The sequence below is a fragment of the Nelusetta ayraudi genome, unplaced genomic scaffold (genome assembly GCF_046127955.1).
Source record: "Nelusetta ayraudi isolate G7.1 ecotype Tasmania unplaced genomic scaffold, CSIRO-AGI_Nayr_v1 ptg000083l, whole genome shotgun sequence".
Classification (NCBI taxonomy): Eukaryota; Metazoa; Chordata; class Actinopteri; order Tetraodontiformes; family Monacanthidae; genus Nelusetta; species Nelusetta ayraudi.
In genome coordinates this window covers 498,542-570,411 of record NW_027466133.1, presented here as the reverse complement: position 1 = coordinate 570,411, position 71,870 = coordinate 498,542, and the positions used below count along the sequence as shown (strand labels likewise).

General features: G+C 46.9%; 2 protein-coding genes across 4 annotated transcripts; one reads left to right on the top strand and one right to left on the bottom strand.

Moving 5' to 3' along the window:
- Positions 1-12,792: 12,792 nt before the first annotated feature.
- sppl3 (signal peptide peptidase 3) lies at positions 12,793-32,932 on the bottom strand. The gene is made up of 11 exons (XM_076044949.1): positions 32,470-32,932; positions 19,602-19,679; positions 19,206-19,297; positions 18,976-19,095; positions 18,758-18,836; positions 18,147-18,259; positions 16,653-16,759; positions 15,282-15,445; positions 14,956-15,146; positions 14,754-14,863; positions 12,793-14,514 (listed from the first exon to the last, which is right to left on the bottom strand). The coding sequence occupies exons 1-11, from the start codon at positions 32,493-32,495 to the stop codon at positions 14,443-14,445; spliced, it is 1,152 nt and encodes a 383-aa protein (XP_075901064.1). The 5' UTR covers positions 32,496-32,932; the 3' UTR covers positions 12,793-14,442.
- Positions 32,933-40,623: 7,691 nt separating this feature from the next.
- On the top strand, positions 40,624-71,039 carry gnaz (guanine nucleotide binding protein (G protein), alpha z polypeptide). Of its 3 annotated transcripts, XM_076044829.1 has the most exons (4): positions 49,911-50,061; positions 50,227-52,098; positions 58,723-60,035; positions 70,224-71,039. In XM_076044829.1, the coding sequence occupies exons 3-4, from the start codon at positions 59,313-59,315 to the stop codon at positions 70,566-70,568; spliced, it is 1,068 nt and encodes a 355-aa protein (XP_075900944.1). In that variant the 5' UTR covers positions 49,911-50,061; positions 50,227-52,098; positions 58,723-59,312; the 3' UTR covers positions 70,569-71,039. The 3 variants fall into 3 exon arrangements, with proteins under 3 accessions (XP_075900942.1, XP_075900943.1, XP_075900944.1); XM_076044827.1 differs by lacking the exons at positions 49,911-50,061; positions 50,227-52,098 and adding an exon at positions 40,624-41,002; XM_076044828.1 differs by having other exon boundaries at positions 49,906-52,098.
- Positions 71,040-71,870: the final 831 nt, after the last annotated feature.

Below are 71,870 nucleotides of genomic sequence, written 5' to 3'. Positions count from 1 at the left end.
AAGAGGACGCACTGCACAGCGACACTGCTTCCTGTTTGAGCTGCTTTCAACACTAGCTGAGGCGTCGACACGGCTTCCTCACAAAACGATTGTGATTCTGCACACAAGTTGTTTATTTAAGACGACGAAAACGCAAAAAAAAAGTATATTTATTCTAGAGAATTGATTTGGACTAAAACATGCTATTTTCTACACCTTTTCATCCCAACAGACCCCTTTAAAGAAACTACAGGCTGGGCTTTTTTAAAAAGGAGGCTAATGGGGTGGGAAAAAAATGATTCACATAAGTATCGCAATTTTTTGTTGAACGATTTTTAAATCGATTTTTTTTTGGTTCAAAACTTTTTTTTTTTGGTTCAAATTCAAATGCTTCATTTTTAGTCTATTAAAGTCGAGTTGGAAAAAGTTACCACTTTTCTCCAGCTGAGGGCAAAGTATTTTTCTTCAACTTTGCTTCGCTAACGTTTCGTTTGCGAAAAAACAAACAAACCCAGCAGTATCTATACTGAAACCTTTGCTAGAAAGGGGGGAGGGGTGATACGGTTCCAGGAGTAGTCTGTAGACAATCATAATCATTCAACTGTTTCACTGGTGTTAAAAACACAGACTAAAAATCGCGAAAATCAGTAACATCGTAGAATCGCAATTTAAGTCGAATTGGCATGCAAAAAAAAAAAAAATAAAAAAAAATCAGAGAAGAATCGAATCGGGAGACAAGCATGTCTTTTCCAGCCCGAGAGAAACACAGAGTTAAACTTGTATCCTACAGATGCATGTGTACTCTCTCATCTGTAAATATACAGAAATGGTTTCCTGTGTGTGTGTGTGTGTGTGTGTGTGTGTGTGTGTGTGTGTGTGTGTGTGTGTGTGCGTGCAGACCACCTGCTATCAGTCATCAGCCCCTCCTCCTCCCCCTCCTACACAAAAACGAGCCCCTCAGCGTCAGTTTAGCCTGAGCTGGGGCCAAATGCTATGACAATACTATTGCACTGCTAGAATGGATGGTACAGTAGTGCAACATTGTCAAAGCAGCTGACCTCAGCATGTGTCAGCACGTGGACGAGGGCGGGTGAGGGGAAGGACGGGGGGGAGAGGGGCGAGGTGGGGGCGATGGCGGGGAGGCCGCAATCCTCGCTGCCTCAACGGCCAATCACGTTCCAATCAGCGCCGCTGGGCCGGTAAAAATCGGAATTCGGAAAAAAAAAAAAAAAAACAGCGTTTGGAGATTCTTTTGGTCCTGCTGACAGGTGAAGACCTTCGCTGAAATCCACAGGGTCTTCACCTCCTCCACCCTCAACGCAAAGTCACGCACAAACACACACCTGTGAGCAGGTTGGCAGGGAGCGGAGGCTCTGTGTTTCATCAGCCAATGCCCTTTTAATATTGCACTGCTCGTCCCAGTGTCCAGTAGTGCAACAGAAAAAGGGCAGCGGACAACAACATGGACGCCACCGCGCTCCACCGCGCGCACACACACACACACACACACACACACACACACACACACACACACACACACACACACACACACACGTCAACTCTCAATCCGACTGATTTCAAGTTTGCAGAGATGAGAAGAAAACGTGGTGACGTGGTTCTGTTTAAAGCTCCACCTAATTACACCCTCTGCTGGGGATGGGGGGTGCAGAAGAACTTTGGATATTCCAGCCAGTGGGAACAATGCGGCCGACGACGGCGAAGGACGGAGCTGCAGCCAAAAGAACTTCCGAAATCAAACAGCACTGGTCACCCTGGGAGCACTGGGAATTTCCCAGTGTGAGGGCCCATACTGTTCTCTAGCCTTCCGTGAATGACATGCATTCTAATTCTGGGGGAGGGGGGGGTCGGGGGAGCGTTGGACGAACACACACGCACAGACACACACGGCAGCAGCAGCCTTCAAAAGCAAAGAAGTGCAGCCTCTCCAACACCTCAGCTCGCAACTCGTGCAGGATTGAAAAACACGGATATAATTTTTCTGGCAAACTTTGCATTAAATTAAAAGGGGGTGGGAGGGGGGGAAACAACGTTGCACCGCTTCACTCTCAGCTCTCAGTTTAATGTCCCGTAAAACACGGCCACACACGGCCACACACACACAGAAAAAAAAAAAAACAAAAAAAAACGCAGCTTCGGGCAGAAAAGCAGCAAGTTTTTCCGCACAAACAACGCGCTGTTACACAACACCTACACATTCTATACCTTCAGAGAAAACAGAGGGGGGAGGGGGAGTGGTGGGGCGGACGGACGGACGGACGGTGGGAACAACACGCACTCTCCCCTCCCCCCACCCCCTCCTCCTCCTTATCAGGCCTGCAGGAACAACATCAAGGTGTTTAGTTTTACCTGGAGAGGCTCGACGTTCCCTCCGCCGCGCGTGCGTGCGTGTGCGTGAACGGCCTGCGCGCACCCACCCCCTCAAGCCCACCCCTGACGTGACGGATCAGCTCCGCAAAAGCGACCCCCCCCCCCCCCCCTCTACAAACACACACACATCCACCGCTACGATACTTGTTAGATTGCAATGAAATAAAGTCTGAGTCGCAGCGACGCGCGAGAGCGCCCCCCCCCCCCTCCTCTCTGCTTTGCGGAGCTTCCAGATGCGCAGCGCAAACACCAGCGGCTCAACTCTCTTCCTGTTGCCCCCCCTTCCCTTCCCTTCCCCTTCCCCCTGCACACACACACACACACACACACACACACACACACACACACACACACAGTTCCCGCACAAACTGAACGCTCGGCGGTCCTCGCGTCTCGACCTTTGCAACTTCCAAGTTTGCACATTTACGCAAAGAAGGAAGGAAGGGGAGAGAGAGTGAGAGAGAGAGAGAGAGAGAGAGAGAGAGAGAGAGAGAGAGAGAGAGAAGATCGGCTCCAACTCACAGCGGACTATCTACTCCTCCTATCACCTCCTCCTCCAGAAAAAAAAAAAAAGACATGTCTAGATTCTCGGCAGCCTGTTTCGCGCAGGGAAAAGTTGTCGCTCGCACAAAGAGCAGCGAGTCTCTCCACCAACCAACCAACCCACCAACCAACCACACCTCGCCGTCAGTCCGTCCGTCCGCGGCTCCCGGTGGATCCACGCCGTCCAGTCCCGCAAAAACGCCGGAGACGAATCGAGCCCGAACGCGCCGCGCCTGATAGAGTGACGAAGAGGAGGAGGAGGAGGAGGATGGGGGAGGGAGGGAGGAAGGATAGGGGGAGGGAAGAGGCGGAGGTGGAGGAGGAGGGAGGGAGGGAGAGACGGATCGCCGAGTCCTTCCCCGCACGAGAACGCGGCCTCGCGGATCCCCGGACTCCATCTTTGACTACTTGACATTCACAGGCTGCCGGAGCGAAATTCCTCGCTTTGCATGCCTGCCGCTGATTGGCCGCCTCCTGCGCTAGTCTTTGCTGCCGGCCGCGCCATTGGCTCGGCCGCGGCGCTGGTCGACAGGCGGCGCTGGCGGCCGATTGGCTGCACGCGGCGACGCGTCACGGCGCGCGGCGAATGCCCGACGAAATGCGTCCCATTCACAAAAATGTTCTCGCCGTGGACCCTCCCCCTCCCCCACCCCCTTCCTCCGCCCCCACCCGCTGTATCTGGATCCATGATCACTAATTGTTTGATTTTCGTCGCGGTGCCAAAATTAACTTTTGCAGCGGCGCCACAAGGAAGACACAAATTCCGGCGCGAGAAGCTGTAGTTGTTATGTAGTTTCGTGTTCGTCGCGCAGCTGCCGCGCCTCTCTGACGCGGATCGAATCCAAATGATCCGCTGTTTGTTTGTTTGTTTGTTAGTTTTAACACTGACACTGTCGCTCGGTTGGAGGAATCGATCAGCGCGCGATCAAGTTGCGCGAACTCCCCCCCCCTGCGAGACGCCGGCGAGGCGGGAGGAGGGTGGGGGGGGGGGGGGTTCGAGCCCGGAATGAGCTTGTAGGATCTGGTTTGAGGGGGATCGCTGCTGCGGGTGGGATCGCGCGGACGGGGCTGGTTTGGGGGGTGGGGGGTGGAACCCAGCGGGTCCCTGGCGAAGCTTTGATTGACGCACAGAGAGGAGTAGCGGCCTGTGAAATCTGGCATTCCTGGCCAGAGGAGCTGAAATAATGGCATTATCCGCGGGGGAGAGGGCCCACTTTTTACTGCCCCATGCAGCTCGCGGCCGCCCGACCCCAGCCCACTCACGAGGGATCCGATTGTGCAGCCAGTCGGCAAAAAAAAAAAAAAAAAAAAAAAAAAGTTCTGATGCGAGGCGAGGCGAGGCGGGGCCTGATGGTGGATCCCGGCGGCGAGCAGCCGAGGAAGTGTCCTGTCACTCCCTCCCTACACTCAACTCGCACGGGTTCACATCATCATTTGATCCATTTCTGGTTTTAGATCCGTTTCGATAATAGATTCGTGAGTGGGTGAAGTGACGGTGAAGGAAGGGAAGAAATTAACAAGCTTAAATAGCCAAATTGAGTGTTCAGCGAGCCCTGAAAGCAGCATTTTAGAGGAACATTTGGAAACACATTTTGCTCGTTGCTTGTTTTTATTTTATTTTTTATTTTTTTCTATCTTGTTTCTGTTGTTATATTTCGTGTTTTTGTGGTGGATATATATTATGTAAGAACCCAGGAAGAATAGTTGTGAGAACGCTACAGCTAATGGGGATCTGAATCAAGTAAAGAATAAATAATTTGGCACTTTGTGCCCTCAACAAAACAGGAAAAATTATTTTGGAGGAGGAGTCGTTCATCAAACCATCATGAAATGATACAATTTCAGCTCGTTGGATTTCTAGTTTTGCTATAATAATGGGCACAAATGCTGATAATCACTCAGCTTTAGAAGTTCAAAAGATTTATGGGATTTTTAAAGTCTGAAAAACAGTTTCCTGAAGTGTTGCTGCTTCTTGTTTGTGTTGGACAAAATTATTCAAGCTGAAAGAAACAACTGAACCAGCAGAGACACTTGTTCATGAATAAATAAAAGTAAAGTTTTTAGGATAAAATGAAGCTACTTTAGCTAATCTGTGTCTTTAGACCATTATTAATTCTGCTTATGAATATGCACATTTTAAAAAAACACAACATAACATTTCTAATGAATCTCCGACACAGCACTGTCCCAGTAATTGATATCTTTAAATTAATTCCATTTTCTGTACTTATCTGATGGTCCCTTTAAGTTATTTTAGCCTGAGTTCAACCTTGTTCTGAACATACAAACTACTGTTTTTCACCTGGTGTTGAGGAGAATCTCAGCAAAATTGAAGAGAAGAGAAAATCTCTAAAACTGTAGCCAGTAATCATTTGAAGACGCTGAACCTATTTTTTTAAAAGTAATTTTAAACGAGTAAAATTTGTCTTTTGTTTTTAAGGCCATGTTTCAAATAATTAGTGTTGAGAAAAAAAAGCAATAAATAAAAACATGAAGATAAAAGACGAGGAGGAATGTTTTGAAATTCTAAAATGCTGTTACAGAGATGAAAACAAGCCTAAAATCGGAATATTTAATGTTGGAAAAATTATATTTAGGCTGAAAGTTGGGTTTGTAATAATTTCCAGCAAATGAAAGATTTAAAATGGTTGATCGAAACTTTTTAAAGCTGATTTTCTTTTCACTGCTGTCATCACACGCTTCTCCCAGTGGGTTCATTTTTTCTTTTCTGACATTTAAAAAAAATATGTTTTTGTTTATTAGGAGTTTCATTTCTGTACAAAGACACTCGCTTGAAGCTGTTTGATACTGTGTACTAAAATGTACCAAACTAACAGAAATAAAACAAGAAAAATAAACTGTTTAACAAACACTGCAGTTCAAAAAAAGAAATTTAAACTGCAGTCGATAAAAAAGGTTTGTCGTATTTTAAGGCCTCTTCATTGGAAGCAGATGGGGGGTTTTTTTGAGGAGGGGGGAGGTTGCAGGGGTTGTTGAGAGGAAAAAAAAGACAAAATTTATTTCGGTAGAAAAATGTTTGCGAAAACGAGCCTGAGGGGGAAAAAAGTGGCCGAGTTAAAAGCTGCTGGTGTGGAGAGGGTAAGGAGAGGGGGGAGGGGGTGAGAAAAAGCCTTTTAAACATGCGAGTTATTGCCCCCCCAACGCGCACACACACACACACACACACACACACACACACACACACACACACTTCTTTCCCAACCTCCCATCCTTTCTTCCTCTGCCCTTTACCCTCTCCCCTCCCCCACCCCTCCATCTCCTCAACACCAGCCCCACCCCCACCTCCAGCATTTTTTTTTTAGCTCCTCTCATCAGCCAAACAGCAGCAGCAGCAGCAGCAGCAGCAGCAGCGATGGACATTCATTGATAATTTCCCACCAAACTCAAGGAAGAGAAAAAAAAAGAGAAGCCTTGATGGAGGAGGGGAGGAGGAAGTGAGTCCCGCGCCTCATCTTTTTCATCAAGCCGTGGTGGAGCCCACCTCCAGCCACCCGGCCCCTCCACCCTCCCCCACCCTCCCCTCCTCCCACTTGAAACAGACTCTATGGACTGCATGCATGACATTCCAGCTGTGTGGGTGGCACAACCTTCTTCTTCTTCTTCTTCTTCTTCTTCTTCTTCTTCTTTCCTTTCTTTCTTGCTTTCTTTTTTTTTAAAACGGCGTCTCCAACAGCTTGTGGGGCTCTTGAAGCTCTGCAGCGGTAGAAGAAGAAGAGGAGAAGGAGGACCCCTCCCGCCCCCAACTCCACAAAAAAACAACACCCCTCCAGCAGCCCAGCCCTGACCCCACACCCGGCTCTGATCCATCCCCACATCAGGAGCGGAAAGACGCTGCCGCTGCCGCCGACGCCACCGCAAAGGGCTCAAAAACACTTTTGCGGGAGCTTTTCATCGACCCGAAGCCTCAACACCTTCAGCTGGAGGCTGACAGACAGATCAGTCTGCAGACACACAGCGTTCCGTTTCCCGGCTGGTGGAAGAAAAGCTGAGATTCACCTCCAGCAAATACAGAAAATCTGGATTTTGGACTTCACATCATGAGACTAGCATTTTGAATTCATGTCAGCCCCCCCGCCCCCCAAAAAAAGAATAAAAAATAAATCTGTAAAACAAGTGTTTTCTAATTTCGTATAGAAACTTATTGATTACTAGAGTTATTTTGTATTGTGTCCAGTTACAGGTGGAAACAAATGTTTCTCATGAGAAAATGCCAATTTAGTGATGAAATTTAGAAAAAACATCCATTTATTTTACTATTCATTGTGATTATTTGTGTGTTTTTGTAACTCTCGTACAATATTGAACATATTTCAACAACTCATGAAGAAATAATTGTCTATCGCTCAGTCGAGATGGATGCACTTTCATCAGGCTGAAAACTTTCAAAAGCTGCATTCAAAGGTTTACGATTTGTGTGGGATTCATCAGCAATCCATCAGGAGACTGACTCAGTACTAAAAGCTTGTTTCAAAAGCTGCTGGGAGAAACGGAGGCGCCCAACAATCAGCCACTTCCTCACTTCCTCCCATCAGTGACGCACGTCCAATCAATTAGCCATAATCCCGCCGGATTATGTCGTCGCAGTTGGTGGGAATTGGAGAAAAAAAACAAAAATCCACCGGCGAACAAATAGACAAACTCATCAGCGACCGCGACGAGTGCGACTTTGTTTTTCCACTCGCTGCGGACCGATGGCGACTCCAGAGGATGAGAGGGGGAAAGAAAGAAAGACAGAAAAAGAAAAAAAAGAAGTGGCCCCCATTAACCGAACTTCAGAGGAATTCCTCACTTTACATACGGAATGCACTTTAGGTCAAAGGGCAAAGGGCCAGAGGGGAATCAACCCGCGCCCAGGCAGGCAGGCAGGCAGGCAGGCAGGCCTTATTTAAACAAGCCTGGAATGCCTGATCGGAAAGAGGGAAGGGGAGGAAGAATGGAAAGAGGGAAAGAAGAGGAAGAAGAAGGAGCAGAGGGGGAAGGAACCTCTTGTGCCATTAACATGAGCAGGGGGGCCTCCGCCAATAAATACCAGCACTTTTTAAATGACCTGCGCCGGGTCTGACTTCATGTGCTGCACCGGGTCTGACTTTCATTAGCTGCCCGGTGCAGCTTCCAGTGAGAGTGCGGACGCAGTTAAACGACTGGTGCAGGTAAAAGGGTCAACAACACCAATACTCCCCCACCCAAAAAAAAAAATCACTTTACAAATGTTTTCTAGGAAACAAAAAGTCCATTCTTTACTTCTCTCGCTCGTGCTTGTTCCACTTCGTGTCAAGATCAGCCCTGCGTGATGTGAGCAAGGCTGTAAACACAGGGCTAAATACGGTGTTTTGCGGAGATCTTGAGAGTTTCGAAGGATGACAAGTCTGGGATACAAAATAGCGACCTGACATATGTGGGACCTTTAAAACACAGTGACGTCGTTACGATTATTTAAAGAAAAGTTTTCTTGTGTATGACACCGATTCATATCTTAAATTTCAAATGTGACTTTTGGTTAAAACCTTTGTAGCAAGAAAAAAAACAAACCTTTACATTGTCCATCCTGTCACTGCAAAGCCAAAGACGAGCTAAACTTTACATCCATGTGCAAAATAATTCATAAAATACACAGGAAGACAATAAATCCAGCCACAAAATCAAATGAGAGTTTTGAAAGCTTACCTGCAGTCAGAGTTTCCCTTAAAGGCCCAGCGTGTTAGATTCAAGCAGCACCTAATGGTAAGAAAGCAGAATGCACGCGAGGTTAACGTTGATCAATGTTATCTGATATTACACTTCTTAAAAAAAAGAGAAAAGAATAAATCACCAAAATTCCAGCAGACACAACAAACATCTCAGTTTTGCCGCATTCGTACAAGTAAATTTTGTGATGTAAATTCAGTACATAAACACTAACTCGGATACAATGAAAACAGTTAGTTACCTAAAAACAAGCTATTATTATTAAATTCCACTTCATGCCAATTGTCGTTTCTGAATTTTACTCACTGGACCTTTAAAAGAAAGAAAAAAACAGGATAAATACAAATGCAACCAACTAGAATATCTGGCAGTGCCCATTATTTTTCTTTTTTTTTTTTTTAACTTTTCAATTATTTTCTTTTAACTTGCATAATTCCAACCCGAAATTAGTGAATAATCAGAATTATTAGGCAAAACGTGAATGAGTTTCTCAGTCAGTTTTGTCTAAATGAATTCCAGCTATATCCTCACACGACTCGCATTTCATCTTTTGTGTTTGTATGTCTAAATGTTTTGCTGGTCTTTTTGTGAAAACATTTGTCACCTGAAGTGAAATTTTGACCCTGGCTCGTTTCACGTGCAGCTGCAATGACACCCGAAAGAGTCACTCTGCCAACAAAACCATCAATGAATCCGCCGCTTGAGCAGTCGGCCAACAAATAGATCAAAGTTTGGCACCACAACACCGTTTCTAAATGGCTAAACTTTCAGCGACGTGTTGAGGCGGCGGGATCGTTTCACGTGTGCTCAAATATGATTCAACTTTGCAACAAGCGTGCTCCTAACATTCATTTTTTGCAAACGGAAGGTTTTAGGTTGAAACTGGTCTCCTCAGGCTAACTGAAGCCACCCTTCCAACCTTGGGGTTGAGTCGAGAGGAGGACAGAGAGAAGCCCTACCTTTTAAAAAACACAAAACCCTGAACTATGCACCGGCTGCCCTCTCTCCAATTTTAGGATCATCTCGCCAAAATATCTCACAATTGACGTGTGACAATCCCCATGGCCGCGCTGGAATTCTCTTCAAAGCCCCGCCGTCCCCGTCGGGCCGTCTGGCCAATAGGTGGCGAAGGGTGGACCCTGCCTGCCTTGACCCTGCCGACCCAACCCAATCCCACCCCTTACCCCTCCCGCCCTGTCGTCCATGTCATCAGCGAGGCGGCCGGGTCGTCCGTCTTTCACTCATTACATTGGGCTGCGTTAAAATGACAGGTTCAAAAAGCAGTGACAGAAAATTAAATATCATGCACGGAAAGAAAATTCCAAATCATAACATACAATCGCGTTCCATTTTCCCCCGTATGATATTCCTATGTATGTACTTTTAAAATGTTTTTGTTTTAAAACAAACCAAACTGCAGCGAAATTATCTTTGCAGAAACTTCTTCAGATCAGCAGATTTTAACCCTGTGTTTACAGCCTCCTGCTAAAACAGTAGGCGCTGTCAGACGGCGAAGTCAGCCAAACACCTGGCAGGAACCTACAGCAATTGAATGGGGAGTCGCAAGTATTCTTATACACTACACTTCATACTGGACCTTTGACAAACTAACTTCAATTTAACTCGCCTTATTTAAATACATGTTCAACATACCTTCAATTTGACTCACCTGTTGTCACTGCCAATGGTCCAGCAGGTAGAATTTGATCCTTGACTTGAGAGAGCACTTCTTGTCCGTAGCAACATCATTGGAGATGCTTGCCCGCTTTCCCATCATGCCTCGGAAGGTCCGTACTTGCTGCAGGTGCTAGAAGTTGGTGGCTTTAACGAGAGCAGCACGTCAGTCACTTCAATTCATCGTCATCCACGACAACAATGACATTTTTTTTTTCTCCCACGTTTTCCGTTAAAAGTTTTTTTTCTTTCCAATAGTTGGTTTGGATGCTGCTCGGAAAGACCTGCGGTGGCAGCAAAACGGGCCTAAAAAAAACACAGGAAGTGGCGCCGACAGCAGCGTCTCAGACTAGCGGCTTGAAAAATGAAACATGGCAGCTCAGATCTTTGTTCTCTGCCACCATCTACTGGCCACATTTAGAACTGCATCGAGAGTACAAAATTCAATGTTTTTTCCACCTTAACTTTTTTTTGCTAATATACAATAAACAGACGAACCCCAAGACCGGAAAACACCAAAAACTTACCAATGCATTCAGAAGCATCAGAACCACTTAATACTTCAGAAAATCAGACCAAACGCCGCAGGCTTGGAGTTAGTGTTTTTTTTTTTTTTTTTTTTATGAGCATATTGAATTTATGAAAAGTTAATAAAAAGAAAGTGTGAACAACCAACCTTTTAGCACATTAGCTTCTACAGGCGGAGTATTTCGTAGCTTCACATTAATCAAACCAAGAACATCTCTCCCATTTTTTCCACTCTTTGGCTCCGAAGAGAAAATGAAGAAACTTTCACAGGAGCAACAAGTCTGGACCCAAAAAGACTGTTCAGTCACTTGTGTCCGAACCTTCTCATGTTGTCAAGTCTGTCACACGGGGCCTTTAATATTATTACTGTTCCCATCCATCTATCCATTTTCATTCATTCATTTAGCTTCTTCCTGAATTGAGGGTCACCGGGGGTCTGCTGGAGCCTCTCCCAGCTGTCGTAGGATGAAGGCAGGGTCACAGCCTGGACAAGTGGCCAGTTCATTGCAGGGCCGAGACAAACTAAGACAAACAATCATTTGCTCTCTCACACACACACACCTACACACAAGTTAAGAGTTTCCAATTCACTTCACGTGCATGTTTCTGGAGTGTGGGAGGAAGCCGGAAAACCCACAGGGAGAACAAGCAAACTGCACACAGGCCCAAGCTGGGAATCAAACCCACAACCTTTTTGCTGTGAGGCAGCAAAAAGGTTCCTGCACTTGTCTGCTCGCACCAAAGTAGTGAAACTGGATGGGATCAGAAAGAAAAGAGCGACAGGATACAGTTAGAGTCATGTTTATTTACAGCAGAATCCTGGACGAGGAGGGGGGTGGGGGGTGGGGGTGGAGAGGAGTTTTTTTTCAGATGGAGAACCTCGGGGATTCATGTTTTCACTACACAGTTCTTAATTTATTTATTCACCATTTTTCTGTACAGAATCCATTGGGCTGTAATATGGATGCACCGACAGAGCTGAACTCCTTCCGCAGGAGGTGGGGGGAAATTAGAAAAAAAAAAAAAAAAAAAAAGGTCCATCTCTATATAGTTATAAAAAAAAAGATTCTGTCATCACCATGATCGTCATCAAATATTTATGCATGTATATACACACACACACATACATGTATAGAAATCTATATATTTTCTTGTCATGTCCATGTGGAGGTGAAATGGGATTTTTTTTTTCTCCATACCACTTGTGCCCAGTTGACGAGCGCGCCCAGTGGCAGGTGGCGGCATCGCTACCAGACTGCGTCACAAAAAATAAAAGATAGTAATAATAATAATAATAATAATAATAACTTGAATAATCCGTTCAGGAGGCAGAGCTGACCGGTGCCAGTCTTTTTCCAGGTACGGCGCCTCCACCGACAAATGATACAAGTGCACACTCGACATGCACGGTCAGAGAGCGTGAATTTTTTTTTTCTTCTTCTTCTTCTTCTTTACAAAAAAAATAAAAAATAAAATAAAACAAAGGCGAGCGAAATGTCTGCAAAAGTTTTCTCACACAGCGTTTCCAGAACACGTTGGATAGTAACTGACAAGTGGCACAACAGAGACCAAAGACAAACCATTGAAAAAAGAAAGACTGTCAGGGAAGCAAAACATCAGGTGGGTTCATTTCCTTCCCTCCGATAGGTCGGTTGGTCCACACATACACACGCACACGCACACCTCCCACCACCATCTCCACAACAGTCGGGTCTTCATCGGCTGAAGCTCTGGTATCCAGGGGCGGGTTCACACCAGATGCTCCACCCACTGACATAACACCAACATCACTAAATAATAATAATAATAATAATAATAATAATAATAATGATGATAATGACATCAACAGCTGTGATATCGTGCTCGGACTGCTGAGAGAAACTGTCTGCAAGGTGTGTCATTGAGGATGTGCTTGAGAGAAGTTCAGTAGAAAACGCAGCGTGACGAGCGCCGCAGGGAGAGCATCACTTCAAATTAATTTAACATTCATTTATTTGAAGGAGAAAAAAAAAACGACAACGACAACAACAACAAAAAAAAAAAACACTGTTTACATTTCTGCCTGTCCAGTCCGTTAAAAGGAAATGGGGTGCCCCCTGGTGATGGTGGCTGTGGTGGTTTTTTTCCCATGTTCATTTTATACAGGTATGATGCATTTGTGGGGCCGACGACCCCCACCCCCTCCCCTCCCCCATCCACCCAACCAGCCCACTGCAAAGCCAACTATTGTCACCATGTAGCCAGTTCATGATTCCAAATTAAAACCAAGTAAACACACACACACACACACACACACACACACACACACACACACACACACACACACACACACACACACACACACACACACACACACACACACACACACACACACACACACACACACACACGCGACTTGTTTTTTTTTTTCTTTTAAACCAACCAACAAGCCACAAAATGGAGTTGTGTTGTTGAACCCCCCCCATCACCCCACCCCCCCCCGAAGACAAGCAATGGCTGCGCTTCTACAAAACCAGCCGGTTGAGTCTTTAGAAAAAGGTTTTTGCAAAGACGGACGCTCTGCAGTCGGCCAGTCGGCTGCTGGCTGGCATCACTTCCTGTCTTCTACTTATTCTTCTGTTAAACCCGACATGCTTCCCCCAAAACACAAATACAAACTCAAGATACCGCAAATACACATATATACAAATAGAGTGACCCCTGACCCTGAAACACGGGAGGGCAGGGGAAGGGGGGGCGGGGCGGTGTCGGGTGAGAGAGGGGCGGGGGGACTCGACGTTTCATAATGCATTGTTTCTGTATATGCCAAGAATAAAACTTTTCTAAATAAAATACATAGTTATCTGTGGGGGGGGGGTGGATGGGGGGGCTACGAGGACAGCAGATGAACGGGGAGGGAGGGGTCTCGCAGTGACGGCAGGGGGGACAAAGTCTCTGGGTTGAGAAGGGGGCGGGACTTATGAAGAGAGAACGGCGAGGACGAGGGAGGGGCTCGACTGCCTCGCCGCTCCTGGGCCCCGCCCCCCCAGCCAGCAGCGGAGCTCCGCCTCCTTAGATCATTTCATAGCAATAATATTAATAATAGTAATGACCACGACAATGGTAAAAAAAAAAAATATATATAGATATATATATTTATATATAGATGCAAGCCCCTCCCCCGCATCCACGTCTCAGAGAGTCCAGAGCGACGGACGAGGAGGCGACTCGTCCTCCTCTGGAACGGCCAGCAGGGGGGGAGGGTGAGATCTGAGGGAGGAGGAAGGTGGGAGCAGAGAAGAGAAGAAGAGTGGCGGCGGGGGAGGGGAGAGAGGGAGGGAGGTGTGGAACAAAATGGCGTGGGCAGGATGCGCTGACAGGAAGTGGAGGGGAAGCAGAAAGTGAGACGCGGCCGAGCAACAAGAGGAGTCGAGTCCGAGGTGTTTTGCCATCCGCACGCTCGCACGCACGCCGCTGTCCGTCAGTAGGGGGCGTGGTCCGCTTGTGTCAACCAGCCACGGCCTCGCTTGGCCCCGCTTCGCCCCCTCCTTCCCCATCCCCTCTCTCTCTGTGTGCTTCCCTCCAAGTTCAAGGTCGAGGGAGGTCAGTCCTCCCTGCTGCACAGGTCGTCCGTCCCAGGGTGCATCATACCTCCAGGAAGCGAGAGCTGTTGGTCTTGGTGTGGAAAGGCTCGGACCACATGCGCCGCAGGTCGCCCTGCGGAGCGCAGCAGACGGGTGAGGTGAGAGGAGGAGAGAGGATACGCGGCAGCAGAAGACGAGCACAACAAAGTGATGAGGCGACAAAATAAAGGAAGCCTCGACTATCAATAAGCTCACAGCACAATTCACACCGAAAGCATCTGCAGCCATTCGAGTCAGTGAATAAAGACGATGCAACTTCAAGAGGCTGCAGCAGCAGCAGCAGCAGCAGCAGGAAGTGAGCGTCTGTCGTACCTTCAGGTAGGCCATAGTGAGCAGAGGCAGCAGGGTGAAGGGCACCAGGTAGAGCAGAGCCGGCTGAGCAGCGCGATGGATCCTGGAGGCCACGGTGGCAGTCAGCAGACCTGCACACAGCAACACTCCCGTTGATTAGCATTGGCAACAACAAAAAACCCACAGCAAACAGCAAAAGCAGCCTCAGACCCTCCAATCTTACCCACGAAGTATCCGATGAGAGTGCAGTGGAAGTAGGAGACGCGCTGCATGCGTCCCGACACGTTCCCGGGCCCCGGCACCTCGCCGCTGGCCTGCTTCTTGTAGTTGTCGTAGCGCAGGACGAAGCACAGCAGCAGCCCCGGCATCACGATGTCTCCGATTCCCAGCATGGAGAAGTGACTTCCTGTCGAGCTGTGGCGGCGGGAAGGAAAACCAAGACGACGCGCAGCGGTCAAACTTTTTAAATATTTTTCAGCAGTGCAACAGAGAGAGGAATAGGAGGGGGAGAAGGACGAGGAGGAATGGGCGGGGTCACGGCGGTCCTACCTGGGGAAGACCAGCTTGCCGGGCAGCGAGAGGCGGGGAACGTCGCGGCCCATCCCGGGACCCAGGTGCAACTTCCTGGACAGAACGTCGATGGGGTTCTCAGCAGGCTGAGTGGCCACTTTGACCATCACATTGCTGTTGAAGATGTAGGCTGAGAAGAAGACCTGAAGTGGAGGAGAGGAGAGGACTCACTGACTTTTCACAGGAGGGCTTACAAGGGTCTACATTTCACCCAGGAGTCGTTTCACATCATCATCAGAGTGTCCGTGTTTGGATGCGAGTCATCAGACTTTGCGAAACAGGAAGTGGCCTTTGTTCCATCCTGACGTGTGCTGCATTTCATTTCCTCCTCTGCTCCTCGTCTTTTTTCCCTTCTTTTTAACCCTCCCACCTGATGTTTTATTGATGTGGACGGGTTTATTTCAGAGCAGGTGCTGCAGGCCAGTGAATCAAAACGTCTCCTCTTCCTCCTCCTCATATTAACGCCGTCATTCAGCGCGTGCCGGCTGGCCTCGCCGCCCGGGTCACACTAAAGCTGCCAAGGTGCCGCTTGCTTTACGGCTCTCGGCTTTCGGGCGACGCTCCAAAGTAAAGGTGGCGCCAGAGAGACAGCAGGACATAAACAGTGATGTTTGGCAGGAGGAAGAGGAGGACGCGGTTACTGTCCTGTCTTGTCAGAGGGTTTACGAGCCTCATTTCGGGCCGCTAAACTCCCACATGGCATCTCTCAGACACTGAGGGGATTTGGCCAGCAGGGTCACAGTAGTGCAATGGTTCTCAAACTTTCGCTGTCACGCCCCACCTTGGAGAAAGAAAAATTTTCATGCCCCTCCCCAATAAATTTGGGGCTAGAAGCCCCAAATTTGACGTGGCTGTGTCTTGAGGGATCCTGATGAACCTGCAAGTGGTCCCATGTCTCTAGGACAAAGTTGACTTTTGACCCCATAGACCTGCATGGCATTAGGGTTAACGATAAGGCTGGAATTAGGGTTACTGCTGGAATTAGGGTTAGGGTTTCAGGGTTCCTCATGGGCTAGAAGCCCCAAATTTGACGTGGCTGTGTCTTGAGGGATCCCGATGAACCAGCATGTGGTCCCATGTCTCTAGGACAAAGTTGACTTTTGACCCCACAGACTTGCATGGCATTAGGGCAGTGGTTCTCAAACTTTCTCTGTCACGCCCCACCTTGGAGGAAGAAAATCTTTAAATTTTTTCGCTTCACACCACTCAATGAAAACACCTGCAAATCACATTTGTATTTTGTCGAAATTTTAGAAATACTGTAGTGGAAACGTAACTATGTTTGTGTTTTTGTTTTTTCTCTCCCCCCACGCCAGGCTCCCTCTCTCTCAGCAGATGAACCAGACTCACCCAGAAGACGTCGTAGATGAGGAGTCCAGACAGCAGCAGGCACGACACCTTCAGACTGGGCAGCCGCACGAAGGCGATCATGGCGACACACAGGCCCATGGCGAGTGCTGCAGCAGTGGGGGGGGGGGGGGGGGGGGGAGAGAGAGAGAGAGAGCACGTCACGTCACAGCAACTGTACTGAGCTCGGAGTCCAGACAGCAATCAATTCATGAAATAAACAACGATAATAAAGATAACGAAGACAAAACACACACACGCACAGATCAGTGTGCTTTGTTGCAGTCATTTCAGGAGGGTGTCATAACGACAGTGCCCTGCAGGGGCAGTGTAACACTGCTCTTGCCGGTGACAGGACACACCGGTCGAGTTACTGACTATTCAACTGAAGTTGCGTAATCTTTCCTCCGATATAGTAGTTAAAATTACAACAACAAAAATAATCTTTTTTGGTAATTTTAATGTTCCAGATACTTTAAAGACACCATTTGGTGCTTTATTAGTTGTGTTGAAGGAACATGAACAGCCTTTAAATCACAACATCAACCGACTCACCGGTCCCTTTTGTCGTTGGATTTATGAAGCAGCCGATTTGTTTGAGAGCAGCTACGCTCATCAAACTCGTTCGGCTTCGCCCGACACTAAAACAAACAGGCCAAGCCACCGTGGTCACGTGCGGCCCCGCCGGTTTTCTTATCGAGAAGTCATCACTGAATTGTAAAGCGTCAAATCACACCCAGAGGCGGCTCAAAGAGCTCGGCAACAAAAACGAAAGGAGAGACCAAACAGATCCCGTTAATTAATCATCAGCGGTTGAGGACACACTCACACTCGTCCGCTCGGGCAACACTTGAGCTCAGAAAAACAGCGACTGTTGTGGCAAGCTGCTCACTTGAAATGCCACTTTTACAAAACGGCCGACTAATGAGCACATTCCTCCTCTGTTCACACTGCGCACACTTTGATTCAGGGGCCTGGAAACGCGGCAAAGGCGCGATTCAAGCCCGGTTGTCACTCAAGGGAGGATTAAAAAAAAAACAAAAAACAACCCAACGACTTTGGTTAATATTCTCGAATACCAATAATTAGCGTCTGAAATGTAAAGACGGCTCCCTCTGACGTGCTGGGTTCATCTGAAAAAACATTTCTCAAATGTGGGCAGTTTCCCTTTCTCTCTCTCTTTCTTTTTTTTTTTTTTTTTATAAAAAAAAGGATTTAAAAATATATATTTTTATAAATGCAGGACACAATTCAATTACATTAATAGTCAGTAAGTCATAAAACAGCTGTATTTAATGCATTTTTCCAGCGTTTTAAGAATCCTTTCAATGAAGAGTTTTTGCTTCAGTTCATTTTCAATTGACATTTAAAGCACATGTTTTCTATATATCCCATAATCTGTTTTTCCTGTCACATTTTAGAACCCATTGTGGCCCACAAATCAAAAAGTTTGCTCTCCGCTGCTCTGAAAGGTCCCAAAGCTGCACTGGGACTCACCGTCCATGAGGAGCCAGTGTCCCGTCAGCACCCAGATGAGCACCAGCATGACGGAGAGTGAGAAGGACAGCAGCTCGGCCAGGGTGAAGCGCCCGCAGCAGCCAAAGGAAATCCTGGAGAGGGATGGAAAAAATGAAATAAAGGAATGAAAAAAACACAATAACAGTCTTAATCAGAGAGGAAGTGGAGCGCCGACAGCAGTGGCAGGTGATGGGGAAGAGGAATTGCAATAAAAACCTGGCCCCTCTTTAAGTTCATTTTTTTATTTTGGAACCGATCGGTTTTAGTTGCATTTAGTTGCATTTTCGGCCCGGACTGGCAACACTTGGATTCTCATGCTTTCGCCGCCCCTTTCCAATCTACAGCCGTCCCTCCATGTGTTTGAAAAATCTAAGTTAAAAACTGCTTTTCGAGGCTCTGCGGTTCCTGCAGTGACTGGGGAACAAAGAGTTCCGTCAAACAAAGAACTGACAAAAGCAAAATGAAAGAGATAAAATGTTTGGATTCACGTAGAGAAGATGGTCATTTAAATCCCATGTACAAAAACAGGCGTTCATCAGATCATCATCATCATCATCATGAATGAATGAATGGATGAATGAGAGACTGACTTGTTCTGTGGGGAGCAGGGTTTGGTCAGGTACTGGCACATCGGCAGCAGCAGGAACGCAAACGCGATGGTCGCGAGGACTGCGGAGGAGAAGAGAGCAGAGCGGTGAGATCTCCCTGCCCTCCCGGTCCTCTCCACCGGATGGCGCCACCTCATTTGTGCGATTAATCAACAAAAAAAAAAAGACACAGAAAAATGAAAAGAAAACAGGAGTCTCACCTGCAGTGCAGATGGTGAAGACCACCTGGACTGAGTCGAAGAAGAAGAACATGACCAGCAGGGAGACGGAGGCTCCGATGGGGAGGAAGAGGGCCTGCGTGGAGTCTATAGTCTGAATACCTGCAACACAACATGACACAACAACACACATCAGGCGGGGGGGATTGGGGCGGGGGGGGCAAATCCCAGACGGACCCGCACCGCCGCCTCCTCCTCTGCTCCACACTCACTGTTGTTTGTGCTGCCGTTGTTGAAAGCCCCCGGCGCCGTGACGTTGCCGTCTTTGTCCTTCTCCTGGTTCTCGCAGTCCATGTTTAGTGACCTGCAGCAGGGGGGAGACGGGACGCAGCGTCAGCCAGCGGCGGCGGCCAGCAGCACCACACTCTAGCTGCCTCTCCATGACGGTGTTGTGGGTTCACTTAAAGTGAACCCGCAACACCGTCAAGTATACCTCTACATCAATACGGCTGAAAAACCTTTTAGCCATTTTTGAGAGGTTTTTCAAAGTTTTTGGTGTTTCCATGACCAATTTTTTATTGCAATATTTTCAATTCTACGCTAAAGTTAAGTCTAGAGAGAGTTAAAGGCCACTTCTTCATTTATTTGTTGTTTTTGCCGCCACCCACCTGAAGCTGCCGTATACGATGAGAAGGATGGAGATGAGGAAGGTGGACACCTGGCTGGAGTCGACGAGGGAGTATGCCCTGCAGGGGGGGACAGAGAGAGAGAGAGAGAGAGAGAGAGAGAGAGAGAGAGAGAGGGAGAGAGAAAGGCGGACATGAGTGAGGCGACAAAACAAGTGACAAGTGCTGTTTCATTTGTTTTTAATCAGCGAAAGAAACGGTTTGCGGACCAACGACTGTTTCGATCACCACCAGCACACTCCAGCTCCGGCCACGACAAATATAATTAGCACGACAGCAGCAGAAATAGCCACGCACTCCCACATGCACTACTGCGCTTTCGCTGGTTCACTTCCTTTTTCACTCCACTGACTGACTGACTGCAGCGGCTCTCTTCAGCCTCCACAAGAGGCTAGAAAAGACAAAGCGGCCTGACGGTCAGAGTTGTGCCTCGTCACTTCCTGTTTGAACAACAACAAACCTCTCGGTCGTTTCTGTAAGCTGAGAAAAGTTTCGACTCTCTGCAAGGCTCCGTCCAAAGTTCAAAGCAGGTCGTTCAGATGCTGCCGAGGGCCGACGACGGAGCTTCAGTCGTGACGTTTATAAAGACGCTTCTTAAACGTTTAGCTGGTTTTCCATTCATTACAAAAAAAGAAGAAGAAGAAGAAATTGCGCCGTGAGACTCGTCGCCGCGGCTTTGGCCGAAAAGTTTGAAAACGGTGAACTTAAATGTCACCGTCCAGCAGCAAAAACAACACAGAGGCTGGTCAGAGACTCAGAATAGACGGTGTTTGCACAGCTCGCTCTATAATCTTCCCATCCCACTGCGCTGTGGAAACCAGTGGCCAGCCGCAACACTTTCAGTTGGGCTCTGCGGGGGGAAAAAACGAGAGAGAGAGAAAAGTCTGGCCGACGACTAGCTGCGGAAGGTTGAGCGCATGTTACACACGAGGGGTCAGAGAGGGCGGTTTGATTGAGAGGAGGAGGTCATCACCGCTACCGCCAGCGACGCCACAGACACGCACACACAGAAGAATGGAGTGTGTGTTCGCACCTTTACAAAGTGTGAAAGTTTCACACTTTATTCATTCATCGTTGTTCAAGTTGATAGAAAAACCTTTTATTTTGAAAGTGATGTTTGGTGAAAGACCGTTAAGGTTGTCACTTTATCCACAGGGGGATTCATTAGTGTTTGGTTTGTAAGTTTTCACTTTATTCCCAAATAAGGGAACTTCATTTTCAAGTGACGTTTGGTGAAAGTGAGGTTCTCACTTCATTAATTCCAATTCTTTGTTTGGTCAAGAAGACCGCAAATGTTGTCACTTTATTAAACCCAAGGAGGATTTACAATATCTTTCAGTTGCACTTCATTCCAATAGGGAAATTTGTTTGCTATTTTTCTTTTAATAATAAAGACAAAATATTTATTCCATTGTCGTTTGTAGTTTTACAAAAACAAAATTGAAAATGGAGTTTTCAGAGAGAAAAAAAAAAAGAAAAATCTCAGGATTTTATTTTTGTCCACAATCGCCCAGCACTATTAAATAAAATACCAAATACCAAAAATACGTCCTCAAGAAAATCCTTGTCTTATTGGCGCCTGAAACTGCTGTTGTGAGTTTAAGGATGTTTAAAGGCAGCGGAAGCAGCGTGCGTCAACCCTACAGAATGGCCTCCATGTTCACTTAAAGCCACAGAACTTTACAGCTGCTGTGGTTGATAGACGGTGTGAAGGGTTGTAGAGACTCATCATCATCATCATCATCATCATCATCATCATCGTCACGTGTGGGATGAAACCGAGCGCGACGATAATCCAGCAAAAACAACGACGGCGACAAGATCAGAGAAGATTATGAACACACTGGAGCTGCAGCGTCCAACAGGACGAGGGCGAGTCACATAAAGAGATCAAGCAAAGTTACCGCATATTAAAGAGAGTGAAAAACATAGAATGAAAAATAGATTAGAGCTCCTTATGTGAGATCAAACTGACCACGAACCATCTCCACTCACAATCTGCCCATCTGTCCATTTGAAGCTGATTCCCTTCAAATTTTTAAATTTTATCCATTCATTTAATCGCAATTAAATTAACATTTTTTTACACGGGTAGTTAGTATCATTATAACGGTGTAGTGGCAGGAAGGAGCAACTCACCTGTAGCTACTGTGATGGTCATAATATAACCAGAACAAGTTACTTTAACTTTTTTTTTTTTTTTTTTTTTTTAAGTTGAAATGTGACCCATTACAAGTCAACTTCAAGTCAGAGGATAAACGTTAGGGTGACATTGGACGCTCAACATTATATAAGGGTTAAATGTGTTCCTTACAAATTTTTCATTGTGAAATTTAGGTTCTCGGGAAAAATTCTAATTGACGCTTATCAATTAATTGTAAATTGATCAAGAAGGTAAATCGACGAATGGTTAATGAACTAACTGATGATTTGCATCTCTAGGCAGAACATGAGTCTCAGCTCATCTTCGACTTTGTTCCAGGTCCTGGAAGATACGGAGCTCCGTCTGAGGAGCAGCAGCATCGACCCCGGGACGCCTGAGGAGCAACTTCCTGCTCAACCCTGACGCACTGTGAGCATTTCTGCACAAACACTAGTTTAGACGCATAAACACACACAAACACAATCCTTGACCTACATCTGTCTGTCTTCTGTTCCGTTGTGTTTTGTGTTGTTTAGACACATACCGGACCAGAACCAAACAGCAGCTGGAGCTGGTCAAGCCGTCTGGAGTTGTTTCCAGTAGCCCGCCAGCCAGTGCGGCCCCTGGTGTGTTTCTCTCTTACAGTAAATATGTTGGTCCCGATTGGCTCTGCCACCACGGCATCAAGGGGTCACAACACGATATGAAACTGCTTCTCAAACTGTTTTTGCTTTATTTTTAGAGACGTGCTGAGAGAGAAAGGGGAAGTGTGGAAGTTCTGCTGATAACTAAAGGCGGCGTTGGCGGCGGTGGCAGCAGCAGCAGCAGAGACTGTGACTCGGAGCTAATCCACTAGCTTTGCTGCTCGCCAACTAGCCGAGCGCTACACCTGCGCTTAGAAACACAAGAGTCAGCAGCTAAAAACCATCCCAGCGATATCTGCTGAGCTGCTGCACAGGACGGCCTGGTTTTGTGCCGACACGTCATCTTGCTGACACAGATAACGGCCCTTCCGTAAAAAGAGAGAGAAAAACAACAACAAGCAGAGTTCTAAATAATTGTCTGACTACCGAGCAGCCGAGGGGTGATGACGGGTTTCTGGGAGGGTGGAGGGGGGCGGGTGGGTCCGGGCAGTGGTGGGTGGAGGGGCTGGAGACTCACATCATCATAGGCCTGGGCGATATGGCAATTTTTTTTTAGCACGATATGTTTTCTTATATTGCTCGATGCCGATAATTATCACAATATGACTTTTTTTTTTTTTTTTAATCAATAATAGTTTTAATATTAGTATTCTCCATGGACCGCAACGGATTATTTTTATATATTTATTGTTAGAATGTATGACAATACAAACCAAGACCTTTGTATTATTTTTTACATCTTAGATGTGCTGAAATAAAATAACTTAAATGTTGAGGATTATGTGTCTTGTTTTTAACATCTCTCAAACATTTTAGAGGTAGTGTACTGAACGGATTAAATAAAATAAAAACAAAAATAAAAAGAGGTACAGACAGACAGTACAATATTGCACGTCACTGCTCTGGTTATGTTTCTGTACCGTGTCGATTTTTTTCCTTGCACGGGGTAGCTGCTTTAAAGGCTGACTGTATTGTTGTTTGACGAGCAACTGTTTGCTTAGCACTGTCGCTAGCTAGGCTACTGCTAGTGGGAGTATCATGCAGCACACTCCCCCTGGGCCCAGCAGTGCGTTGTTTTTAGCATTACCTGCGGGGAGGCTAGCATGAAAACGTAAACTCTGGCTTTCATACCATTCTTTATCGTGGTAGTTCTTGAGATGTTGAAAGAGGTTCGTGGTGTTTCCCGTTTTGCTTGGGACTGTTCTCTGACATAATTTGCACTTAGTGTTAGCCTGTACTTTGTTGGACCTGAGGTAGCCGAACCAATTCCAAATCACAGAACTGGTATTGCCTTTCTTCGCCACTATTTCATCCTGCTGGACGTTTTCAGATTCCTCCTCACCCTCGGTGTCAGGGGTACAGTTCTCAGGCACATTTTGAACAGTTTCTTTACTTCCCTCGACTTCTGATTGCTCCTCGCTACTCATTTCTACATGTTCCTATAACTAGATTTAGCGGACGGCTGTGTGTGTCTCCCATCTGAGTTGTTGTGAGCGAGAGGAGGCGGGTGGAGGGAAGGAAGCACGCCGTTGTTTCTCTGCTGGGATTGGTTGGATTATTGAAATAACAGCTCATGCATTTATTATCGTTAGCGTGGAGTTTTTAATCGTGAATATATTCGTAATCGTTTTATCGCCCAGGCCTACATCATCATCATTGTCGTCATCATCATCAACTAGTAATGCACTGGTACCACTTTTTTTACACAACGAGTGCGAGTACTTGCATTTTGTCCCTCACTGATACCGATAGCCCTTAATAAGCAAGTACAAGTACTTCTACTACAGACGTTCTGGTGTTTGAACAACATTCCCCAGCATGTTGTTCGAGAACATTGGGCGACTGTCACAAGTTTCACTGCAGTACAAACAAAATTGTCATACAAACACACAGTGTGAAATGACTCAAACGGGTTTTATGTTTCAATTCTTCAAAACAGCCACCTTTTATAGAAAGCATGCTTAGAATTATTAAACGTGCTTTTCTTTGCTGCATAATTACATATATCGCGCTCATGTATTTGATATCTTCAGTATATCTGCAGTATGGCAAGAACTGCACGAGAGGGTGCGTTCAAACTTTTGACTGGCAGTGTATATTTATACATAGGTGCACAAACGGGCATCGGTGTCGTGGCATCGGCAGGTATTTTACGGGCAGAGCACTCAACCACGTTGTCGGGGTAGCGATACCCGACACTGGCATCTGCAGCGGTGCATCCCTGTCACAAACGCGTCACACGACACCCGAGAGGTTCGGCTTATCCGACGTTTAGGATACAAACGTCTTAGCTGAACTCTAAACGGTTGAGCCCCAGCGGAGGGTGAAGCCACCAAGAAAAGTGACCTTGTTCTCCGGCAGGCGGCACACAGACACTAGTGATGTCACCGCCTCCCTGTCAACACAGCAGGCGGCGCCGCCGGCCGCTTTAATCAGCCGCAGGCCTCATTCATATTCTGCCATCGCAGCGCTCCGGCTGAGTTCTGCGAACGGCGGCGGCAAACATGGCTGGGATGCGACGGATGAATGGAACATTTAAAAAAAAAAAAAAAAAACGCGCACACACACACACACACACACACACACACACACACACACACACACACACACACACACACACACACACACACACACACACACACACACACACACACACACACACACACACACAAAAACAAAACACAATCCCGGAACTGTTGAGGGGCTGGACGACGGCCCATCGCACCATAAGACGCCCTTGTTTGCCAGACAGACTGGGTTTATTTTTTCTCTCTCTTGCTCGCTCTCTCCCTCTCCTCCCCTCAGTAATACAATTCTAATAGCGTCGAGGCCGCTCGCATGCATGACTTGACCACTAAAGGGTCAGCAGGCCACAAGAAAGAGCGTCGCTGTGCTGTGCTGAGTGAGTGAGTGAGTGAGTGAGAATCATGATCGGAGGCGGGACCTAAACTTTAGAGGTCAAACTCCTCCCACCAGCTGTCGACAATCACCCACAGCAGCAATCACCGCACCTCCGCTTCTTCTTTCAAGCCTGTGCGAAAAATGCACAATTCCGGGAAAATAAATCCTCCCTTTGTGAGGTCACAAAATGCATTGAAAATTCCACAGGATGCGTGTTTACCTTGCACTCGTTTGGTGCAACAAGGCAGTTTTAGCAGGAGGCTGTAAACAGAGGGCTAAGTCTGCGGTTTTGAAGTTTTTCCCTCTCTTTCAATAACTCAACACAACAACACGGCTCTGAATAACAGCAGCTGCGTGCGTTTCTGGTACAGTTTTTTTTTTCGCAAAATAAAATGGATATTTCTAAAATTTCGACAATGTACAATTGCGACTTGCAGGCGTTTCCAATGAATGGTATGAATCTCGTCCCGCGCCACCCCACCCTGAAGAGGAGCGAGGTACAAAACATTTTGCCATAAATCTGCATTTCGATGTTGTTTGCCGTCAGGAATGGTTGACATTTCCCTCTCCTCCTCCGTCATACAACACAATGCGTCATAGCGCAGCTAGCGTCGCTGATAACAACTGCATGCCACCACAGCAGAGGTTAACAGACCGGTCTTTTAATTGAGCCGTTTCGCATTTACGAAAAGATACATGAATCACATTCTGCAAATAACTGGCATCAGGCAATAAAAAACAAAACAAAACAAGACAAAACAAAACAAAAGAGAAAGCAAGCAACAGCGCGGCGCCGCACCAGTGTTCCACTAATCAAATCTGAACCCAGTGAGAGGCAACGCTTCCTGCAGCAACCTGCCGTTTGGCGAGAAGGCCAGCAAACACGCACGATGGCACCGAGTTTCTTGGAAAGAAGGCAAACCAGTGGATCCTGAAGAGAACACGACCCCCCCCCCCCCCGACCCGGAAGAACAACAAAAAATAAGCTAAGAATGCGAGATAGTCAAATGAAGTGAAATGTTGCACGACAAGGAAGCTCAACTTTCAGACTCGCAGACAGAGATCAGACGTTCACACCAGCCAAACCTGAACGGAGGAGGAAGAGAAAGTGACACCAAAAACACTCTGACCGCTGACAGACAAACGGAGCAACACGACTGCTATTCAACTATTATTCGGGATGTGATGTGACGCTGCGTCACGCTGACAAACACCAAACGTCTCTTTCAGGAAAAATAAAAAAAGTGTATCCTCCTTCTGCAGCCACGGCGACGGAACAGACAGGAAGTAGCAACTCCAGCTGCCAGCAGCCATGTCTGTGTGTGTGTCTGTGTCCATCCAGACAGCAGTTGCCTGATTAGACTGCAAAATATAGATATATGTGAAAACACACTGGTGCTGGGAACAAAACAGCGCTAAGCTGATAACTGGCTGATTCTGTTGGTCTGCACAAGTGTGTGCAGTGTTTGTTTGCATTTTAATTGTTCTAATACAAATTAAAAAGAAAGGGGGGTGGGGGGGAAAGGCTGATCTTGTTTTAATTCACACAAAAATGAGTTTTTCTCTCCTTTCTTTCATCCATCATTCCAGAAACTGCTGCGGGTGAGGAACAAGAGGGGGAACTGTCGCTCTGTGATTATGACTATTCCTTCATATATTTTTTTTCCATTTACTTTCAAGTCTGGCAAAGCATGACTGTTTGAAAAGATCAAGAAGAACTCAGAGTGCAGGAAACAATTAAATGACTCAGGCAATTAAAAAAAACTATTTTTACCTGCCAGCAGTTCTGGATTAACCGCCCTGCCTTCCAGGACTTAAGTCGGCAGGTATGGCAGGCGAGTTCACATACATACACACACTATATATATATACATATACACACACACACACACACATATATATATATATATATACACATATATATATATATATATATATATATATATACATATATATATATATATATACACATATATATATATATATATATATATACATATATATACATATATATACATATATATATATATATACATATATATACATATATATATATATACATATACATATATATACATATACATATACATATACATACATACACACATACATACATACGTATATATACATATACATACATATACGTATATATACATATACATACATATACACACATATATATATACATATACATACATATATATAAAAAGTCCATTTTAATTGTAAATGTCCAAAAAGTGTTTTTTTTTCATGACACTTTTTTTTTTTTTTAACGATATACCTCAATATGAGTACGTCTGAAATACTTTTAGCCATATTTTAAAGGTTTTTCCAAGTCGAGCTGTTTCCGTTGGCAGCTTTTTGTTGCCATATTTAGGTTTTGTGCAATTCTACGGCTCATGGAATTGCGTAAAACCTTTTTAAAATTTTTTTTTTTTTAAAAAGAACGGTTTTATGATGTCAGACGACCTGGAGGCTGCGGCACTCCAGACGCTCGGCACGTTCTACTCACTCAAAGGGTAGTCAACACGTCGTAAATTAGCACAATGGCTTGAACACACAACAATAAAAAAAAAAAAGAAAAAAGGCCAAAGGTTTATTTGCGGGTGAGCTGAGGACACAGACGGACAAAGCGAGAGACAGACAGACGGTCAACCCAGTAGGGTCGGTCACAGTGTCTGGAGGTGAGGAGCAGGTTCCCTCAAACCAGCAACAGGAGCACGACTTCAACCGCTACCAGAAGTTAGCGCCGCCGTCGGACAAGTGAAAGATGACCAGACAGTAGCTGCGTTTCAATTACAGTTTTTTTTTTTTTTTATACAGTGATATTTCTAAAATTTCGACAAAGTACAGTTGCGATTTGGAGGGGTTTCCATTGAATGGTGGGAAGCGCATGAGCCGTAATTCCCGTCAAATCTCGTCCAGCGAGATTTGACGGGAATTACGTTTGCTTTTGTTTGCTGTCGAGAATGGTTGATATGTTTTTCTCTTTGATTACTTGTAAAAAAAAATTTAAAAAAATCCGTCTCCTCCTCCATCCAAACATAACGCGCCATTGTCACTTGAAGTTATGTCACATTCACTGACATGTAAAAATCTTTGCGATATACCTCTACATGGATAGGTCTGAGAAACCAACGCATGAGAGCGTCAAAACATTTTACCCATATTTGAGAGGTTTATTATTATTATTTTTGCACAATACTGGGGGCAATGGAAACGCAGCTAGTTTTGATGTGATGCACTGAAGAAGACTTCCCGGAAGACGGCGATGAAGAACAAGGACAAGTGACCAGCCTCGGCTGGCCTTCCTCCTTCTTGCAAAAGCAAAATCATTTTTTCGACTGCAACATTTTGCCGACTCAGTGGAAGCCGACACCGGAGCTCTTTTTTTCCCCTCCCTTGAGGTTGTAAAAAAAATCTTTATCAATAGCAGCGGAAATGTGTGAAACATGAATTGGGACCGTCTGCGCACTTCAGCCACCAGCAGGTCGAACTCCAGGAATTCCAGGAAGCTGCTGCTCCACTTTTCTCTCGTTCAGATTCTGTGGCAGTGGGGGGAGGGGGGGGGGCCTCAATAAAAATCTACATCACTCCAACAGTTACTGTGGTGTGTGTGTGTGTGTGTGTATGTTTGTGTGCGCAGAAATAAATTTAGCCCGTAATGATAGTGACCCTGTTGCTGGACTTTCCGAGGCAGCAGAGAGCCGGTTCCTGCCGTCATCTGAGAATCGTGAGGCTGTGTGGGACTGTGGCGTCGGAGCGCCGGCTGGAATGTTGTGCGGGGAAAAATTAAATAAACAGAGACGTGTCGCATCTTAGCAGCAAAAAAATTGAACACGTATATTTAAGCAAAATTGCTGGCATCAGCACAGATGAACTCTCCTCTGCGACCGAGTCAGAGTCAAACCATCTCATCAGCTCAGAGTTGACTCTGCAAACAGGTTTCATCCGGTGAGTTCTGCATCAACTGGGTGTTTTCCAGAAAATTGGCAACTTCAATTTATTTTCTTTTTTTGATATTCCAAAGGCTTCATGGAGGCTCGGCCAATGCAGAAGAGTTTATCAAGAGTCAGAGTGTCGCAACACAACATCAGACTGAGGAATCAGGGTGACAATGGCCGCATCTGGTGCATGTTTTCTGCTCTGTCTCTGGCTCACCTCGTGCAAAGAGTGTCGTCGCCTGAGGTGACCCACAACAACTGCAATTACAAAGCCATGACAAAAAACAACAACAGCAGCAGCACTTCCAACCGTCCAAGGTTTTTTTTTTCCACACACCAACTGTTGTCACTGACCCTGGATGACACACAAACACACACACACACACACACACACACACACACACACACACACAGAAGACACCACTTTAAAAAATAAAATCTTGCCGTCCTCCAATTCAACCCCCTGGAATGCCGGCAGATTGGACGTGATTATCCAGATAAGATCCAGATTAGTAGTAACACACACACACACACACACAGAAAGAGAGAGAGACAGGTGTGTGTGTGTGTGTGTGTGTGTGTGTGTGTGTGTGTGTGTGTGTGTGTGTGTGTGTGTGTGTGGTGAGGCCCAGGCTGCCTCCTCTCGGCCTCCAAACACCCAGACGTCGCCCCCACCTGGCCAGGCAGACCAGCCGACTTTAAGGGAGCGTTTTTGTGGGCAGTTAGCGCGACAGCTGGCCACCCCACACCCAGTCCACCAGGGCCCTGCAGCCAACTTCCTGCTGACGTCCAGAAATTGTGCTCACGGTGCACACTTCCGTCCCCCACCACCAGTATTTTTTTCAATGTAGATGTGAACTTGCTGCGTTTTAAATTGATGGTTAAAAAAAAGAAGAAAAGAGAGAGAGTGAGAGAGAGAATGTGGCAAGATATGAGTGAACCGCTTTAAGAACCGCGGCTAACATGGCCGGACCATGTGACGCAGAAATATATAGGTCCAATAAAATTCGCTTTCATTTTTTTCCTCCAGTCTACCAGCTCACATGAACACTTGTGCGCGCCCTTTGAGGTCCCGTCCACACGGGAACGTTTTTTTTTGGTGGAAACGGTAAAGTATTTAACCGTTACGGCGTTTCGTCCACACGGCAACGGCGTTTTGGGTCCGCGAAACGGTATTTTTTGAAAACGCTGTGTTTAGTGTGTAGCGGAAATGCCCTCTTTCTAAATCGTGGGTCCGGTGGCTGTGTCAGCGTCTGTGAACAGCGCCACCTTTCAGTGTGGCATACGCATTACATCGTTTTCACCCACCATTCCGTTTCTATCTGTCAGCGTGTGGACGCAACTTTTTTCGACCCCGGGAAAGAAAAAAAACGGCAATGTTCCCGTGTGGACAGGGCCTGAGACTTGACAACACTCAACATGGCAGGGAAAGAAAAAAAAAACAAAACAACCAACAACCCTGGTGCCCCTTTATGCCGTGGTGAAATTTCAAGCTTGCAGGTTTTTTCTCAGCCACAACCTTTAGCCAGTCAGTGAACTGTCACAGTAGCATCATTTAATAAAGACCCAAGGGGGAAAAAACAAATTCTTGTGGGATCAAATTAAAAGCTAAGGGATGGATACCACTATGGTTGTATTATTGCTTTTATTTATTTATTTTTTAATTACAGCCACCATTATAGGGTTTAAACAGTTGCATTGGTCATTTAACAGACCAACAAACAAGCCATGATCACCACTGCAGAGTTGGCACTGAAGTTCAGGGGCCGGAATTTGGTGGCTCCCCCGAAACCCCCTAAACCACATACATATTACTGAGTTTGGTGAATCACTCGCAATTAAGTGTGTCAACACAACCACTGACACCAAGTGAAAACATCCGAAGCAATTTCACAGCTTAGAAAAAAATTCTCAACGAAAAACAAAAACAAAACACACGCAAAACAAAAAAAGAAAAGAAAGAAAGAAATGCCACTGCAGTGGGAGTACTGATATCAGAATACACCATTTGTGCAGAGCTGCCATGTTATGAGCCCAGTGTGGCCAAAGCCTGGCCACGACCAAATCGACACAATACAACAGAGCAGTGTTGTACCAGGAATGAAAATCGCAAAAAACGGCACAAAAACATACTTGGGGCCAAACAAGCGTCATGTTGCCTGCATTACTCGCGTAGGCCCAGACAGCAGTCACATCGTCTTCATTGAGAGCATCACCGCCGCTGAGGCTTCCTCAAACACACACATCAGCAGTTCGCGTTCAAGTGTCGTTCGATTTTTTTTTTATTTTTTTTATTTTTTTTTTCCGACGACGCAACATCCTCGGCGAACACAATCCCCCTGATCCGTGGCGGTCTGTCGTGTGTCACGGTGCCAATCGCATCCCGATGCTGGCATTTCTTTTTCTTTTTTTTTTTTCCTGGGATGGTGGTGGTGTCGGGGAGTGTGTGTGTGGGGGGGTGACATGATTGCGATGCCAGTTAGCAAGCTAGCCTAGCATCTACTGCAGAACCTTTGTTATTGTGTGACGGGTGAAGGAGGTTGTGGTGGTGGAGGTGGTGGTGGTGCGGAGGCTCGACGACTAATGCGAGCAATACGGCCCCCTAGCACCTAACTTGACACAGCCACGGTCCACCGCCGTACTTGGCACTCTGGCTGTATGTCGGGGCTGTACATAATGTGAAAAAAAAGAACCAATTCACATAAGCAGGGCGAGCGGAGGTAATAATGGCGACAAGGCATCCAGCGACTCGCTAGCCAAACGCCAGTGCGTTTAGCAAAAGCCGCTGCTCCATCTCGTTTCAGCGCTCCAAATGTGCATACGACTTTCCATCTTTGGTTTTGATTTCAACACCACAACACCCCAAAATAAAGAGAAAGCCGAGTTAAAAAAGAACTGACAACGTCTACTGGAATTACACAAACCTCCTAGCAGCGTTAGCACAGAATCAGCTGGTGGGGCTGATTAGCCGCTAGTTAGCCGCTAGCTACATCTTAGCTGCAGGAAAAAATAGATTTGCACGATTAAAATCTATCTCCGAATGAGATGTTGGGAGGCAAATGGAATCGAATGCCTGACAAATCAGTGGGGGAACAATTCATTGCAATGGGGGGGACCTGGTCGTTCAGCGTTTGCCAGTATCAGCGGCTAACCAGCCGTAGAAGCCAGCTAAGCGCTTCGTCTACTAATCGGTAGCCAGATTGGCTGTACGCACTCACCAAGACGAGTAGCCCTGCTCCGCCATATCGCCGAAAACGGTGGGCTCCGCGGCTGTGGCCAACGCAGAATCGGTCGCCCGGTGGCAACCTCGTAGAGGCTTCTCTGCTCGCCGTTTACACTCCGACGTCCTAGGAGCTACTTTTCGGTGACAACATGATGATACATCCCGGCGGCGGCAGCTAGTCACCACTAGCTGATTTTCTTGCGTTGGGAACGGCAGGAGCGCTGCCCTCGCTACCGTGAGCCTTGGACAAAGGCAAAAGCACAGCGAGGAGGATAAAAAAAACAAAAAACAAAATAAAACAAAAAACGCCGGCGTTATTTGTGTTGCTGTCGTCGTCGTCGTCGTCTTTATTGCTAATGTCCAGCCGTCACTCCCAACCGAGGAGGCTCGGTCTTGAACGATGGAACGCCCGCTGAGGATCCATATCCAGCGCGATGCCTGCTGGTGGCCCGGACAGATTCGGCTATAGAGATTCTCAGAGCACGTGACCAACACGTAAAATTTGTCATCAAGGCACAGTGGCACACTTCATCGTTTTGTCTTTAGGACAAAACAACACCGGCTAATCAACATGTGACACAATTAAAACATATCACTGGCTCGCAGCCAGTACGCAGTTGTTGTGGATAGGTTGCGCAATATTATTACCTGCAACTACGCAGATTACGGTTTTTGAGTTTGAGTCTGTATCGAAAATAAACGTACGTCCACGACAACTCACAAATACAGGACGCGCATCATTTAATTGTCAAATACGGGACACTTCTGCGTTTTAAGGGACGGTTGGCAACTGTAATGCTGTGTGAAAGCACGTCTTTCTTTCCAACTCAAGTCATACGAGTTATTTCCACAGTGTTTACAACTTGCCCCTGTGAAAAGCTTTCAACACACGAGCGAGCATGTGGTGAAATGGCGCCTGCCTATTGCTGCTATCCATGCCGTTCGTCACCACAGAGACGTGGCTTAGGTTGTTTTTTTTGTTTTTTTTGTTTGTTTTTTATTACACGCTGGAATAAAACAGAGGCCCATTCTATTGCTTTGTAGCCGTTGACAACCACAGCGACTGGATGACATTTTGTAACTCTAAAGTCTAAACTAAACTAATTCCGATCCTCCCTATGGCGGGACTCGATGGAGCATGCATGGTGCCCCCGCTACCCACAATGCTTTCAATTCAGGGCATGAAAAATGTCATTGATTTGTCTCTACCGGTGATTTTCAGGCCTTTGTAATTTTTTTTGGATGATTACAAGTCCAGTCCTTGAAAATCTACAAAATAAAGATTCATTTTTTTTCTACAAGAAGGAAGAGTTGGAGAAAAAAGATACATCTATATGTATGTACACACACACACACACACACACACACACACACACACACACACACACACACACAAAAAAAGGTTTCACTGAAAGTGTGAGGCCCTGTATGATGTGGCGACCTCGCAGGTCTGATGAGTGTCACTGCAGAGAAGCTGCCGTCGGCCTGCGCTGCAAGCACAAAACATCTCATTATCCAGGGTTTTATTTTGGAATAATAAAGGTTAACAAGCATTTCAGTGCAACCGTGAGTGCGGACCGTGCATCTATTAAACATTATTTTGCAGAAATCCTCAACGGAAGCCCTAAAACACATTTCTTTATTATTATCATTGTTGCCTCTGAAACGGTTCCGTCTCCTGACCGGATCAAACAGGATTAGGGGTTATTGATGAGGGGCCTGCGGGATGGACATTCACTGTAGTCGACCCGACCCGACTTTTCACTCAGCCATAAACAGGTCAACGTTTTCATTGCAGCAGTCAGTCATCCGTCCCGGTTTTTCGCCCTGGTGTGTTCTGTTTTTCCTGTACGCCGCGCAGCACTGTCGGAGCGTCAGCTGCACTGTTGGCTCGTCGTCCCGTTCTGCTTGGAGAGCCTCGTCAGTATGCAGCCCAACCCAAAAGGCCCGAGGGGTCATGGATATCAGGCCTCGTCTCCCCCCCTCTGGTTGTAAAAGTCAGAGGTTCACGACAGAATATAAGCGCTGCACTCGGATCATCCAGAGACCCAGTATAAAATCAGGAGTTCACTCACGGCGGAGCAATGTGAAGTTCACAGTACAATGACTAATTCTTGGCCAACCGGTAACAAGGCAGACACAGGTCAGTATAGTTAAAACATACGTCAGAGATCGTGATGCAGCAGAGTGCATGATACATTTCTCTGTTTGGGGTAAAACGAGCAGTGTGGGATTTCTGTTCAGTTTGTGGTTTGGATGTGGTTAAAAAAAGTGGAATCGAAAACTTTACACACTTCACTGGATGGTTGCAGTACATTTAAGCGTGTCAAATCACGCATCACTTTTAACCTTTATCATAGAAAATTAAACATCACAACAAAAAAGCCCTCCTATTGCAGTTTTGTCCTCCTCCTCTTCCTGGTTTCCTGGTGAAAACCACCTGTGAGAGTGTCGGCTGCCCGAGTCTCGACGGGGCAAAGCTCTTAATTTCCCGTGTTGATTAAATCTGCACGACAGGGGAAGCATGCAGAGGAGCCTTCTGGAAACACACACAGACACACAGACACGAGGAGGCTTGACAATGGACTGCTGAGTCGATGCCAGGCCAGACAGTGTCTTTCCTGCTGATAAAGATGGCATTAGGGTTTAGAAAGGGGTCAGCGGGATTCCCTCCAGCTCCAGTGTGTGTGTGTGAAGGGGAGGGATTACTAAAGTCTGCAAAGAGCTGCTTTTCTTCCAGATTATGTACAATCTGCTCCCAGCAGGAGAGACATATATTCAAGGGGAGATGGAGGCTCAATTAAAAGCCCAGTGCTTCACCCCGACTGGAACCGGTGCTGCAGCTCAACAACAAGAAGAAGGTGCCGGTTTCAACGATAGCCACTTATCTCTTCACGCCAATGAAACTCGACAAACTGGATTTAAGAAGTCGGGGCTGAACACACAAGACGGGCAGCCACACCTCGACGAGCTCGACACTCCTGACGGCTGGGGGTCCGCGGATCAACCGGAGTGACCCGGGCTGTTCCTGGCCCCCACCACCGCGGGGTCAGATTAGTGGGGGAAGGTGTGGCGGTTGCTAATCCACTTTAGACAGCAGCAGCATCGCACACGACGATTGTTTCCCAGAGCCGGTGATCCCGCAAAACACGCAGAGCCGTGGGTTTCCCTGTTTAAAAAGCACAGAAGGAACAGATTCACTGTCCCGAAAGATAATGATGTAAATAGTAAACACACACACAATTGGTCCTGTTCACAATTTGTCTGAGCGACTGAACAACACTGCCACTGACAGCACGATACATTACTTCCTCCATTCTATTGTCGAGAGCATGGACACGACTGTCACCTTCCAACCTTTATGTAGTTTTTGTTTTTTTTACAAACTGGAAAGGTCAAAGATCAACATCAATCAACGAATCAATCGATCAATATCCTTTACTTAACCAAGTAAAAAAGACTAATTGAGATTAAAATCTCTTTTTCAAGAGTGACCTGGCCAAGAGGGTAGCAAATACAAAGTTCCAGCAATACATAAAACAACAACAACAACAACAACAACAACAACAACAACAACAAAATAACAGCAGTCACAGAATACAGTTCGCAACACAAATTACTTAAAAGGATGGATTAAAGCGGATCTGTAACTTGTCAATTACAATCCATATTGAACAGATTAAAAGCAACAACAAAAACAAAACAAAAATTACATTCTATTTAGATACTGTAGTACTTGAATTTGGCCACTAGATGTCAGACATTGCGTTGGGAAAGCTGAACTCTGATTCGAACTGTAAGAAAGAAAGGAGGGGAAAATGCCTTTTCCTTCTTTAATTCCTGTGCAGTGATTATTGCAAACGGCAGGATGGTCACCTGGTCCTTCATGGCTTTAGGTTGTTTTTTTTTGTACCCCAAAACTATCAAAACAGACAATTTCATGCACACACTGGCTTCTGTTAAGAGTGATTCCCCCTGATAAAAAGTACCTGACTCCACTTCAGTGCTGATTACTAGGACACTGTCTTCACTGTCGCACCTCCCGGTCATGTGTGCTTGTTTTTAGTGCAGCCTAATGCAATGTAGTGCATGCCAACATTTACAGTTGCTGTAGGTGCTTTATGTGCAGACGGTCAAAACAATTACTAAAAAAAAAAATAAAAAAAAATAAAAGGCAAATGAAAACATAAAAAATAAATACAGTACTTGGTTTTCACACATTTCTGTGATTATTCAGGTCAAGTCTCAGCCAGTTACCAAGGAGATGAATTCAAATGTTAAAAGTTTCTTTCATTTGCCAGAATCTTTAGGACGAGGACATGAGAAAAACAGCATCTTTAACCCTCTGTTTACAGCCTCCTGCCAAACCTGCTCAGCGTTTTGTACCTAGACCTGTTCTGGAGGGGGTCAAAAAGGAGGCGGTCTCAGAGGGAGGAGGCAACACCTGGCTCGCAGCACTGTCACAAAGCCGGGAGAGATATCGTGCCCTTTGAGACATCACGAGAAGGACGGACTAGTGTCGCATTTGTCAGTGTTGCCCGACAGGATGGAAGCAAAATGTCGTAAAATGTCAGTGGAGTGAAGTTGCACCATTCAAGAGACGATTGAACTCTGCAGGACAACACAAAACTGAACTTTTTTTTAAGGTGCTGACTGTTATAACCACCAAGTCAGGAAGCAGTCACACCGTGGATTGTAGATGTCCACAAACCATGGACACAGGTTGAGGGATTTCATCGTCGAGGGGCCGCTTGGTGTTTCTGCGACCACACCCACCAAAACCAGCCGCCTTCCTCCGGCTCCTCACTCTTTTTTGTTTTTTTCTTCCCACAGCGAGCCACGAGCCAAACAGTGTCGTCTCAGATAAACGGGGTTAAATCCCGATGCCAGGCAGGAACTCGGCGGCCTCCCTCTCCCCTTCCTCTACAGCGGCAGTCGGGGGTTGGACGGAGGGGGGGCAGCCTGTTTGAAGCCGAGCCCCGGGCTCCAGGGTTCTGTGGGATCCTCGGTGGGATCCGGGTGTGCTGACACTGTTAGCACGCCTGATATGAGAGCCTGATCAAAGCTGGCTCATTCTGCCTGACCGATTTCCACAGGATTAAGGATTAGGGAGACAGGAAGCTGGGAGAGGCACAGAGACAATCTGGGGAGAGACAAAAGGGGATATGTGAGGGTTGTGTGGAGCGAAAAGCGATGGGTGGGTAAGAGGAGGTGGGGTAAAAAAAAGAAATAGTTGAAGGAGACAGAGGGGTCAGGAGGCAGCGGGAGAGAACATCCCCTGAGATCCCGAGCGGGAATAACACATTTCTTTGGACTGACTTTGTCTTTCCTGTCAGGTTCTTCTCAGAGGAGCCGTCGTTGGCGCTGCTGCAGTGATGCAAAGTTTTCAAGTAGCCGGTGGGATGAAACCCTCCCCCGCTGTGTGTTTAAGGTAAAAGAAGTAAATTCTCCAAAGCGAGAGGAGAGATCACACCAGGGGGCTGGGAGCTGCAGCGGCACTCCGCTTCGGATGGGAGGGCGGAGAGTGACGTTGACGGCAAACGGGAGAGCGCGAAAAAATACCGAAAAGTCTGCGAGCCAGCGAGCGCCTCGACGCGTTTAAAGACAATCTGTCGTCGCAGTGCGTCGTCGTCCCCGCCGTACTCCCGACGTGCCGACAACGCCAGTGACGTCTGCTCGCCGGCCAGTTTTGACATTTGAATGCGAGACGACGACGCCAGCTGCCGTGGAAAAAGGAGGGCGCCATCAGCAGCCTCTTGATCTGAAGGCTTCAGAAGCTGCGGCGTCAAGCGGAGGCCTTTAGCAACATTTGTTTTCACCTTTATTGACCCAGGCAAGCGACTAAGAACAGATTCTTATTTACAAATGCAGCCTAGACAAACTAGAGCAGAGACTCATTGAGAGGTGGAGGGGTTGCAGTGGCTAATTGTAAAAACAAGGTTATACATTTTACAAAAACAACGGTGAATAATAAATAAATGCATTTCAACAATGACGGTGACAAATACTCAACAGGCACAAAAGTCAATTACAATTTGTTGCAGGTTCAGTTTAAAAACAGTGAGTGATGTGAGGACAGTGAGTTTGAGGGTGTTTTGTAAAGTGCATTTCCATACCTGCGTTTCCAGAACAGCTTTCGCAAAAATAAAAGCAATTGTGACTTGCAGGTGTTTCCACTGAATGGTGTGAAGCGCATAAGCTGTAATTCTCGTCAAATCTCAAGGGATGAGATTTGAAGAGAATTACATTTGCTTTTGTTTGTTTTCGTTTGTTTGCTGTTATATTTTTCTCTGTAGTCACTTGTAAAAAATAAAATTCTGTCTCCTCCGTCCAATCATAAAGCGGCATTTTCACTTGAAGTGAACTGGTCACGCGACCCCATACGTAACATCCGCTGGTGTGTAAATGCGAAAAGTGTTTTCAAAGACACTTTTGTGATATACCTCTATATGGATACGTCTGAAAAACCACCTCACGAGAGCGTGAAAACCATTTAGTCATATTTTAGAGGTTTTTCAAAGTTTATGTGTTTCCACTACCAGCTTTTTATTGCGATATTTAGGTTTTTCGCAATTCAAGGGGTAATGGAAATGCAGTTATAGTATGTTACTGCGCTGCTCTCCATTTGATTTATCAGGTGCCGTTTTTAAAGGCCCTCATGTTGTGCAAAATGTTGTCCTGGAAATGAAAAAAAAACAACAACTGGGGAATGAAAAACCTCTTGGCGTGAGTTCAGCGGCAATCGGAGACGACTGGCAGCTCCTGCACACACTACGTATAGTAAATTGTGGAGATTTATTCTGTACACACACACACACACACACACACACACACACACACACACACACACACACACACACACGTGTGCACACACACACGGCAGGCAGATGTTATTTGTCCAGCGCTACACAGCTGCAGACGAGCAAGGGACCTGCACGATAAGACCAGGCTGTAATTAATGAGAGGAGGAGGATAATGGGAGACAATGCACCACCTGTCTGCTGGGGTCGCATGGTTGAAAAAAAACCAACAACAATAAAACAAACGGCCCCAAAAAAAAAAGGGCTGCATGAAAGGTCGAAGGGGCGGGGCAAAGTTGCCGGACTCCGGCAGATGTGCGCTGGCCTGCAGCCAGTTAATTAGCTGGCGGCGCGGCGCTGCAGCCACGGAGTCCAGCCAATTACATTACGACACACACCCTGAGAAACCTGATCTGGAGACAGTGTGTGAGTCTAAGTGTGTGTGTGTGTGTGTGTGTGTGTGTGTGTGAGAGAGAGAAAGAGAGGGAGAGAGACAAAGGCCAGGAGACCTTTTGACATTTATCATGTCAAAGCAGCCAATTTCCCATCATGCCCCTGTAACGCAACTGCTGTTTCTCTCTGTTTGTGTTTCTTCTTCTTCTTCTTCTTCTTCTTCTTCTTCTTCTTCTTCTTCTTCTTCTTCTTCTTCTTCTTCTTCGTGGCTTCCTGAGATGAACGAGAAGCGGAAAGCAAAGCAAACCCCTCTGCTCCCCCTCGACCCTCCCCCCAACCCCATTCACACGGTGCAGCTCGCCGCCTCATTGGCCGCGGCCCCTGTCAGTCCCGGCCCGGGGCCAATGGCGGCGCAGGAAGCCTTCCCCACCGTCACAGAGACAGTTGGCACAGAAACAGCACATTACACCATCGTCCAATCGCCCTCCCATTCCTCTGTCGTCACCGCTGCCCCTCCCCTCCCCTGCCCGCCCTCCCTTCCTCTGCTCTCTCCTCCTCCTCCTCCTCCCTCTCTCCCTATCTATGTTTTCTCAGTCATCAATGAAACTACAACCAACCCTGCTGCCTGCTCTCTCTGGCTCCTTCCCTCCCTGCAGGCCCAGCAGGGCTCACGCCGACTCCCTGTGGCTAACATGCATTTCTATTATACATTTTTTTTGTTGCTGTTGGATTTTTACGGTTGCGGTGGCATCGAACAAACACGCCGAGCCGCTTCCATCAAAGCCTGTTTCTCTCTCCCTCTCTTACTCTCATGATTAAATCCTGACCAGCGCTGCCACTACTCCTCCTCCTCCTCCTCCTCTATCCCTCTCTGCTGACTCCTCCCTCCATTTCTGTCCTGCACTCCCTCCCTCTGCCTCTCTCTCTCTCTCTGACACGCTCTCACTCACACAAACACACACAAACGCACACGCGCACAGCACACACACGCACGCATATATACACGCCCTCCACCCCCATCGCTGCAGTGTCTCAACTGCCTCGGAGCAAACGAGAGAGAGAGAGGATACAGAGGAGCAGACGCTAATAAGACAGAGAAAGAGGGGCACTGACAGAGACGGAGAGAGAGAGAGAGAGAGAAGGGAGAGATGTACGTGAGTGCGTGCGTGCGTGTGTGAGTGCGAGGGTGTGTGTGTGTACCAGGGACGGTATGAAGATGAAGCAGCAGCAGCAGCAGCAGCAGGACTAAAGGGTGGATTGCACTCAGCCTTCCTCTCGCTGCAAGGGGCTCGTCTGCAGTGTCCATTTGTAAATGGATGCTGCCTTGTGAGCACGGTAAGCTTTGACGACGTGCGTGCGTGCACACACACACACACACACACACACACACACACACACACACACAGCTGTTTCTACTTCCCATTTATTTTTTGGGGCTTTTGGACTCGGGAGGAGAAAAGAGATGCTTAATTTTTTTTTTTACCCCTGCCACATCAGGAGCCTTTAGTGTGTACTTGTGTGTGTGTGTGTGTGTGTGTGTGTGTGTGTGTGTGTGTGTGTGTGTGTGTGTGTGTTTGTTTTTTGGGCTAAATGGGGGAAGGTGACAATCGGAGATGGCATCAAGACAAGCTAGGCAGGCAGGCAGGCAGGCAGGCTGTCCAGTCCCCTCCTCCACCCTGCTAGCTGTGTGCCAACCGCCGCCGCCGCCGCCATCCACCACTCGACACTTTTGACTCATCATCTCCCCCGAGCATCCTCCATCCCACCGTCCTCACCGAGGGCCTCGGTGCAGGCGCGTCGCTCGCTCCATGTAAGCGACGGGATGTAGGACGAGTCAAGGATGCACCAACGATGTCTGTGTGTGTGTGTGTGTGTGTGTGTGTGTGTGTGTGTGTGTGTGTGTGTGTGTGTGTGCTGCCTTGTCCGGGCCCGTTAGCTGTGCGATTGAGCCAAGTGGAGGAGGAGGAGGAAGGGGCCGTTTCTCTTTCTCTCTCTCTCACACACACACACACACACACCATCAGGTGTTTGCCGCTTACAACTTCACAGGCGACGGCGAATGTGAATTTGCAACGTGTGTGTGTGTGTCGTGGCGGCGGGCTCGGCTGCAGGTGCCGCGAGAGGCCGGAGCGTGGCCTGGCGGTGGAGCGGAGCAGGCAGGCTGCTGGGTGGAGGAGGCGGTGGAGGGGGAGATGGTGGAGGGGAAGAACATCAGGATTTCTGTGGTTCATCCCTCCCCATGTCGGCACGCGCGCGGGTTATGCTTTTGTGATTGCCGCCGCCGAGCACAGAGCGAGGTGGACGTGTGACATTTTTCAGTCTCATCTTTCACATTCCGAGCGGCGCCGTCATTTATTTCATCTCCGACGACGGCGAGGAGGAGGAGGAGGAGGAGGAGGAGGTGGGAGGGGGAGGGATTTGGGCGATCGTAGCACCAGGAGAGCGTGTGTGTGTGTGTGTGTGACATGCTCGAGAAGGGAAGAGGGGAGGGGGGGAACAAGGGAGGGGTCGGGGGTTGGAGTGGGGGGAGGGGGGTGGGGTGTGAGGCAGATGGGGCAGAGGGGCGGAGGTTGATGCAGCAGAGAGACGAGCAAAGAAGAAGATTTGGAACGGAAGAGATGCGAGATAGATGTGTGTGTGTGTGTGTGTGTGTGTGTGTGTGTGTGTGTGTGTGTGTGTGTGTGTGTGTGTGTGTGTGCGTGCGTGCGTGAGGCGTGCGTGTTCGCGCTGGTAGAGCGACGCGCTTCCCTGAGCATGTGACAGAGGCGACGCTGGATGCATCTGCGATGGCTCGCCGTCGGTACCGTCAGACACACGAAGGCGAAGATGGAGGATAAATTCCAGCGGCGCCTTTATCTGCCGCCGCCAATCAGGAACGATGGAGCGGAACTCGATGCTCAACTCTCCACTTTAGTGAAGGACGGTTAAATGAAAAAAAAACAAAAAAAAACAAAAAACAAAAACAGACTGAGGTGGGACTGGGGCATTGTGGGAAATGAGCTTCTGTTGCCGAACCTTCCGACATTGTTTTCAAACAGTCACATGCGTTTGTTCCATTTATGGTTTGTAGGTGTAGCTGCTGCTGCTGCTGCTGCCGGACAGTTCTGACGTTTTCATTTTCTGCACCGCTGGACTAATCTGGCACAGCGGCAGCAGTTTTCCCTTCCTTCACGTCAACTTCTGTCTTTCTTCGTTGGCCGTGTGTAAATTTGATCCGAAGAAAAGGAACATTTAATTTACCCCAAAAGGGAAAAATACACGCCAAGGCTCAGCAGACTGTTGAAATTCCCTCCACCTAAACTGTGTTTTCTACTGATTGCTTCGATCCGGAGTCCATCCGTCATGGTTGTGTTGCACTTTCAGGAACTCCATGCAAAAATACCCAGTTTTAAAAAACATCAACTTTGTGATGTCACAAAGGGCTGTTATCATTCACCCCTCCCATTTTAGTGCCATCACTCTAGGCCACTTCCCTCTAAATATACCAACGAACCAACAAATCAGAGAGCTAAAAAGCCAGTTGAATTGATGGAGTATTTCCGCAATGATGCATCACATGGAGCTTGCTCCACTGTAAAATACAGTCTGGTGGAACTAGGTTGTTGAACTAGGCCCAACATAAAACGTGTAACAATCCAGAGAATCAGACAGCAGCATTTTGTTGGCAACGCACTCGGCTCCATCTGCCCTCCCTTTTTCTATGATTCCATCTCAGTGAGGCGACCAACGCTTCTCCTTCTCCTCCAGAGTGGGTGGTGTGCTCGGCCCTTCACGCGTGTCTTCACCGGGTTTAACACACAAACAATGACAAATGTCACCGGCCAGTGGAGACAACAGCCAGCCAGACAGCCAGGCTCTGGTGTATTAATTCATTAATTAATGAATTTATTTTTTGGTCAAGCTGCGCTTGCCTGGATGTGTATTCCCATCCTGCACACGGACATCGCTCTTCTCTCGCCGGATCGACCTCCGTCCCATCCTGTTGCTACTCTCAGCTTCCACCTTCTCCAGCTGACATGATGGTTTTAGAGCCACGAGGGCCAAGGAGTAAAGAGGGGACGAGAGGGGTGGTCACCGGTCTGATCCGAGCTCCATTAACGAGCCTCGTTCCCACGGCGGCCGCGTGCCAAACACAGCTGCTCTTCACTTTGGTTTGATGTTGAGGTGGAGCAACAGGATGAGAGAACACAACACATTTATACATTTTTCATTTAAAGTTGAATGCTCTCTCTCTCGCTCCTCTCGTCCTTCAGCGTCTTCTTTCATCTTTTTATTGAGCTCTTCAATTGTCGGCATGTGTACTGGCGAGATCGCTATTACGAAACCACTTTTTCGCGCAGAAAATTCTGAAACCTGTCCAGCGCTGCGCTACTTTGACGTGAACCTGCAACCTTTCAGCTGCGTCCCTGGCCGTGCACGTTGACGCAGGCCGCCGCCATTGTCGTCCAGCTGGCTCAGCACTTGTGTTTGTTTTGGGTCTGCAAGTCCTGCCAGGTACCCGGATGAAGTGCCACAAAACGTCCGTGAGGTAATGACACGGCTGCTCATGCGGGCTACAGGGTGAACAGGCTAACAATTAATTAGCAGAAGCGTAATCGGGACCCGAGCAGCTGGACGGCGCGGCTGCAGATGCAGGTAGGTGCAGCAGCAGCAGGCAGTTTACAGGGAAACACCAGGCTGTGTTCAAAAAAACCACCCACCACAAGGTCAACCTTGGCTTTTTTTCTCATTTCTGAACAGGTTCTCGACGGTCAAGCTAGTGGCTAACAGCTAACGCCGCTTATAGTCTTGTGGGGTGACTGGAGTGTGGGGCGACTGTAGGTCAAGAGGTAGAGCGGGTTGTCTAATGACCGAAAGGTTGGCGGTTCAAATCCTGCTCCATCCCAGTCTGTTGCTGTGTCCTTGAGCAAGACACTTAACCCACATTGCCTTACCACCACCAGTGTCACTGTGATATGAATGAATAAGGTTCAATGTAAAGTGCTTTGGGTGCCCTGAAAAGTGCTACATAAATCCAATCCATTATTATAGCGTGTGCTTTAGGGTTGACGAACGCTACGTATTTTTTCATTTTTGCGACGGTGTTCGGAGAGACGTTGGAGGGCGGGGAGAACAACCTGACCGTTCTCAGGGTTTGGCTATGGACGCGTTAGGTAATGTGTTACGTAAGCGTCGCTATGCATTGTGGACGACCGCATATAAGGGCGTGCGGTCAGATGCAGGCAGGCGCGCATGCGTGAGTTTTTTTTTTTTCACTTCCTGCATGCTTGGTCTTCGTTAGCACGCTGCCTTCAGCACACTGCGTTTGCCAAATACTCAGAGCATCGCGCCGCCAACACCCTTGTTTGTGTTTCGCGACAACCCGGGTTGCGTTCTGGCTGTTGATTGGCTGCCACTGTACATGCTAATGATTATCCAAGTCCACCTGTTGCGGTAAAGCTTGTATGTTTTTTGTAAATTCGTGACTTTACCTACATGACAGGTGTTGCCAGACAGCAGACTTTATTTCTGCAAATATTTGGACGGTCTGCAAGAGACGTGTGAGCATTAATTTGGAAAAAAAAAAAGAGGAAACGAAAACTCATTTGTTATCAACCAATCAAATCACAATCTAAACGTGTGAGCAATACAAGGTTTTATTGCTCCTCCTCCTCTGATGTATTTTAGGCGGTTCCGCCCTCTTCCATTGGGAATCAGAGGTGCAGGAACCAAGGAGCACTCCTATTGTGCTCATAGGCACAATTTTTCAGATTTTCTTTAATTTTGAAAGAAAGAAAGGGGAAAAAATTGGGTCCAACACTGACACAGTTTTAAAATGAGGCACTTGAAGAGTTTGTATTACATTTATTGCTGTCACTGTGGTTACTATGGCTGCAGACCGTTTGCCGAATCTCTGCTTTGTATAGGTTATATGGTAGGTTATTTTCATGCTGGGGACAGAGGACAGGATCCTATTTATTTCTTTGAAGTTTGAAAAAAAAAAAAAAAAGGTGTTTAAACCAGGTCAAATCTGAAAGGCGCTCGTCGGTAACCACCGCGGCTGTGATGCGGTCAGCCATTAGCTGCTGCTGGCTCGCTAACATTAGCCTTCTTGCTGCCACTTGCTGGTCGTCCATTCTCTGTTGCGTGCATCCTTTTTTTAGTTTATCATTGAAAAGTCAAATGAATAATAACAATAACATACATAATAATAACAATAAATAAATTATTTTAAGCACTTGCCACCAAGTGGTCAAAGATGTGAATTGCAATGCGTCAAAGACGACCTACAAATTTTTATCTGCGAGTTTGCATTTGTGCCATTTGAAATGGTGCCAAGCTACGACGAAAAGGGAAAGAAAGAATACAACGTCTGAAAATCAGTGACATCAGTTGTCCACATGGCCGATGGCTGCAGCTGTTAATAGTTTTTAAGCCTCAGGAGGGACATAAATCAGAGAGTTTAATCACATGTTATAGCCTTAGGAAAAATAGGTCCATGTTTCTCATTGTGCACACAAGATAAAGCATCGCATAAAAAACTTCATCCAAGGCTGATCTCAGCGCGATGGGAACATTTTGCACGCATGAGTTAAATATCTCCACGATCAATCAGCAATAAAAGACAAAAAAAACAAAGTTGTCTGCCATAGTTGTTTTTTTTTACAACGGGCCGCAACGCAAAAAAAAAAAAAGGCAAGTCAACGGCAAACAAGGCTGTGTTTGTGTTGCAAACAATTCAGGTTGTGACGAAGAGCAACTCAGTGTGTCCCCGTCAGTCTAAGATTTAGCAGAACATAATACTGGGAATGTGCACCACACCTTGAAAACAGTCCTTCAGCACACTTTTAATCTTTGTTAAATTATATACTGAAATCGGAAATGTTGAGCTTGAGAAGAAAAATCCCACGTAGGTCCATTTATCGTAAGAGTATTTTGGAGTTTGTCCTCTTCTAGGCTTCCGTACAAACATGGCAGCCCCCCCCCCCGTGAAATGAGACCCGATGTCAAGTACATTTTAAAAATGAAACCAAACAAACCTTGTTGTTATTATCAACACACAGTGACAGCCATGAAAAGGTGATGACACACGACGGTAAACCTGCGTACACATTATATCGCGCATCTCACAGTACAAAACTGGAGCTTTGAAGCCACAACATTGCATTATTATAATGTGACTGCACAGATAAAAGAGCTAATCTGAGGGCGGGGCTCTGGGAATCAGCGCAGATTAAAGTACGTATATGTACATATTTTTTCCCCAACTCATTACATAAAAAAACCCGACGCCGGCTGAATTCGTCGCCCTCTTTCCTCACCGGCCGGCCATCCTCTCTAATCTCGGCCGGTCGTCGCACACAGAGGGCCGCTCTGTTACCTCCCCCCACCCTCGACCCCCTCCCCGCTCGCCTCCCCACCCCTCCCCCACCCTCCCGCCGCAGCGGAGACGGGTGAGTGAGAGGGCTCTCCAATCTGAGAGGGCAGAGCCGCGGCGCTAACAGAGCAACTTTGTGTTCCGCCGCGCGTGCACGTAACAGCGGTCATATGACTGCAAGGAGGCGGACAAGAGCAAAGGGGGAGGTGTGGGGGGAGGGAGGGGGGCGTACACGGCTTCCAAGCTGCTGATGAGAGGAGAAATGAAAGGAGCGCACACGTGTGTGTGTGTGTGTGTGTGTGTAGGTGTGTGAGACTGTTGTGTTGCAGGCTTAAAGCTACAAATTGCAGATTCTTGCTCGTGCAACGATGAAAATAGTCTGCATGTCCTCCTCCTCTTCCTCCTCCTATTCCGTTACCATAAAGTTTCTAATCTAAATCGCAGGGCGGCTGTTTGTGCTCAGTAATCTGCTGCTTAACAAAGCAGCGTAATTGCCACACCTTGTTTGAACAGGTGATATACTCCCTCACGCTCTCTCTCCCGCCCTCACCCACTTCATATCTCTCCGCTTTCGCCCATGTTGAGGCCTTGGCTTGACGACATCTGCTGGGATCTTGTAAAACGGGAAAAACAAATAGCCGACGTGATTTCATTATAACCACGTATAAATATTTGTTGGCATTTCACAGATATGACTCAATTAGTTTCATAGCACAGCAAAGCATCGTGCATCACGCCCACGTGCTGCGTTTAAGGAGCCATTTTATAGCCGTTTTCAAGCCTCCATAAAACCCTCCACCAATCTTCACAGAGCAGCATGTTTAGCGAGCCAACACCTGGCAGGGGGTGTGGTCACTGACCTGGTGGGGGTTCTTGCGTGAGGTGCCGTGAGTTACCTGTGGCTCAGGCAAGCAGCTAACCAAGGCCAGCTGTAGCCCCGCCTCTTTATCCTGATTGGGCCGGTCAAACTGGGACAAGACTTCAAAAACTGACCTGGTTGTTGAGCGAAGGCCCCCAGAGTCCAAGATGGCTCTGTTCAAGATTTTTGTATTGCAGTTATGGGAAAATTGCTTTTTTTTTTTTTTTTTGCAGTCCCTCAAGTGACCACAATCGGTGTGGGGCCACATTGCCAGTTCGGTACGTGCTTGAGCCACAGACGTTGCGGCTCCAGATATTCTGCCGCAATCTTGAATTATGCGGTTATTATTGTTATGAAAAATTAATATTGCAGACGTTGCAGATTTCTTCACACGACAGAGAGCTCTTTACCTCGTCAAGGGAGGGGGAGGAGGGATTGGGGGGCAGAGAGGGAGGGAGTGCACGTATGAAACGCACCTGGACACCATTCCAGCCTATTTACTGTAAACGGCAGCAGCCAACTCGCAGATATCCAACACACACACACACACACACACACACACACACACACACACACACACACACAACACACACACTGCAGCGTCCACACAGCGATAACCCTAACCCTTCCCATCGCTCACAGACAGAATACAGACGTGCCATTGTGGTCGCTGGCCGGCCTTGTGACTCAGTGTGACCCGCCGCATCGCCGAGGAAGAAGAGGGAACGTTAAAGGGAGTGTTGCCGCAAAAAAAAAAAAGATTATTTACAAAAAAAAAAGCATCCAGAGTAGCAGTGTCTGACCCTGCCCCATGCCACCGGCCCGCCCATCCTGCTCCTCACCCTCTGAAACAGTCGAGAGGAGGGGGTGGGGGTGGGACGGAGAGGGGAGGGGCGGCAGATGGCGTAGAACACTGTCCATCATTGTCTCTGGTGATGAATGAGCGGCGTCCTCACATGTCTGCCGGACACTGGCTTCGCTAGGACAACACGTCAGCGGGAGAGAGAGAAAGAGAGAGTGAGAGAGAGAGAGAGAAAGAGAAAGAGAGAGAGAGAGAGTGAGAGAGAGAGAGAATCGTTCTCTTCCAAACACGCGTTTTCGCTTTCCGTGTTTCAGTGAACCTTAAAAGAAAAAGTAAAACTTTTAAAGTTCACTGAAATACGGAAAGTGACAACAAAAGCATCGATGTTGTTCAGTCGGTGCAACAGAACTGAAGCGATTGTCCAGTTGGTTGTTTTGCCAGGTTCAGTTGGACTGGTGGACTAGTTTTTTTTTTTGGTAGTTTTCTCCTGAACAAAAAATGACGCCAGTGGCAAGGCAGCTCCGTCCTGCAGGTATTTCCTGTTTCAACGCGGCTCCCTCTGCTTCTTTTGCATTTTTCCAGCTGCTCTCAGCTCGGGCCTTCCTTCTGCTCTGATTGGCTGAATGGTCCTTGCGAGCCGCCCTCTGATTTCTCTCATAGCAGCGTAGCTGTTGATTTTACGAGTGAGGTTCATGTTGGCAGACAGATGATTGTATTTGACTGAAAACCTCAGAACTGTGGGAGCTCCTGCCGATGGATGCGTGAGCAGACACTGGTGGTCGTTTTGCTGATCCCAGCAGGCAGGAGTGCAGGGAAGCACGGAGCCCTTCTGGGGATTAAAAATCCAACAGCTCTCTTAACTTTATGTCCTTTTTTTTTTTTTTACTGCTGGCTGCAGGACAAAATTGGCCCGCTGGGACAATAAAGGCATCTTGAATTTCGACTCTTGGAGCTGTAGGTCGCTGCCACCATCACCTTCCGAGATGGACTAATTATTATTTAAACGGTGCGTCTGCAGCGTTTCTATTTAGCTCTTGGGTGCTCATGTGAAACAAGACGAAATGGAAACATGCTGAACAAGTTGCACTTCTGAACTAACAGCTGCTCCCTTTAACAGTCTCTGAACAGTGTGGGCTTTAAATCATCCTCCATGACCCACTTCACACTGTCACCATGGATTTTTAAAGCACCATATTACCCACAATTCTCCTCACTGATGTTTTTTTTTGTTTCTCGCAATAATCTGTGTCCATCTGTCAGCGAACCCCCCAGACACGACGAACGTCCCTCCTTCATTTCTTTGGATTGGACCGTTTTTTCAAAAAAAGCCATACAGTTCTCAGAACCGGCCCTTTGTGATGTCACAAATGGCACTGGTACATCACTCGCACCTCTCCCTGACTTCGGCTCTCTTGTCTGCGACAAGATTATTTTTTTTCCCTCCCTCCAGCGTTCTCTGCAGGAGGGAGGCTGTAAACGCAGGGCTAAACGTGCTCGTTTTCCCCTCATCTGTGGCGTTTCCTGAATAATTGACGCCGCAGAGCCGCTGCCCTGGAGTCGGGGGACGGGAAATAAAGACGTGAAAAGGGGCAGAATACGGATGGCGTGGAACATCAGGGGTCCTGCGTCGAGACTGTCGAGGTTTCCTGCCTGCATCCAGCTGCAGCTCCTGCATCCTCTTCCCACTTCAGCCTCACATGACTGTGACGTCGGACGGAGCTGTGACTCATTGACTCATTGGCTCGGAAAGGCCTCGTTTCTCTCAGTCAGCTGAGCAATGTACAGAAACGGCCGAGACCTCTTTACAGGCAACAAGACAGCACTTTTTTTCCCCCTAAAGCATCACATGATGCTGCATTCAGTTGTGGATCCTTGGCTGAGGGGGAGGGACCACTATTTTCCGCTTCTTGGAGCTTTAAAGGGTCTTTACGCTCTGCGTCCAGGAATTCTAGATTTATGTGTTCCATGTTTCCGCTGTTACTGTTGGATCCGTTTGCACCAGCAGCAGCAATAATTACAAAAGCTGCCGACCTTGAGATGTGTCGGCATTTTTCCTCGGTTGGAGAATTCCTCCTTTTGGATTGACACACTTCCAGGCTGCTCATGTTAAAGGGCGTCGCCAATAACTGAAGGCAAACACGCCTGCCAGCGTTTAACTAGTGCACAATCCCTACCCTCTGGGTCAGAGCGCTCAGGAGCGAACCGGAGAACAAATATTTGTTTTTTTGGGGTTTTTTATTTCTCTCTCTTAGAGAGGAAAACAATATTGTGTTTACAAATTCAATTTTGTTAGAGAGAAGGAACGAGAAAATGGGATTTCCCCCCAACAAATCTTATCAGAGCTGCAGGAGCTCTGATACAGAATCACACCCGTCTGCAACTGTGGCAGTCTGTGGAGAATCTGGCGGTGTTTACTTTTTCATCCCAGAGCAGCCTTGCGTGGCTAATTATACCCCAACAAAAAAATAAATAAATAAAATATCTATGAACACCAACATTTTAGCCATCTTCTTACAGCCTCCTGATAAAACTGACGTGTTGCTGGACTTTCCACAAATTAGGAAGTGCACAGAAACGAGGCGGCCACAGAGTGCGCAGCCAATGCTAAATTAAGGGGCGCTGTCACCAACCTAGGAGGTGTACTGGCACCCTTTGTGACATCACAAAGTACACATTTTTCACAACTGTGCGTTTTAAGCTCAGATGTTCCACAAAGTAGAGCGACTAGCAGAGGTAGGATGACTTCAGTGACACATTACGATCATAAAACACAGATGAAGTGCATTTCTGGTGATAAGGCACCTTCAAAGTCTGCAGGAACTCCACAAACTCTGTCTAGGAAGTGAGGTAGGAATTCTACTAAGTTTCAGGACAATAGGTCAAATTGTCTTCCAGCAGGCCTGTAGTTGTGATAAATGAAAGCGCCGCAAACAACAAGCGAGCGAGAAGGGCGGCGACACCGGGAACGTCGACCAATCACAGTTACATAACTATGACTGTGTTCTCGTCAATGAGGCTTTCAGCTTCTTCTTTTTTTTTTTTTCAAAGCATGATTTGCTCAAACAGAACGGCTCCCGCTGGTGTTGTATAAATAATTTGACTTTGTGTTTAGATTCGCTGCGCGTCTGATGCGTCTAACGCTGAGGAGACTTGATGGTCTGGTCGCCGAGAGAGGGAGGGACAGAGAGAGAAAGAGAGAGAGGGAGAGAGAGAAATTGAGAAAGAGAGAGAGAGGAACAAGAACTGTAGGATTCTTCCTCAAACTGACCAACATCCCTTTGGTTTTGGACATTTTGTTGATATTCTAATGAGCACTTTCTGCACCACTCCACTCGGAGGAGAGCGATCAGGGTCATCTGCATATTTACTCCACCTGACACTTTGCAGCGCTCTCTGCTCATGCCTAGCTGACGGTAATAAAACAAGATTTTTATTTGTTCTTCTTTTTTATTGGTTGTTTATTTTTTCTAATCATGTGTTGGCCTCCTGGAACTGCTAACGTCACCGAGAAAAGCTGCTTTTTCTTGGTTCTGTTCGTATTTTGAGCACTTGCTCAAAATGAGAGTCTGAACTTGGGCTCTAGCTGGGCTTCCACACCCCACCACCTGTCATGTGACTGTAGGTGGAGGAAAGCCTCCAGTGCAATGGAAATACCCAGAACTATTTGTCACTGACTACTACTGTTTTTTTAAGTTTTGTTTTATGTGCACGTTTTGTCCGTGCGCATGTACACCTCCATGAACATGATCGGAACTGGGATAAGGCTAATAGCAGGACTCCTGGGCCCATAGCGGCTGCCGGTCGAGACGCCTGCGCTCACACTGGGACTGGGCGGCGCTGATCCCACAGTGAAGCCTCTGTTTGCCAGCGTCAGTGTCACCGATAAAAGTTGTCAAAGGGCGTTTCCGGGGCCATGCCGTCTCGCCATGACACATCAACTGCACCTTTAAATGCAGCAATTCCCTTAGCCGGATGCGCAACGCGTGAGCGTAAACGTTGCAACGTGAGCCGACGGCGGCGAGGTCACTTCCGTCTGACCTTTTCGTCCTCCGGCGCCTGCCAGAGTGAGTCTGCCAGCTTTAAATAAATAAATTTAAAAAATTGTCTAATTTGAGTCATGCACTTCCCATCGGCTGCGGAGATGTTATGTGATACACAGTACGTTTTGGTTTGTTTTTTTTTAGTTGTTTTGTGTGTTTTTTTTTTTAAGGAGCGCTGCAAAGATTGAAACCTCATGTCTTCAATCCCAACTTTGGCTTCCGACGCGGCTTAATGTTTCACAGAACGGGTCATTCAAACTTTAATTTAAGCGGAGCCGCACTTTTGCACGGTGCCGCCGCTCTGCGGAGAAACATCTCATTGTTCTGCCACAATAACCAAATTACCGATCTTCCATTTTTTGGTTTGAGGTCATCGATTGTGCACTTCAGTTCCATTTATTTGCAGCCATCAATCCGCTTTGTATCTCAACCGGTCACGCAAGTCCAAACAATCTTTTCCTTCAAAATTTGTGCAAATTTAAAAAAATCAAGCAAGTCATGAGATTACACGCGACCCCCCCCTCCCACCCATCTCAACCAAAAAAAAAGCTGCCCGACATGTCTGCCTGATTAAATATTTAGAAAAGCATCAGGACATTGTTTACTTTGTCAATGACCAGCAGAGCCGTGCTCAAATGTATAAATATTTATTATGTAAGACTCCGAAAAACTATTTCCTGGCAGTTGGGTCGGTCCACAAAGAAAGATAGTGGATTCTACACAATGGGAAAAAGAAACATCGAATATAGGAAGGAGCAAGACACATGTAATTATGCATCAAAGAAAAACACGTTAAATAACTCTAAATATGCTTTTTATGAAAGGCGGCTATTTTAAAATTTTTAAATATTAAACATGTTTGAATTATTTTAAACTTTTATTGTTTCCTACAAAATTCCATGTGTGTTCATACGTAGTTTTGATGCCTTCAGTGAGAAACTGCAATGTCAGTAGCCATGAGAATGAAAGAAGACATTCAATTCATTGGGTGTGTCTAAACCTTTGACTGATGATAGATATATCAACAAGCTTCTTTCCTGCTTGGGAGTCGGGAAGTCTCAGCAGTCCAGTTTTGTGCAGGAAATGGTGACGCTGGCAACATCAAATATACATGTTCAGTGTTCGTGATGCTCCTCAGAGGTCGAGCAGCACGTGATGCGACGTGCCGTTCACATCTTTTTTGTTTGTTTGTTTTTTTTACACGTCCACTGGGAGGAATTCCTTCCCTCCAGGAGGATTATGCGGATTAAAAAAGGTCACCACCTCTTCCATCTATTCACGTGTGGTTGGAGTGGGAAAAGGTGCCAGTGGGCGTCGCTCCTCTCCGCCTCAAAGAGTTGCAGAATTTGTGCCGGCCTGAGAAGGAGGAGATCTGTAGCCCTCACACACATTTCCTCTGTCTGATGACGTCAAAGCTCATCCAGAACTGGAGTCCCGTTCAGCTCAAACAAACTTTCCTGATGTTCGTCAGACTCCTTTGTGTGCGTCCGCACAGCCCTGCCATGCGCTGCCGAGAGCAGCAGCACTTGGAAAGGAAAGAGTCGTCGATCGATCACCCGCACCATCACACAGACACACACACTGCTGCCTGTCTGGCAATAATTAATTACACAACGTCTCTCCAGACGGAGGCTTCTGTGCGTCGTCGCCTAGCTGTACTCGTCACTCGCAACTTCCTGTCCCATGAATCTCACACGGCTGTTGATCAGCTGACGTCTCTGCACCTCCTGCATGTGCGTGTGTGTCCCGTTCAAGTCTTAAAGCTTCACCTCTCTGGTGTGGGAACTCGTAAACATCCCCCCATGGCCGGCCGTCCCGACCTCGGGAGGAGGGTTTGATCATTATTTCTACCTCCGCCTGGTCCCGACACGGTAGCGGCGACTTAACACAGATCTGGGGATTATCATTGTTTCGCCCTTGGGAGTGGGGTCGGGGTCGGGGTGTGGTGGGGCTTTTTGAGAATGAGCGCAAAAAATCCTTTTTGCTGGCTGACAGCGAGGGCGAGCCGACGTGACGGCTCCCAGTCTGCGGATGACCGGCGGCCACTGAGGCACCTGATTATCAGGCATGTGAGTCCGCTTCCCCCCCCTCGCACACACACACAAACTCTGTACATATACATTATTTTGCTCCGGGACCTCTCTGATTGTGATGTATTCAGAAGTTTCCAGTGGAGAGAGATGAGGCAGAGATTGTGCTTGTTTGGGGGGAGGGTGGCTTGGACGGGGGTGAAGCACACTTATTTGACTTCCTCATATGGTCTTCTTCTTTCCGTCCGTCTGGGAGAAACATGAACGGTTTAGGTGACGTTTTTATTTTTCTTAAGCCAATCAGATTCCAGGCCAGCCAGTCGAGCTAGAAGGCAACAGCACGAGGCTTCTTATTGGGGATTTAAACACTTTAAACACGCTGAACAGGCTGTTTGAATCTCGGGGGTAGGGGGTGGCGGGGCAGAACCGTGACGAGGCAGTGTGCACACACGAGTCAAGCGAGCGTGGTGGCGGCTGTGACGGAGTGTGAAGGGTGCGGCTCAGAGTGTTGGGTGTTGACTGGGATGATGGGAGTGTTAGTATTTGTTGTAAGGTGTCAATGTGTTTTTTAGCGTTGTTTTGCAAGTTGTTCCAGGTGTAATAATGACTGTAGGGTTGTTGTTTATTTTTTTTATTTTTTTTGCTTATATAATTTCGGGCGATTTTTGGCGCAATGGTTACCGCTGCCGCCTCACAGCAAGAAGGTCGTGGGTTCGACTCCAGGCCTGCGACCTTTCTGCGTGGAGTTTGCATGTTCTCCCTGTGTCTGCGTGGGTTCTCTCCAGGTTCTCCGGCTTCCTCCCACAGTCCAAAAACATGCATGTGAGGTCAATTGAGGTCATTGGAAATTGTCCGTAGGTGTGCATGTGAGTGTGAATGGTTGTTTGTCTCTATGTGGCCCTGCGATGAACTGGCGACTTCTCCAGGGTGTCACCCTGCCTTTGCCCTAAGACAGCTGGGACAGGCTCCAGCAGACCCCCGTGACCCTGATCTCAGGAAGAAGCGGGTATAGAAAATGAATGAATGAATGAATATATAATTTCTGTTGCTATGCAGGACAAATTCTTCTTCTTCGAGGAGGAGGAGTCTGATTCCACTCTGTATCAGGCTTCTGTTGACGTTGTTGTCTCTTCTTGGAATTTGAGAAGGGGCCAAACTGACATTGCAAGATGACTGTTAGAAACAAAAAACCTGTTTGAGGGTCTAGGGATGCACAAGTACGATCCACCTGCAAAACCTGTTCTCAAAGGTTTGCAAGGTTGACGCCACAGTGTTGTTGTCATGTATACAAAAAAAAGGCTGAACCGTTACTGACCGTCCCCAGATGCGACATTGGGTAGTTAACGAGACCCAGAGCGGACCAGGAGGACCGCCCAGCTAAATGTCAGTAGCAGCCCTTAGTTACGGTCAGACTGCAATGATGACGACAATAAAGCAGGTTTTTCTTCTTTTTTTTTTAAAGTAACTAAGAACTGTAATGGTAATATCAACTGCTCGGTATCGTCCAGAGATCAGATGTAAGTTCTTGTACTGGGGCTGAAAAGTGGCAATGCTGCATCCCAACCAGCTGCACCAGTGGCTTTAATTTCATCTTCATTAAATCACATGTTCCCCAGGAACTGCAGGCAGGCGGACGGCACGGCGGCACGGTGCATCTAATCACCGGTCGCCGTGACTCACAGCTCAACCTTCCATACGCTCTCGGCTGCAGTAGCAGAGCGCCATGCTGGTGGTTGCAGACTGGATCTGCATTCCCAGCACTGATGTTTTTATTTAATGATACAAAAATAAATACATTTAAAAAGAAAAAAACAAAACAACCAAAAAACACTGAACCAACTTTTAACAATAGCACCTTTTCCTCTTTTTTGCTGCTTCATGTCGCAGCTATTGCAACTTCCAAACATGAGCGGCTGCTGTCTTAATTTGTTTTCCAGGATCCAGCACGTTTCCGCCCCGCAGGCCTGCGCCACCTTAATTGATTTTCGTACGTGGCGCATTTGTTGAAGTTCCTCTCGAGTCGTCAGGCGCGTCGCCCCCGCTGCGCCCTGCCCTATTTTTTTATCAGCGTGCAGGTAAAGCGGCAGCAAGGTGCATCCCCTTGAGCTTCGGCGGTATAGCGACTGCTCCCCGCGCTAATTTCATGTGGCGCCAAGCAAATCCTGCGCGCCACTCGCGTGCAAATTACCCAAGAGAGGGACCACTTCAAAAAGTGTGGACGTGTGCCGGCGCTGCACATCTGTCCCTGGAACAGAAAAATTGAGAAGACAACTTCACACTTTGGTGCATTTCATTGTTTGTTTGCTTGTTTTTTTCCCATAAGATAAAACTGCCGATGTGCGTGAAGCGGTCTGTAGCGGTCTGCAGTGAGGCGCCTCAACCAGTCTGGTTGTGTTGTGATGCTTTTGTTGTGGCTCCGTTCTGCTCTGTTTGTCCCCCCTGTCATTTCCAAAAAGTCCACCGACCTCACTCCTCTCTCTCCTCCGCCCCCCCTCCCTGTGACAGGTTTTTTTTTTTCCCTTTTTTTTTGCAGCAAACAGCTCCGCCAGCCCAAAACTAGGCCACAGTATGAATTCACGTTTGTTGCTCAGCCAGTGGCATGCATTTATCACTCGCTCCCACAGGCGCAGGCTGGCTCGCTGTTTCCAACCAGCTCCTGCCTTCAATTTATCAAAACAATATTTCTTATATTGAACGCATGTCCCCGAACTTATTAAAACAGAGCGTTTGCTTTATTAGAATAAAAAGCCCGTGTCTCTGAGCAGCCGGAGCTTGACTTCAATTCAGGGAGAGAGACATTTTTTTCTTTTTTTCAATATTATTGTGATTATCATATTCCTGACGCTGGTGTTGAACCTCTGGGATAAAAACGCAGATGTGTGTGCAAAAAGATGAGGCTTTGCAACGTTATGAAGGTATGAGATGCACCTGCTGGCTCCAGCCTGCAGGATTTTTTTCTCTCTCTGTTTCACCGTGACAGCAAACGAGTTGCTGCTGTTTTTCAGTGAGTGGCCAAGAAGCCGGTTGCTGGGGTTTGCAAAGACAAGCCAGTTTCGGTGTTTATCAACACAATCCTGCAGCCATCGTGCACGTTTGACCTTGAATGTGTATATAATAATGAGCCTACGTGCATGCACTGGGGTGAAATGAGTAGGTGGGGCCAGAAGTCTATGGTAAAATGGAACCGCAGGCAAGGAAGGCCGGGCTGTTTGTGCCGTCAGGGGCGGAGCTATGAAGAGGGAGAGAACACAGAGACTGCGGAAGCGTGGCGGCGGAGCAAGGAGCTGCAGGTCGGGATGCTAATGAGGCTCTACGAGTCGTCGCCGTGTTTCCTGGTGGTGCTCCTGGTGTCCAGATGACTTGAGCGTTTTTTGTTTTGGCAGCTGTCACAGCTACTCCGCTGCGCTTTGACAGCAAACTGCAAAGACGGTCCTTACTGAAGTCTTTGTAATCGCATGACACGCAAGTTAAATCAAAAATGTTGCTGACATGTTAAATAACCCTGTCTGCGGTGGTGGTTGAGTATGCACTACAGAGGCGTGTGACTTGGGACACACCTCGGGTATGACTTTCTGGACTCGGTCTAATCCAGGGGATTCCGACGAGATAAATCATGGCTCCATTCCATTCTGGGCAAGGTGCTGCTCCTGGTGGTGCGGTGGACGAAGCTCCACTGCACTAAAGGAATCGATTCCAATAAGAATTATTTATTGTGCCACCGTCGGAAGGCAGTTTCCCCCTGTGTTAAGAGGTTGAGGAGACCGAACCAAAGGCTGCTGGGACATACAGACAAATGGTACAAGCCAACATTGTCTTATACATCCATGTGGACTTGGCTGTAGCATAGCTTAGGAAGGTCTATAAGCCACGCTAACAACCTCTCGGCGCTAGCACCTTCTTTTCAAATGCCATTAACTCTGCGTTCCGTTGTCTTACTCTGCCCCTTCTTGTGTCTTGGTTTCCTCAGGTGTCAGAGGCCTTCTCTTCTTGGAAAGACGTCACGCCATAGAAGAAGTGAGAAAGCAGGATTTCCTCTGGAATATCCAGAGAAACCATCCCAATATCAACCTTGTACTTATAGACAAACAAGGACAAAAATTAAAAACACCCCGCAAGAGCCATGTGGGAGCAGAGCGCGGGGACTTTGCTATTCGCACTCCTCGAGCCCGAACACTTCTTCCACTGACGCTTGTTGAACCGTCGCCCAGATTTTTTCCTTAGGCAGAGACCTTGCTATGAACCCCAGCTCCCCGGCTTTTTGCAGGCAGTCCAACCTCAGTGCCCGCCGCTGTGTGGGCATCCCGCAAGTCTGGCTTGTTGCCACGTGGCACTGACAGACTGCCCCAGAAAAAAAGGAGAATGAAAGACTCTTGAGTCACAACTCCGTGTGGCGGTCTCTCGTTTCGTCGGTCCGATCTGGATAAGCCCTCTGAGAGTTGAGACCCCGTCCGCCCCCTCGGCCAATTCCCCCTTTTCGAGAAACCACTTTCCTTCGAGATTGCTCACCCATCAGGCAGCAGCACGAGTTCGTCTGCGCTCGCCACGTGGTGGAGGACCATGGGATGCCGCCAGAGTTCGGAGGAGAAGGAGGCGGCGCGGCGCTCGCGGCGGATCGACCGTCACCTGCGCTCGGAGAGCCAGCGGCAGCGGCGCGAGATCAAGCTGCTGCTGCTGGGCACCAGCAACTCAGGCAAGAGCACCATCGTCAAGCAGATGAAGATCATCCACAGCGGTGGTTTCAACCTGGAGGCCTGCAAGGAGTACAAGCCCCTCATCCTGTACAACGCCATCGATTCGCTCACGCGCATCATCCGCGCCCTCACCACCCTCAAGATTGACTTTCACAACGCCGACCGGGCCTATGACGCCGTTCAGCTCTTCGCCCTCACCGGGCCGGCCGAGAGCAAAGGCGAGATCACCCCGGAGCTGCTGGGCGTGATGAAGCGCCTCTGGGCCGACTCGGGCGTCCAGGAGTGCTTTCAGAGGTCCAATGAGTACCACCTGGAGGACAACACCGCATACTACCTGAACGACCTGGACCGCATCTCGGCGGCCGAGTACATCCCCACGGTGGAGGACATCCTGCGCTCCCGCGACATGACCACCGGCATCGTGGAGAACAAGTTCACCTTCAAGGAGCTCACCTTCAAGATGGTGGACGTGGGCGGCCAGCGGTCGGAGAGGAAGAAGTGGATCCACTGCTTCGAGGGTGTGACCGCAATCATTTTTTGCGTGGAGCTGAGCGGCTACGATCTCAAACTCTACGAGGACAACCAGACGGTGAGTGCACTCACTCTCGTCGAGAGTCGTTTTTTTTTTTTCTCCCATCGGCAGGTTGGAAACTGCACCCGCTCAGGACTGCGTTCAACATTTCACCAAGGGCTGTCTGACAATAACGTGTGAGTCTAGCCTGTCTGTTGGTTCATGACCCAGAAATGACAACAGTCCGTCTTTCGCTTCTTTTGCTGGCTTGGCTTTGAAAAGCAGCAATGTGTGATGTTACAAAGGGTACTGATAATGCACCTATGCCTCTCCTGGGTTAGTGAGCACATCACACAACCACCAAATACCTCTTCAAGGCATTTGGTGGTACAAAAGCTCATTTACAAAACATAAATTAAGCCACAGATGACCACTCATGACGTAACAAATGCGCAGAGAAGCTTTTCCGACTAATGGTTGTTTTTATTATTAGAAGGGACTAAATGAACTCTATAATGGCTGGACTCAATTTTTAGATGAAAGTTTGGATCACTGCCCTTTTCTCTCGCAACGATGTATTTCATTGATAGAACCATTTCATAAAATATTTCAGTTTACGAGCTAGTCAGCTGCTCCTTCACCGATGCTAACTCTTTTTTTCTCAAGCGTTTCTATTGTTTTATAGTTACATAACGCATAAATTCCTCTGCTGATCTTTGAACATCCTTTCCATCCACAAAATAAATACTACCGCCAAATTAATGCAGTTAATCGGCCGATGATTTCATCTTTTTTTCAGAGCAGTGTGGAGAGCCTCAATACATTTCTTTTAACGATCCTTACTTAGAAAAAGGCTTTGCCTTAGAGCAGCAAGGCGGCTGATTGAAATGAAACGGATGAATCACATTAACTTGGGCCAAAATGTGGAAAGATATTGGAAATAAACTTTTGTCCCTGTTATCTGTTCTCCCTGTATGTGGAATCTGAAAAACTTGGTGGTGTTTCGAGCACATCAGCCGCCTTATCTGAATGTTTCTGGAAGAGTTGGGGGAGGCTAGGAGAGGCATGGGGGGCGTTTGTTTAAATGACTTTTCCCGATAAAGGAAGCTAAACAATAGATGCTAGTCTGCCTCATTTGGCCAAGACCAGCTGTTTCCTGTTCCATCACACACGCACACGCACACACACACACACACACACACACACACACACACACACACACACACACACACACACACACACACACACACACACACAAGAGCTCAATCCCATTCTCTACGTCCCACACAGGCTCCATGCAGCGTGTGTGCTCACCTTGATATCCCGGAGTGTCACTGGCCTAATATTCCACGGATAACCGGGACAAAACTGGGTGTTCCCTCGCAAAAATCCATTAGTTCACCTTGGTTAAAAATAAGGTCTGGGGAAGGGGAGGGGCGGGGCAGAAGGAAACGGCAGTGCAGTCTGGTGTTAATTGAGTTCATGGCACAAAGTGCGAGGCTGCACCTGTGAGAATTGGCAAATTGTGCAGGCGCCGTGAGACGACGCGAGTTCACAGGTGTTGGAAATAAAAATTAAGATAAAAAAAACAACAAAAAAACAACAAAGGACAACAAGGGACAGCAGCCGATTATTACCAAACTCAGAGACAAGTTGAGAGGCTTCCCCCCCCCCATCCACCTTTTGGGATTTGATGCCGGATGTGACGGTGGTGGCGGCAGCCCAGCTGCGACACACTGCCTTATCTGGTTTCAGTGAAACCCTTTAACACGCTGCCTTTGTGCTCCATTAACCGCATTAGCACAGAGACTTGGCGGCCCATATGGCACGTCCCCTACATTTTAGAGATGCTTTTTTTTATTATTATTATTTAGAAGGTTTAAGCCGTGTCCACACAGATATAGCTGTGGGTTTTTATTCAAAAGTACAGTAGCTTGCTCTATGTGGTTTATCTTTTCATCAGCTGGTTTTTAGGTCACTTAAACTCCTAACAATCTTCTTTTCGTGTGTCGGCAGGATTATTTAATTTTTTTTGCATTGCACTTTTCATAATGAAATTATCTTTTATGCACAACTTTATGCGAAACAGCAGATAATGACAAAAAATAATTAGGAGTCGGAAGTAAAGTGCTGTGCTAATGGGGGAGGAGGAGGCGTCAAACAACGTTCTGTTGGTCTCTATCGCTTCACGAACATTACGTCCCAGCGTAACATTCAAAAATTGATATAGATTCCACCCCTCGGCGACAATGAAGTCTACACTCGGACAAACAGTGGTGAAAAGTGGGTGAATTGAAGGCTCGCCATTGGCTTAGTCGTCATGGTCGGTGATTACGCTGTTTTTCTAGAGATCTAAGCTGGTTGTGTACAACTAATTTGGGGATTTCAGGGTGAAAAACAAGTTAGAATAAGTTGGGAGAATGATCTCAGGGGAAAACTGCGCATATTTCACTGAAAATGCCCACCAAATGTTTCTACGAGCGCGCGGACCGGCGATGGCTTGTCAGAGCCAAAGGCAATCCAGAGGGGAGAGACGCCAACAGCGAGCAGACCTCCGTTAGCGGGGCCGTAACCCTGTCGAGAAAAAAATATCACAACATCACATCAGAGCGCCATTAGTCTAATCTGGCTTTGTCTCCTTCCGACGTGTATTTTCATCGACTCAGCGGGGTTGGAGTCAAGCGACTCTGTGACTCGATGGAAACGCTGACATTTGACTAACGGAGGCTGTTCCCGTCCGTCCCCACGCAACACACAACATGGAGCTGCGGGGAGGAGGAGGAGGGGAAAAAAAATAATATGCATACACATAGGCGTCTATGACCTTTTAGCTGACACACACACACACACACACACACACACACACACACACACACACACACACACACACACACACACACACACACACACACACACAGGGATCAATAAGGGCCGATGGATTGTTGCGCCGTGGCAGAAATGGGTTAATGAATCGATGTCGGGCCTGATTTACCACCTGCTGGTTGCTGGAGGCGGCCACTAGCTCCAATTGCTGTCAGATCTGTGTCTGCAATTGTAAAACATCGAGGAAAAGGCTTTGACAAACTATGTTGGGGCTGTTTTTTTTGTTTCTTTTTTCCCTCTACTTTTTACATTTATTATTGGGGCGACAGCAGCCTGGCTCGAGTCCAGAGCAAAAAAATTTGGTCTCCAGAAACTCCAATCAAATATAAAAGGCAGACATGTACTAATCTGATGGAACTGTTGTCAGTTTAAAAGAATTTTGCGGCCATGCGCTCTGCCCCTGATACCTCCTCTATCATCCCGGTTCTCCTTCTCCTCCATCTAGAGGAGATATTTTGTCCATTTTCTTTTCTTTTTGCATGCTTGCATCCAAATGACGATAAAAAAATCTTCATTCTATTTCACAAACTCAGAAGAGGATGACAACACTTTTCTATCATTGCTACCCAATATACTGTATACACAAATATGCATACACAATACCTCTTCCATTGTTGGTTTGTTAGTAAAACTAACTGTAATTTAATGATAATAATCATCTCACTCTTATCCAGAGGTTTTTTTTTTTTTTTTTTCCAGGAGGCCGAAAATAACACTGCAACGACTTCTGTGTAAATTCATTGAGAGAACCAAACGGCAGCATGTGATGTCAGACAGACTGAAGCAAACCATGAGACGCAAGCTTGTTCCCCCCACCCAGTTATACCTTGTAAACATGTTCCACATGTTTTGTTTTTTTTAATCTCCCTGATCAAATCATCCCAGAGGTCCTAAAGCAAAGAGCGACGTAGGGAAATAAGGCGGGCTGGCAAACGGCAAACACTTCCTTCGGGTTGCGGTGAGCGCTGCTGCAGATATGGCACCAGTAAAAAAAAAAAAAAAAAAAAAAAAAAAATCAGCCCACACGCCAGATTCATTCAGTGGTGGGCGGAGTCAGTCAACTTTGGCTTTGCTCAACGAACCAAATTGTGTCCCACAGAAACAAACAAAAAAACAAAAAACAAATTAACCATTATATCTGATTTAGCAGGACGTGCGCGGTCGCGCTGCCCTCTAGCTGACCGGCTGAGCATAATGTGGCGGGTAGCGTAAAAAAATAATAATGTAAAATTAAAAAAAAAAAAAAAAAAATCTTTGAAAAAAAATATGCAGCGCTTTGTTCACTTTGGATGCAGAAAAGAGGGCCAGAATAATTACTGTACAACATTTACCCATCAACCCATTCCCTGATGCATTTCCCCCTGTCCCATCCCTGTCTTCATAATGAATCGGTTGCCGTGGCAACCGCTGCCTAGCAACAGGCCAGTCAAATGCTCCTAATCCTGCGCTGTTGACAGTGAGCTGTGACTACAGGGAGACGGAGGAGGGAGGGGCGCAGAGATGGAGGAGGGAGGGGGAGAGAGAGAGAGAGAGAGAGAGAGAGAGAGGCTGCGAGGTGTTTCTGCCCGTGTGCGTGCGTGCGTGCGTGCCTGTGCCTGTGTGTGTGTGTGTGTGTGTGCGTGCGTGAGGATGCGCTAGTGAGAAGGCGCCGGCTGAGCGGATTCAGCGCGTCTGTGAGGTGAGAACGTGGAGCTTCGCTGCGAGCTCGTCTGCTGCGTTGAGAGAAAAAAAAAACCACATCCATCCGCAGAATTCCACCACCACCGTCATTATTATCACTATTATAATGATTATCAACATCTATTTTATAACATTATTTTTCCTGTTGCTCTCAATTAACTTTCCCCATTAACCTCTTGCACCGCAATTACTTACCTGTCACGTGAGGGACGAGGAGGAAACCCGTGCGCACGGAGCCATTTCGGATGGGTGTGATTTTTCTTTCCATTAATTCATTTATTTTACCAGCAGAGCAGCAGAGGGCGCGTGCAAATGCCGTGAGAACGGCGGCGCGGCCCTTGTGATGTTCCACATCACTGACGCTGCTGCTTCCCGACCGCCTGACGGACATCGACATCTTTTTTTGTATCGCGTCATTGATCTGCAGTGCGCGAGGGAGGAACTGATCCAATTGCGCGACACTAAAAACGATTCATATTCTGACGCTAGTGAGAGAAAAAAATTGTTCCGAAGCTTGTTTTTTTCGTCCTTTCAACCGGAGAGTGCAGGAACAGAGGGTAAATGAACGAGGGCAAACCTTGCTAAAACAGCGTATTTAGCCCTGTGTTTGCAGCCTCTAGCTACAGTGCTAGCTTTTAGCTTCTAAAAGTCACCCATCTGACATGACTCATGCGAGGTTCACCATGAGGTCATTGTGAGAATCCTCACAGTGCGTTCAACCACAATGCACTTTTTTTTTTTTTTTTTTTTATTATGAATTGCTCCAATTTCACTGCAAACCGTCAAAAACACAACAATATTGATAATGCAGGGCGAGTTTTCCACAGATTGGGCTCTTGCAAGACATCAGGTTTCGTTCCATGCGATTCATTTACATGAAGACGTGAACCGGGGACTCACTGACTCGCCTCTCCAGCCTCTTTGCCGATGTCGACCATCGGGCTGCGTCATGTGACCGCTGCCGTGCAGTGCCACGTCTCACTCCCTCAGATCCCACCTAAACATAAAGAAACCACGTCACAGGGTCATGAATTAATGAGACTCGGCCCTAACAGGGTCGGCTGCTGTGACTAAGAGCCTCTCTGCAATAATGTGAATAAATGCGCAGGAGACACGGAAGACGCTTTTACAACGTGAGCGAGATAAAACATCACCTCCTTCTCCTCCATGTTTGTTTCCCCAACACCGATAATTAAACGGAGGGAAACAAGGAGGTGGAACAGGAATTGTTGCTTTTTTTTTTTTTTTTTTTTGCTTTGCTTTGCTTTGTTTTTTCTTAAGCAGTGACATTTAAGAATGAACCTTAATGACTTACCAAAGGATCGCTGCACGCGCCAGTGCTTGGTGTTTATGAGGAAACAAAGCAACGACATTGTGATGAACCTACTCATTAGAGCTTCGCCTTAATTAGGGCCTGTGTCTTGACAGGAGGCGTCAAAGGAGAGGAAGCAGAGCGTGCAAAGGTGTGTGGTTGTGGTTGTGTGTGTGTGTGTGTGTGTGTTCACGTGTGTGTGGGTGAGCATCTGTTTAAAAGGTCCCACATTATGCAAAACTCACTTTAGCAATGTTTTCCAACAATAATGCGGGCGTGCAGCCTCCCACTGAACTGCTCAGAAATGAGAGAGAAAGTCCTCGCTTCACTTCTTCTGCCAGCTCCATGTTTGACTGGTGCACAACAGGACCATGACGGAACAAAAGTTAATATCCTCATTTTGATAGCTGACAGTTGGAGACATGGTTCTGGTTAGATGCTATTATTATTGAAAATAATAAAATATTATTGTTTGAAACTCCAGTAATGTGCAAAATTCACTTTGTTCAATCATCAATCTGGTCAGCGACTCCTCAGAATAGTTCATCTGCCTTTCAGGAAAGGAAATTACCTAATTGGCAGCCTGCCACTAGGGGGCACTGAAATGGTTGAAATATATTACACATAAAGGTTTTTTCTTTTTTTTTTTTTAAATGTGTGTGTTTTAAATATGTACACACATACACATATGTACACACACAGCTAATAATAATAATATACATACATATATATATATATATATATATATATATATATACACATACATACATACATACATATACACATATACATATATATATATATATATACATATATATGTATATATATATATATATACATATATACATATATATGTATATATATATACATATATATATATGTATATATATATACATATATATATATATATGTATATATATATATATATATATACATATATATGTATATATATATATATATATACATATGTATATATATATATATATATATATACATATATATGTATATATATATATATATATATACATATATATGTATATATATATATATATACATATATATATATAATGATGACAAATGGGGCATTTAGAGGAAAAGAGGAGATATCTGTGTGCTTTAAAGCCTCTGGAGGCCCATTGTCCCACTCCTCCACCAGGAAGGTCTCTGTGTGGGAGCAGTAGGCGTTCACATGTTTAGACTTATGCCGTGCTGCAAAGCGGTTCCCGAGTGGCGGCAAACACTTTAAATTTTCCCACGACAATAAATCAATGGGCTTAATTTGGGGCTCTGAAGTTGAAATGATCGCAGCGATCAGAAATACGGCTCTCGAATTTAGCCGCGTCTGAGCCGTCGCCAGGCCCCGCCCCTTCCTGATTACTGTCACTATGGCTTTGGAGTTCTGCCCCCATCATGTGAATTAGGTAAAAATTTCAAGCTTTTTCACGGTAGACAGAAATAGGACAGAAGTGTTGTAGCAAGTGTGTCAGCTAGCTAGCCAGCTAGCTAGTTCTCATGTCAGCTGAGAGGCGCGGATCAAGCTGCACATTTCTGTCAGGAGGCATCCGAGTGCAGGGCAGTGGTGACTAAACTTCTTCCTTATTAGGAGTGTGTGATACTCCAGCCCGTTGAACCTGCTCCGATCTGCGCCGTCTGTGACGTAAAAGCAAATTTTAGTGAGTTACATTGAGTTGAGCCTTCACCCCCACCTCCCCCTCCCCATCCCCCGTTCACTGTCTGAACGAGGACTTGGGTTGAGAGCGGGGTGAGGAGAGCGGCGGCTTGCCCTCACTCACACCCACTTCCTGCTTCTGCAGGATTGTCCAATCGCCTTCCCATTCTTCTCAATATCTGCCATTATGCGGCTTCAGATCTTGTGATTTGCTCTGAGCACCGTGTTGTTTCTGTAACCTTTTGAGCAGCATTCCTCCATCCGACAACCTCCCGGTCACAAGCTACTTGCCCGTCGCCACATGCCAGCAGCCGCCGCAAACACATCGACTGTTTCTCTTTCTCTCCCCCAAATTCTCCCCCTCCCCTCCCTACCAACTCTCCTCCCCAGTTCATGCATTTAGCATCACATGATGCGCAAACCGTGTGTTCCCGACACACCAGGACTACTAGGCAAATAGTGAAAATGCCTGTTAAAAACTACAATGACAAAATGCGAAAAAGTCAAATGACTCGGTCAACAATAATTTTGTGGTGCCGCCTCATCATGTGACATCCTGAAGGCAAAGACCTACTTGGCAACACCGAATTTCCACTTCATCTTTCTTTATCAGCCTACCACTAGAGGGCAATGTACTTTGGTTGCAAAAACGTAGAGATAATTAAAATATTTTAAGGAGATAATACAAGAAAAGATGAGTGAACGCTGAGACCTGCTGGTTACGGACAGGAATGACAGGAATGTCGGATTCTGACTGAGTTGAGATCCACTTCTTTATTTTTCCTGTAGGGGCACAGGACTTCTCTTTTCTTTCTGCCAACATCCCAATTGAGCGACTATGCCATTAGAAAACCACTAGATAAATAAGGAAAGACTATGGTTAAGCTTTTTTTCATACAGGAGAAAAAATAAAGGCCTGAATATTGCTGAATATTTCACAACTGTATCTGTTTATTGGCTTATACCGAGGCCCTTCTCCCTTAAAAACCCATCAGTTTTTCATCATCAGTATTATTAGAACCATCTGTCAGCTTTTGCGCTCATGTCCCAGTCCAGTCCAGACACTCTTTAATTCACATGAATGCAGCGGGAGAAAAGAAACTCTAATCCCAGCGTGTCTGCAGGTGATCTGGTCAAACAGTCACTTACATTCTCAGCTTTATTACCATTATCAGTTTGGGGTGGGACGGCGAACAAAGCAGGCAGCCGTTTCAGGTTCAAACCAGGGTCACTGGTGTCTGTCTGTCTGTCTGTCTGTCTGACAACTGACTGTCTGTCTGAGAGCCTGAACACGGTGTTGACACAACAGAGAGGCCAAGAAGTGTGACGGTGGACGTCCACCGCGGAACCAATGGATGACTTTATGTTCTCCCTTCTCACGTCTGTTTGAAAGGTTGTTTTTTTTTGGTTTTTTTTAGTTACAAGCTCACAGTGTCTTTGTGTGAATGAAACTCTGGAGGTTTCTGCGCTCCCGCCTTCAGAATCCTGTCCGTCAGCCTGTGGCCCCGGCTCAGGCAGCAGGATTCGGCTGGGATCCTGATAGCAGGAAAATGTCACGTCTGAGGTCACAGCTGACCTTTTCACTCTTCGGAAAGTCCCAAACTTTTTCCTGATCTGCTGAAAACTTTGGCGCAGGGCTTACTGATTCACTTCTGATGCACACAGGAGTGCAGGAATCGCACCGACAAAAAGATTAGTGACCAGCACAGCACAACTATTAATCCTGCAAAGCAGGCGCGCTACTCCGACTTCCAAACCCACCTTAAAAAAACTCCAGTCAGAGCCGTTTTCGGCCAGTCCATGTGAAGAAGGGAAAGCAGGAGCTCCTGCCAGTGGTTGTAAACAACGGCGCCTCTCACAATTTAACTTTTGAGACTACAACCGTTTTAACCGGAGGCCATGTGAACAATTCAACATTGATAAATGGGGCATTCCACATGTCAGTTTAACAAACAAACCCATTTTAATCCGGTGTCGTCATACACACGTGGGCCAAAACTAACCCTGATTGACACCATTTCTCCTGGTCCCACATTGAAGACATCTCCAGATCTTTGTTTACTAGCAGACTGATTAGAATTTAAGAAAGACTGATAGGGTCTCCTGAAAACACTCCAACATCCCGAGGCTTTGAAACGCCCCTTTTGGAAAAACCCTTCTTTCCCTTTAAAGCTCCCATATCTAATTGTTTTTCCATCAGTTTTCTCGCAGGGCTGCAAGTGGAGCAGCCTGGCATGATAAGTTATGTGAAAAAAAAACAACTCTCAAATCCAGATCTGTATGAAAGGACAGCTCGCTGTTTCCAGGCCTCTAGCAAAAAAAACACTATTGGGTTGCTATATTTTGGCTGATATTTTGTTCAATCGTCACTCGTCATCATTTCTCAATAGTTTACTGAAAGACAACATAGTCTGACAACGATGATTGAAAAATAGAAAGAAAGAAAACCTTGCCACTGGAGCCGTGTTTCCATTACCCCTAGAATTGCGCAAAACCTAAATATCGCAATAAAAAACTGGTAATGGAAACACCTAAACCTTGAAAAACCTCTCAAATTATATTACAGCAACCCTGCCTTCATTCTATGACAGCTGGGAGAGGCTCCAGCAGACCCTCCTGAGTGCAGGAGGAAGCGGGTATTGAAAATGGATGGATGAAACTGTTTCCTCAAGCCCACACGCCTAACATTTCCTGCTTTCCTTCCCCCCCCCTCCGCACACAGAGCCGCATGGCGGAGAGCTTGCGCCTCTTCGACTCCATCTGCAACAACAACTGGTTCACCAACACGTCGCTCATCCTCTTCCTCAACAAGAAGGACCTGCTGGCGGAGAAGATCAAGCGCATCCCGCTGACCGTGTGCTTCCCCGACTACAAGGGCCAGAACACCTACGAGGAGGCCGCCGTGTACGTGCAGCGGCAGTTCGAGGACCTCAACCGCAACAAGGAGACCAAGGAGATCTACTCGCACTTCACCTGCGCCACCGACACCAGCAACATCCAGTTTGTGTTCGACGCCGTCACGGACGTGATCATCCAGAACAATCTCAAGTACATTGGGCTGTGCTAGGGACCCGAGGCCGGCCGGTGCGGGGGAGGGGGGGGGTGGGCCCACGCCGAGGCGGTCGGGTCGGACTTGCGGACGCCGCTCTCGCCTGCCTGACTGTCGTCGTCGCCGCAAACGGACGGTTTTCACGCCGAGAGCCGGTGGGTCGAGATGGGATTCGGGGTTTTTTTTCTCTTTTTGTTTGTTGGTTTGTTTGTTTTTTTTTAAGCCAATGCGTTTGCACTGAATACGAGTATGCAGAGACACCCAACACCCAAACACGCGCGCACACACACACACACGCACACGCACGCTCATGTTTTGCTCACACACACACACACACACACACACAAGCTGAACAATGGTCAAGCGCTTGCTGGACGCAGCGGCCACACTGGATCCTGCAGCCCCTCTCCCCTCCTGCCTCTTCCCTCCCCCACCGGTTGCATTTGTCGTCTTTTGTTTTGTCAATTATGTTGCTTCGCCAAGGGGGGGGGGAGTTGTGTTATGAAAAGAATCAATGCAATCTTTCTTTTTTTTTATCAAAATTTTTCGCCCCAATAACAAACGGTAACCAGTCAGTGCGCCTGATAAGATGTGTGTGTGTGCGGAGGAGGGGAGGAGAGTATTTCAGAGAGGATTAAAAAAAACAACACAAAACACACACGCACACACACTCACATACACAAAATGTCAGCAGACATGATGTTAAGGTGTTTGGGCCCAACAGAGGAAACTGCCACAGTGTGACGCTGAAGTGAAAAATGTTTTCCACGCACCTTCCCCTCGGTCAACCCTCTGACATTCTTCTTTTTTTCCAGTCTTTCCTTTAAAATTCTGTGTGCTTTCAAATAAAATCAATGACGACGACGACGACGACGACAACAACAACACATAAACATCTCTCAAAACCTGCCACTGAGCAGCAGGTCGACTAAATCCAACAGCCGGGAGAATGTTCCGCTCCGAGTCCACTCACACCAAGTATTTCTCTGACCGTCATTCCAGTTTCGAGCAAAAAGAAACGACAAAAACAGTGCCAAGATCGGTTTGTAAATAAAACCTGATCCCACTTCACAATGTTCAAAAGAAATCTTTTTTTTGGTTTTTTTGGTTTTGTTTTTATGGACAAATACATCAAAACATGCATGATTTTGTTACTTTTTTGAGATACTAAATATATTTTCTGTTCTTCTTCTTCCTCTTCTTCTTCTTCTTAGGTTTTAAATAATATATTCCCAAAAATATATATAAAAGTCAAACACTGTGTACGATTGTACAGTTGTCAGAGAGGAATCTATTGAAAAGAGTTCTATCGATATAATA

Coding starts and splice junctions, on each gene's coding strand:
- gnaz (XM_076044827.1), top strand. CDS start 59,313: ATGGGATGCCGCCAGAGTTCGGAGGAGAAGGAGGCGGCGCGGCGCTCG. Junction 60,036..70,223: donor TCTACGAGGACAACCAGACG/GTGAGTGCACTC, acceptor CTCCGCACACAG/AGCCGCATGGCGGAGAGCTT.
- sppl3 (XM_076044949.1), bottom strand. CDS start 32,495: ATGGCGGAGCAGGGCTACTCGTCTTG. Junction 15,446..16,652: donor TCATCTACGACGTCTTCTGG/GTGAGTCTGGTT, acceptor CCTCCACTTCAG/GTCTTCTTCTCAGCCTACAT. Junction 15,147..15,281: donor GGCAAGCTGGTCTTCCCCAG/GTAGGACCGCCG, acceptor CCGCCGCCACAG/CTCGACAGGAAGTCACTTCT.